The sequence below is a fragment of the Eumetopias jubatus genome, unplaced genomic scaffold, assembly GCF_037043125.1.
Source record: "Eumetopias jubatus isolate StellerSeaLion01/CBP00866 unplaced genomic scaffold, mEumJub1_p1.0 scaffold_15, whole genome shotgun sequence".
NCBI classification, from domain to species: Eukaryota; Metazoa; Chordata; class Mammalia; order Carnivora; family Otariidae; genus Eumetopias; species Eumetopias jubatus.
In genome coordinates, this window is record NW_028274821.1 from 12,301,404 (window position 1) to 12,373,492 (window position 72,089).

At 38.4% G+C, this 72,089-nt stretch overlaps 1 protein-coding gene across 2 annotated transcripts; it reads right to left on the reverse strand.

The window, feature by feature from the left end:
* Positions 1-366: 366 nt before the first annotated feature.
* PTAR1 (protein prenyltransferase alpha subunit repeat containing 1) lies at positions 367-53,222 on the reverse strand. 2 transcript variants are annotated; one of them, XM_028117409.2, is made up of 7 exons: positions 53,081-53,222; positions 43,031-43,200; positions 25,737-25,803; positions 16,843-16,947; positions 14,831-15,044; positions 7,953-8,254; positions 367-5,637 (listed from the first exon to the last, which is right to left on the reverse strand). In XM_028117409.2, exons 1-7 carry the CDS (start codon positions 53,164-53,166, stop codon positions 5,295-5,297), a joined length of 1,287 nt encoding a protein of 428 aa, XP_027973210.1. In that variant the 5' UTR covers positions 53,167-53,222; the 3' UTR covers positions 367-5,294. The 2 variants fall into 2 exon arrangements, with proteins under 2 accessions (XP_027973210.1, XP_027973212.1); XM_028117411.2 differs by lacking the exon at positions 16,843-16,947.
* Between the last annotated feature and the right edge of the window lie 18,867 nt (positions 53,223-72,089).

Here is a 72,089-nt window from a genome sequence, read left to right on the forward strand (position 1 = left end):
TCCTGAATTTACTAAACCTTCTACACCCTGAGGAATAACAGATTAATAAAAGAAATGTCAGGGTTAGCTTTGTGGACCATATTATCATCCAAAAAGCACAACCTATAAAGAGCTAATATTCTTGGAAGCACAAAGTTTCATCTGCAGACTAAGCTACTGCTATTTTTTTTAGCAAAGAGTTTGGTTTTAAGTGTTAACATGGCCTAACGAGAATGCAGATGTCAAGTTGAGAGCCAGAGGCACCCCCTGCAACACACACACACACACACACACACACACACACACACACACACACACACACACACACACACACACACACACCAGATCTACTACAATGGTTTCCTGTCTCCACTATGCACCCCCTGCAACACACACACACACACACACACACACACACACACACACACACACACACACACCCCAGATCTACTACAATGGTTTCCTGTCTCCACTATGAACTATGACATATTGCTGCCGTTTAGGAATATATTATTCAACAGTCCTCTGAAAAGCACTTTGGAATCTTTAGCTGTATATTTTTATGAAATTACAAGTTATTTGCTATCCTGAAATAGGGACTTTCTGTCCCTCCCTTCTCCATAACCCAAATATATAACATGCCACATTTTAAGTTTCATCTCAATATTTACTTCTTTTCCTCCAAAATGGAATTTGGGAGGGAATTCTTAAAAGTCCCTAAAGTGAGGCAAAGGATTCATTTAGAACAATCATTGGGCCTTTCTTGTAGGGCACAGTGCCACTGTTGCCCTTGACCTTGGGCTGCCCAGGCTTCAGGCTCATCTTCAATTATACACATGCTCTCCTCTAAAATACAATGCCTCCGACCCCCAAAAAGTTAGTTGCCACAGGGAAAGAATGAATTCTTGGTAGGGTGCTTAAAAATGCTAAGAAATACAAACCAAAGCATCCTACCTGCTCATATCAGTATCTCATGAAAGGATACAAACTCCATGGGACCATGCCTAGCAACTGGAATCAATACAATGAATTACAATCAACTGTTTGATAAAACTTCCATCCTTTGTTTTCTACCTAAACATTAAATATGATCTTGTTCCCTCTAGAAAGAAGAAAGGCACTCAAATTAACACAGTATGTTTAACTATTTTTTAAAAGACATTGTGTGACAAGTAGAATTTTCAGGGTTGATCTTTTTCCTGCCCACTGCCTTCCTGCCACTGAATTTGTCTCTGCCTTCCTGTGACTCCATGTACACCTCCATTCAACAGGAGTACACCGAGAGTATGTGTAGGCATAGGGAGGCGGCAGCGCGCCAAGTACCAGGGTCTGCACGGTTCTGTTTGAGACATTTATTCAGAAGACACACGTTGTTAATAATGCTGTTCACATTTTCTAGAATATTTTAAATACTTTAAAGTTCTAAAATATAATTTTCTAGTAACAAAATAACTGTAAGCTTACAAAAACTTTCTGCAAAAAAAAGAGAATATATGTTACTTCCTTTTTTAACTAAATCTTTAGTATCTTCTATAATTAAGAGGGACCAAAAGATTACACTGTTGTACAGCAAGAGGCAGTTGTACTCCTAAATTATATTTAGCCTATGCCAGATACCATCTTGTGCTACAGAAAATTACTACTGTTAATTTGTTCTCAACAGTATTAAAAGTTCTTATATAAAAGCTTATTATATAATAAGCATGAATTGACATGACCTGAATACGTGGAAATCACACAAAGTCTACCACCATATATGCTTTCCTACAAACTGCCACAGAAAAGTCCAGGAACTTTTGTTTTCCTAACTTGTGTCACATAAGCCCTCACCTGAAGATTTAAATGGCTTTGAGTGACAACCTGTATGGATGTAATCCTATTAATAATGAAGTCCTTAATTTAATTAGAACCGTACCATAGGAATAAGGGATATGACTGAGAGTCTGGGCCCAGGGTTTCCAAAGAGGTAATAGAATGCTAAAACCTAGTAAAGAAAAAGGGGACATTAATAGGTAACTAATCCTTAAATTAAAAAAAAAAATGACTCACACAGGTTTAAGAAATACCTAAAAAGGTCCACAATTCAAGCTGGGGAGTAGAAAAGGAGAAGCATAAAATGACTATCCAGGCACAAATACAGATCAAAAAGTCTTTGAAATCAAAGAATTTCTTCAAATGCCCCAGTGTTTCTGGCTCTGTTGGCAAGATCTGTCCTCCCAATATCATAAATGAACGAAAGTAGTGTTCTTAATGCAAACGAGCTTTGTTCTATGAATTTTTAATATATATTTAAAGTACAGTTAATTCATAATTATAGAGCTGCATTTCTTGGCTGGTATTTAACGAGTTTAATAAACAAGGTATTTAAATGAAGAAAAAAATCTAAATTAACTTATTGTTTATGTAATAGCTCACCGGAAGTATCATGAATCTAGACTACATCATTCATTCACAATCCATTGTTCTAATCCATTAATTTCTCAATCATAACTCATTCTGTCCATTACTCATGATCAATCTTTCCCTTCTTCAAACAGATAATCATTTATTAATTTGATAAATATTTAATGAGTCCTCACAATGTGCAAGGCACACAGTATAATGTGGGAACATCATATTACCAAAATAGGTATACTTTAAAAAAGGTGGGGTGGGGGAAGAAGGTGGTGGTGGAGGTATTTACAGATCTTATTGCTTTTGGTTTGTCAGTAGTATTCTTGATCCACAGGACAGTACAATGGCCTACTATTCTTCCAATGGAAAGTTTGATGAAATGTGTGTCAATCTAAACTATCTTTTTGACAATGACATATTTATAGAAAAAAAAAAGATTAACACGTCCCTGAAAATAGACACACCTTTCCACTGCATGAACTCATTCAGTCAAAGAGATATTATCACACCACAGCTAATGAGTGTAGATGTCAACCATCTAGGAAAAAACACAACCATACAGGGCAATACTAGGTTTTTCTGTGAATGAACACTTGAAAAATGCAAATTTTAGAAATAAAGTAGCACACAAAAGTCACAAACAGTAAATATCCTTTAGATATTTGTATTTTTACTCCCTACTCAAAATTTTATTAGGGGAAGACAAGAGACCAAGATATCTTATAGGACTGCATGGCTTCTTAAAGGGGTGGATTAAGGGCCTTAACACACATGAAGACAGATAACATCAAAGGTGGTGGCTCTAAAAAGGCGTGGAGCACGATCAAATTGAGCTGATGTTTCACAGGGTATTGTCTATGCTCCTGCCCTGTCACTCTCACATCAAAGCATAAGAAGCCCTATTACCTAGGACACTTAGAATGATGTGTGGAAAAAAGGTAATACTGAGTGAGGCCAGGATTTGGCAACATGTATTTAGTGGAATGGGCTGACTCTCTCATGTCCTCTCTGTGTAGTTTCCCCACCATCCCCTACAGGTGCTGAAAATCACAAACTAATGGTTTTATCCATAGAGGTCTAGGTAGACCTTGAGGTATTTGATTCAAAATACGCTTTGTACACAAAGGGCCATGGAATTATGTTCATAATGACAATTGTTTTCTTACCTAAATACTACAAAAACTATAAAAGGTTAATTTTGCCCCAAGAGAGAAAAGCAGCTTCTGTCCACAAGAACCGGGCTGAACAATTTTTCTGGTGTTCTTAAGTCTTACCTGACAGTTTGCTACTCAACAAAATCATGATGCACAAAAAGAACTTATGCTTCTCCTAAGCTTAAGGCAATGTACCTCACTCAAGCCCAGGGTTCCCATAATAGTAGACAGGAGACGTTTGCCTTCCCCTATGTCTGTCCCCTCACCCTACAGGTGACCTAGCAAGTAAAAAGGAGAAGAAGCAAAGTATGGCGGTCATACTTACTTCAGCCACTATTACATTCTGCACACACGTAGGACAACAGGCAGTTTCCATCGTTAGGGGAACTTTTAGAGGGGCAGTTCATATTAATACTGTGTGTGTGTGTGTGTGTGTGTGTGTGTGTGTGTGTTTAATGGGGTATGAAATTCACTGGAAAGAGGACGGAGAGTATCTTCAGTACACATCCTCAAAATAAGACATTTAAAGAAAAACAAAGGTAAAAGTGTCAAAAAATATGGAATGGATTGGGAAAATAAAGAAAAGGTATGTGGAGAGGAAAGAACAAACACAGACCATTTACAAAGGGGAAAATATATTAAGAAAGTAAACATTACCAGGCCTTTTTCCCACCCTGCCTCACAGACCTGAAAAACCCAGCCCTTATTATTAAAAAGATAAGATACAGCTGTGAGGTGGCTACTTTGGTACCTCATCCCTGATAAGTTTAATATCAAAGTCTTTAAGTTGTTTTATTTTTTAAAACAAAGGTTGAAGAACTAACCTTCAAAAGCTATTCTTTCCTCTGGCATTTACCAGCAAACTTTTAATAATCATTTCATAAACATTCTGTAGTTTAAGTATATCCTCAGGAACTTAAAATTTTTAAAAAGGAAGATTTTTATGGATACATTTCCATGCATATTTTCCCTTTTCATGGTAAATTTAAAAGGAAAATAAGTAATAATAACTAAAAATGGCATTCCAGGTTTAAACAACAAATGATGTTTATAGGGGCTAACTTGAGTGTTTTTGGCCTATACCAAATTTGAGGTAAAAAGAATCTATCAAAACTAGTGATAAAAATAATTTCCCAGTCCTGTAATTACATAAACTCTTAAAATTCATTTTTCTTTTAAAATAACCATTTTAAAATGGATTACACATTGGAAGCATGTTTTTTATATAAATTCCAGTAACTTCTGACTTTGGTTACATTCGTCAATAACTTGAGTCGAGAAAGAGAAATGATTTATATTTTCACAAATCCATCTATCTGGCCATTTGATTCTCAAAACAATAATTAGATATGAGTAATTTTGAGCTTGTATTATTCTAAAGCTGAACAACAACATGAATTTTTAATTAAAAAAAAAAAAGAAACTAGCCTATGCAGCAATTGCACTGAGGTGGGTAGATGTGTCTGTGAACCACTTAGGAGAACCAAAATGAGAGGAAGCTTCACGTATAGAAATATAAAGGATGAAAAGCTTAAAAAAAAAAAAAAATTAAGACTCACTGTTTAGCAGGAAGAAACTACACAGTTATTTTATCCCCAAAGGAATGCCAGTTCTTAACAAAATAAATAAAATGAAAGATTTACTATGGACTTTTAACCTAAAGATGAAGACCACACATAATAGCAAACAGTTCATGCAACTATGTAAGGAAGAAAGGAAAGCAATATTGCACTGAAAGGGGAACCTTGCAGGACTAATACACCTCTTTCATTGACTCAACGTAACCAGCCATTTCCTGTATGCATTGGCAAACCTGGCCTGCTCTACGTTCCGGCAGGTGGACAATACTTGATCGATGAACCTATGCTCCATTTCCAGGCCCCGGGAGTCTGGAGCTGGGGTCCGCTTCAGGCGTTTGGTTTCCTGGGAATAGCCTTGCTTGCTACAGTCATTCAGCCCGTCCACCTCCATGGCCTGAGACACGTGTGGGCCTGCTGGGATGAGGTGCAAGTCACTCAAAGTCCCCCCAGGGCTGTCTGCAGGTGACAACTGGGTCACGCTGTGAGGAAACCTACCACTTAAGTGATGCTGAAGGTAGAAAACGTGCCGCCTGTGAAGGAGGAGGGGGGAGGAAGAGAACACGGAAAAGAAAACTCAGTATCACGAAGTCAAGCTTTTCAGGGAAAAAAACAAGAATAATAAGTTGATAATTTCAAGACATACAGTACTCAGTTTGCTGTCCCCCTTGGTGACCAGAGTTACCTGGAGCAGGGGGAGGAGCAATTACACTGAAATCTCTGTGTATTTAGACCAGAGTCTTACAAGCCCAGATTACTGGATTGTTTGTGAGAAAGAACCCTACACACGACCCCAAGGGTTTTTTAATACCACTGAGATGATGACAATCACTTGGAATTGTTACTCTTTGTAACTACAATACAAAATGAGAAATCGATCTTAGTCCAATTTCTGCTCTAAAAAAACAAAACAGAACCAAAAATTAACTTCACTGATATCCTAAAACAGAAGTGATTCAGGAACAACAGGATTAAATAGCTCATCTAGAGGCTTTTAGTCCATGGCCTCTATCTAGTATTTTCTTTAATAAGAACAGGTATTATCTAAAAACCAACTGAACTTTTCCCGAAATCCATCACTACAGTCTCATTAAATATCTACATGCAGTAGGGATGTGCTGGGCTCTGAGCAAAGCATTTAAAAGACACCGCCCTTGTACTTCCTCTAAGGAGCACAGTTCTCCTGCCCTTAGACTCATCTAGAGTTTTTTGTTAAAAATGAAGATCTATGTGCCTAATCTCCAAAAATTTTGACTCAGTGGGGGTGTACATCTACTGTTCACAACTGGTAAACCACATAGATTCTAGGTTGTTCCATCTCATTATTCATATTAGCAACTCTAAGCCCTCGAGAGATAATTCTGTTCATTTTCCCAGCATATTCTGGAGTAGACAGGGAGCATATAATTTACCCATTTTATAGAGGATAAAACTTAAAGGACAGATAAGGTGCCTAAAGGCAATGACTCAATAGTAGAAAAGTAGCCTGTATAATTACAGGTCATCTCAACTGTTGCTTTTCCCCATGCCTCACCCCAAACTTAATCTTTATACAAAGCTTCTGCTCTGTTAATCTAGCTATCTCTTACACACAAATACAATTCTTAAATTTTCTCAGCCTTGCTACTGATGTACCTAAATATAGAACAGCAATAAAATCTGTTAACACCAAAACAACATGGAAGTTAAGATCTTCTCTCTAGAAAATGTGGAATAAGAGTGTCTTGTTTTTATGAGAAAAAGAAATTTTTTTATGAAGGTGCCAAAGAGGGGAGATGGTCTTCCATCTTCTAAAGACACGTAGCATGGAAGAGCAGCTGAACACATCTCCTCAAATAGCCTACAACCTAGACTAGACTGGCAAAAGGGGGCAAATCTCAACAACTTTAAAAATACACCAATATTTAAACTTCCTACCTCCTGCCTGGCACAGGCAAGTCCTTTGTTTACAAATAGAATCCTCTAGTCTGAAGTAGAATCCGTATTTAGAGATGGAGATGACTCAAAAAAAGAACCAATCAGGGGGTTCCCACACCTGGACTTCATTCCAACATGACAGTTACTTTGCTGTCAAATGTACTCAGAACTCAGGTTATGAGGTTGCTAATTTCTTTCACTCCTTCCTAATAATCCTGCCCTCCTCCCAAAGCACACTTTAAAAAACAAAAAGTGTCAAGAGCTTATACTTAAGGAAACTTAATTTGCAGACCATCAATAAGCTTAACTATTCTCAAGGTCTAATCAATGGTCTAAACCCGACTCTGCATCAAATTTACCTTTTAAGTTTCTTCATTGTTTTTTTTTTTTTTTTGCTATTTCGAAATTCTTTTTTTAAAATTTTTTATTGTTATGTTAATCACCATATATTACATAATTTGTTTTGGTGTAGTGTTCCATGATTCATTGTTTGTTCATAACACCCAGTGCTCCATGCAGAATGTGCCCTCTTTAATACCCATCACCAGGCTAACCCATCCCCCTACTCTTCATTGTTTTTTAAAGACTAAATGGCAGCGTTCTACCCCAGGTATACTATAAATACCAGAATCTCCAGGGAGGGAGTCCAGAAACTTGTTTTCAGTTTGGAAGTAACACAGGCTATTCTGTTGGGATAGTCAAGCTTGAATACCACCATCTTAAGCATTAGGCAAAGATCTCTGCATGAGGAACCTCATATTGAAGATCATGAGGAAGAAGATATGGTAACATAAACGCCTCTGAATTCAGGCAAAGCTCCACAATCAATTACCATATTTACCTGAGCAGGCAGGTGTAAGACTTAAGACCTTCTGCAGCTCTCATAAAGCCAAGCAGTTCCATGCAGAAAAGAGATTTTCCCTCCTCTTACCTGTGACACCAAAGGGTTTCATGTCCTGGGTAGGAATCAATAAGATCAGTGCTGAATTCAACTTCTTCTTCTAGAAGACGGGGAAGATTTATCCTTGCTTCCTCTGTTGAAGCTGCTGCTTCATCTTTTGGAAGAACTAGAGCTGGCTCACTTCTCAAAGGGTTTTGCTCCAATACAGAGCCATCTATCACAGTTTGGCTAATCAAAGACTTTAACAGAAACTGGCGGTAGTGAAATCCACTGTGGTCTGAAACATGCATGGATGCCCAGTGTTTAGTAGAAGACAGTTCATCAAGAAGAATCTTGTAGGAAGAAAAAAGGGAAGTGAGAAGAGGAACTGCCAAAGGAATTTCTTTCTCCATTAATGTTTTGGATTTCTCTTTAATTTGTTCCTTGTATTTTTTGGTAACACTGTTTCTACCAATATTTTGTATACAATGTCCAACACAGTGTTGTCACTCAGTGGAAGCTCAGTAAAGGCTAGTTTCCCCTTTCCCTAATAAAGTAGTAAGAGGTGTGTGTATATGTGTGTGTGTATATATATATACATATATACATATACACACCCTACAGAATTTAAGGACTTATTTGTCATTCTTTCTCTGGACCTTGATCAATCACATTGTGATGGGCACACACACAGAAAAGCTATTCTAAAATAATGATGAACATTAGGGTGTTTATTTACAAGAATGCTGACGTTGAAGAGAAAATATAAATTCAAAGGTTACTTTGATAAACTTTAACTTTTAATGAACATTACAATACCTAACTTACTATGTGTTGACCAACTGACTCAATGTATTATTATTTCTTCACTATAAGTGCCATGAGGGCAGAGACGGTCAGTTTTGGGCTTAGTACAAAAATATGATGCAAGAGCGCATGATTTTCCTATTCATCTCAAACTCAATTAACATCAATGATAAATGATTTTTTTTAAGTAGATGAGACAAAATTAAGCAGTGAATTAAGTCTTTGTATTATCAATCCTGCAAACTAAGCAACTTCAAATGGAATGATTAAAAAGAAAAGCAGCAGTTATGAAAAAATAAATTATTTGGCAGTGTCCTGGACAAGTAGCAAATGCAAATGGATTCTGATCAGCAAAAGCTATATTGAGGGCCTACCACAGTCCATCAGAGGATTTTCAGACCAGCTATGGAAAAAAGACATATACTTGCCAGCAGTGAATAGTATAGACAGCACAAAGCCCAGGGGCTTCTCCTTTACCTGCTTTTCAAGGGTCCCAGGTAAATGCTTTCTCTTGTACCAAGATCCCCTCCATTTCTCATAGTTCCTCTCTTCCCATAGAAGAAATCTTTCCCTCTCCTGAACCTCCATGGTTCCTGTGTGTTCTACCAGACATTATAGAATTTTCTGTACCTCTGTTCATCCCCACTAAATTCTACAAGTTGTTTAAGATATTTATTCATTCCTAATTAATGTTTCCATCATTCTATACCCAATGGCATCAGAGTGAATATGTAAGTATTTTATGAATGAATCCATGAGTGAAATGAATAATTTAGTGAATTAAGTGACTAGTACATCGGGACAAGATTACTCCCAGCAAAGACAGTCGATTTATATCAGTGAAATGCTTTAAATATCTCCTTTAAATTCTAATGACTTTATTCAAAGCCAAATAGGTTTGTTCCAGAGCTGGTGAATCTCTGAGAAATGGAAAACAAGACTGTTCATTTGATTAAAATGGTGAGCAAAATAGCACCAGATAAACTTCTACCTTAGAAAAATATATACTAACCTTAAGGTTATTACACTTTGAAGAATTAACCTGCAGGACATTTAAGCAATAATACATCAGCTTTTTAATTTTGGTAGGGCTTCTTAATATGGACTGGAAAGAGTATAAAACATGTTTAAAAGGAATTTACATAACAGGAAAAACCTTTAGATTATTTCTTACTGCATATTTCTATACATAAAACTTTTAATTATTTTCATTTTGAGACAAAAATAGCACATATGTGAAAGATTTTCAACATGAATTCCTTTAAAAAATTTTCTCGGATTTTTTAAGAGAAAAATTCACTATATTCTTTTCCCTTGATATATTTAATAGGTATACTAAATGAGAAAAGAAACTTTAACAGGAATTTCAGGGCATTTTTTACTAGAATCCAAAGGTATAGAGATATAAACAATGATTTAAAAAAAAAAGCAATTACTTTTAAAGTGATCTTAAAGTCACTGCATAAAGATAAGGCTTATGTAAGGTATGGACAGGATCAATGACCTGTCTATGATAGAACTTACATACCGTTATTCTTTTTCAACACTCCATATAAAAAAATGAATGAGTGAAAAAATAAGTACAAGAGAACTACAGAAGCAGGGCTATGACACAGAAGGATTAACAGGTTTAAAATCAAAGACTACTGAAAATGCTCATTCCTTCATTGTTGAAGTTTTATTCTTTCTAATGTACTTTAGAACCAATTTTTGAAGTTGAAAAATAAACTGGTGATTTTCGGTATAATCACAGACTTGTGCCACCATCACTGCTATCTAATTTCTGAACATTTTCATCATCTCCCAAACAACCCCTATTCCTGTAAGGAGTCCCCTAATCTCCATTCGCTCCAGCCTCTGGCACCCACTACTGTGCCCTGCCTATTCCGAATGTCATATAAATGGAATTCTAGAATATGTGGCATTCTGAATCTGGCTTCTTTCCATCAGCAGGTTTTCAGGATTCATCCATGTATCAGGACTTCGTTTCTTTAAGGCTGAATAACATCCCATTGTATGGATGTACCACACTGCATTTATCTACCCCTCAGATAATGGACGTTTTTGAGTTGTTACTTTTTTGGGGGGGCTATTATGAATTACGCTGTTACAAACACTGCTGTAACAAGTTTTCAATTCTGTGGGGTATATACCTAAAAGTAGAACCACAGGGTCATATGTGGTAATTCCAGGTTTAATTTTTTGAGGAAATGCCAAATCGTTTTCCACAGTGGCTGCATCATTTCACATTCCTACCAGCAATGTTTAAGGGTTCCAGTTTCTCCGCATCCTTGTCAGCACTTTTATTAACTTGTTTTTCATTTCAGCCATCCTACTTGGTATGAAATATCATCTCACTGTGGTTTTGATTTGCATTTCCCTTATGGCTAATGATGTTGAACATCTTTTCATGTCTTTATGGGCCATCTGTATGTCTTTTTTTTGCAGAAATGGCCCTGTGTGCTTTCTCAGGTGACATACCATTATCAACTTTTAATTGGCTAGTAGTAATAACTTCTGTTCAAATGTGAGTCTTTCCTCTCACCCTACCCTCACAAATGAGACTATTTTAAAATTTACTTAAATAAATGTCTACCTAAAACATACAATCACCATAGAAAACAAAACAGAAAATGAAAATGTCATAATTCCACCCTCTAGCACTGTTCACAATTCTTTATTCTTTTTTTTTTTTTTTTGACTAGAAAATGAATACGTGTTTATTATGGAAAACACAAGCCAATATATCTGTAATAGCACTGTATGTGTGTGTGTGTATATATATATGTTAAGCAGTTACAATATGCCAAGCACTGTTCTAAACACTTTAAAATCTCATTCAAAGCTAATAATATATTAAAAATCTATATTAGGACCATCTCATATTTAGTTTTAAAGATCCTTATCCTATAGTGAACTTTTTCTTTAAATAATCTTTCAAAATATAATTTTTAGTAGCAACAAAATATTCCAATTTGTGATGAACTGCAATGTAACTAGTCTGTTATTATTGAAGGGTTAGAGTGGTTCTATTATAAAGAGCATTTTCATATATCAAACTTTCATATTTAATATAATAGCCTGTGTTTATTGAACACTTAGTACAAGCACTTCTGACGGCCACTTTACGTGGATTTTCCCATTTAATTCACATCGCTCAATGAGAAAGGATGGTACAGTCAGGATTCAAATTAGGTCTGTCTGACCACTGAGTGGAACCTTTAATTACTACAGCACCATACTATATCTCCCAGTATTTCTTTAGGATGAATTCCTACAGGCAGAACTACTAGATTAGAAAGAACACATCTTTTTTGATAGAGTCTGATAAATGCTGCCATGCTGTCCTTCAGTAAGATTACACCAATTTCTACAATGCTTGTTTTCATAGCCTTATCAATGCTGGATACAAGTACTTTAAAAAAATTTTTTTTCGGGGCGCCTGGGTGGCTCAGTCAGTTAAGTGTCTGCTTTCGGCTCGGTCATGATCTTGGGGTCCTGGGATCGAGCCCCGCGTCAGGCTCCCTGCTCAGTGGGGAGTCTGTTTCTCCCCCTCCCCCCAGCTTGTGCTGTCTCTTTCTCAAATAAATAAATAAAATCTTAAAAAAAAATCATTTTCAATTTCCTAAGTAAAAAGATGCCAGCTCATTTTTTTTAATAAAGTTTTTTTTTTTTTTAAGATTTTATTATTGTTATTTTTTTTTGACAGAGAGAGAGAGAGGAAACACAAGCAGAGGGAGTGGGAGAGGGAGAAGCAGGCTTCCCGCTGAGCGGGGAGCCCGATGCAGGGCTCGATTCCAGGACCCTGGGATCACGACCTGAGCCGAAGGCAGACGCCCAACGACTGAGCCACCCAGGCGCCCCTCATTTTTTTTTTTAAAGATTTATTTGACAGAGAGACAGCGAGAGAGGGAACATAAGCAGGGGGAGTGGGAGAGGGAGAAGCAGGCTTCCCACCGAGCAGGGAGCCTGATGCGGGGCTCGATCCCAGGACCCTGGGATCATGGCCTGAGCCGAAGGCAGACACTTAACGACTGAGCCACCCAGGCGCCTGCCAGCTCATTTTATATGTATTTTTAAGCTGCTTTAGACGGGTGGTACTTCTGTGATTACTTCCTCTAATAGACAAGCATAGTAGGGCATGATCTCCTAGCTGGGCCCAGTGGCTTCTAAGAACAGAAAGGGGATTTTGCAAATTCAGCACTCTCACTGAGAGAGCTGCAGTAGCAGAGGGGAAAGGAAGGGCATGGAGCTCAACCAAGGGCAGGGCATAGCTGGTGGACAACATGTGAGCCTAGTAGCAGACTCAGGCAGCTGAGTCAACACACCACTAATGAGTTGTTATCTTCAACATTGGACAGTCTCAAGAAAGCGAGAATTTCACCTTGGCCCCGTGTTCCTGATTTTATGGGAATGCCACTTTAAAAGGTCCACATCAAGGCAGGCAAGTTTCCAAAGACTGCTCAGCTCACATGGACTCCGCCTTTCTCTTTATCCTCCATGCTCCCCATGCCCCTCCCACCCCCTCTCCCCTATCAAGTTGTGGAGCTGAGATGACCAGACTCCCTAAGGACTCCCTATCTCCCACATCCCACCAGATGACTTGGACTCCTAACAACGAGGCAGCCTTCCTTCTGGCAGCTGCTCCCAATGAGCCCAGCTGGGATGAGAAGCCATTTCTGTGCTCCCACTGTCCCCTGAGCTTCCCTCAGCGCCTGCAAGTGTCAAACTGCTTTGTGAGTGTTCGTATCTGTTCCCTCAACTAGATTCTCAATTTGTTCAGAGCAATCTCTTGGTCATTATGCCACACTCAGCATACAGGGCAGTGTCTGGGAATGAAAGAGTTTCAGTACTTTTTCATGGATAAATTATATTGAGTTGATTGAGCTAACTGGGAGTCAGTTTCACCTAAACTTTCTATCTGTGAGGAACAGAGAAAGGAACTAAAATTTAGTGAGCCTCTATTAGGTGCCCAGTACTTTGCACACATTAACTCAAATAATCTTCACAATAATCCACTGAGGCAGACAGTGGAGCTGGTATTTCACAACATGAAAGCTTTTCCACACATAGCTAGTGAGGCCAAAATCTGAAGCCAGGTCAGGAGGATTCTGTCTTTGCTCTTTCCACTCCATCACGGGGACTCCCATCCAGAAACACAAAGCCAATATAAACTGGAAGGGAAGCGCTACTCTTTCAGAACTGTTGGCTTAAAAGTCCCCAGAAATGAAAACTCTTAATTTACCCTGGAGGAATCCCTGGCTAGGACACAGAGAGGGGAGAGGGAACCTGGGAAGGGGGATGGAGGAAGGGGCTGGTGAGCAAAACGAGAGAGTTCTTCCCAATTAATCTGAAAATACCACTTAAGGTATTTTGACCCCTTTAAGTTGTCTCAAGCCTGAGAAGCTTTCAGAGCAGTACCCTACATTCTTATGGCACTTAAACGTAAGAACTGAAGAAAAATAGAGAGAAGCTATAGTACATTAGAAGGAGCCAAAGGATACCTGGTTCTCATCCCGATGAATAGTAAGTGAAGGCACCCCATTCCTTCCAACCCAGCTCTGCCTCCAGATAACTCCCCAAGCCCCGTGAAAAGTGTTTTTCTTAAATCCTACCCTTTCCCCAATTTAGTAGGCCTGGGGTGGGAACTCCAAAATCCGAAGGTCATTTATAGAAGAAGGCAAGTTTGGGAATACCAGGTGAGAACTTCTCTTCCCTCCCCAGGAGAGGGGACGGTGAGAAGGCAGCCGGCTGATGGAGCACATTAAGTCCCATAACCAGAGCCCACCAAGAAAGAACAACTCCAATGCTACAAGGCCTAATAACACCTTCCTATTCCGGGGCAAAATGAATTACGCTCCATCTTCTTACTGCTTAAACTTGCCTTCGTTCTACAATGTACTAACCTGAAGAGTGCCAGAAACCGCGCTGGTGAGGAATGCAACCTTTTTTTTAAATTGCCAGGGTTTCCCTGGAAGTATCAGCTGCTAGCTCCTCCCCAGGCTGCTGGGCCATTGGCTCCTCTACTTTCCTCCTTCAAAGCTCCTCTGAGGAGGAGCTACTATCAGAAGACTTAAAGGGCAGACAGGGACTGTGCCTCGGGAGACGAAGCGTGGCCTTACCCTGACGTCCAGCTTCGCCAGGTGCTGGAGAACCCAGATGCGATGGGACCAGGCATTGTAGTTGCTCGGGTATCTCCCCGCCGCTTCACCACAGACCTCCATCTCTTCTCGGACCAGTCTCTGTGTCCTCTCTGCAGGAATTGCTGCTGGGTTTCCTTTCGTCACAAAGGCAGGCAAGGAAGTTTCCTGAATTAGCTGTTGTAGCACCCATCGCCTGCGAAAGTACACGTGGGAATGAGAATGAGGGAAGAACATAAACCAGAGAGGAAAACAACCAGTTTTCTTTGTTCTCAATCTCCACCCATACAATGCAAACTAATCCCTGTCTATGAGCTCAATTTGGGGGGAGTGGGATTATTCTGTTGTTTTTGTTAAAGATGTCATTAAACTTCAGCACCACTGATGGGGAGGAGGGTGAAGAAAGGACAAACAGGAAAGAGAAACCTTTCTAAAACATTAAAATTTATGAGAAAGAGAATGCTTCAGTTCCAGTATGACAGCTCAAAAACTCCATTTGGCCAGAAAATGCAAAGACAGGGTGTGTACATGGAGGGGGGTTTGCAGTGGTGGTGGTGGAGGGGATATTAATTAATGGCTGGTAAATACTAGAAAAGGAGTCATGGTTCACACCTTTAATTACATGTGCATGCCTCACCCTATGTGTATTTGCTTGCAAACAAGAAGCTGCATTATGACTGCTTTCATTAAGCAGAATTTCTATGTTATAGCATAGAATCTGGAAGGACACAAATACAATATATTTAGTTAAAACCATCAGGAGGTTTTAAATGTCTTTAGCCACAAATTTTTCCCTTGTCTGTTTAAGATTTTCATTAGCATACTTATTTAAATGAAAGGCACTAAAAAAGCATCTCTAACCACTTAATGTGGTTAGTTTTTTACAAATATTTTCTCATAAGAAGCATTTTAGACTAAAAATTTCCAACCCAAAGGTTACTAGAAATTGAGTAAGAAAACTCATTTTGTCCTTTTCAAATAGAAGTTTTTTACCTAACTTATAAAACAAAAGCTTGCTTTATATAAAATATTAGATAAGCTTATAAATTGGTGAATGCATATTCAATACTGCCCTCCCCTGCCACCAGTCCTTTCCAAACCTCCACACACGCAACCACAGTCCTCTCTGAAGTGCTATCTCAATTCCTACTAAGAAAAAACATCCAGCATGGAAGTAGCTGATTTGCAATGCTAGCCAAAGCCAAGATTACAGTAAAGATACCCTGAACTAAGATCCTAAAAATGCTCAGGATTTAAGAAAAGTTGTAAGTGGCTTAGTAAACTGAAAACAGACTTCTTAAAGAATTTCCCCACTGACCCCAAGAAGCCACCAGCCCACACTATCTCATTTTAGTCAAAACTGGATAGTTCCATGGAGTCCACGAGGAATATGCTCCAGAGAGCCAGGATGGTGAGGAGAGTTTTCACGTGCATTTTGGCTGACTCAGGCCTTTAACCTAAAAATACTCTCTGCATTTACAGTCTTAGCGACTTCAGCGCAGCCTATACACCACTCACCTCAGCTACCTTTATCGTCGTTATTTTGTTAATTTTAATAACTACAACCATCTATACCAGAAACACACCTGAATTAATTATAAAACCCAAGTGCTCATTATAGTTGACTATCTAAATGCCATTTCTATGACTGCTCAGACAGTTCATAATGAACAATAAAGCTAAAATTTACTGAGTATTTAATATGTGCCAGGCACCGTGGTAGTGCTAACATACATTATTTCATGTAAAGCCAACCATTAACTCTGAAATAGGTGTGATTGTTATTCCCATTTTATGAATGAGAAAACTGAGGCTTGAAGAGCTTAAATCATTTCTGAAGGTCACACAGGGAACAAGTGATGGCATCTGGAGTTAAAAAGTAGGTAACTTGACTTTAGAATTCATACTCTGAACCAGTATGTGACCCTGATTGACACTGTTGTTTCTCCAGCCACTCTGAATCCTAAGAATCCTATAGTGTAAATTAACCACACCTGTGAATCCATGTTTCTGGACTCTTTGGAAATTTAGTTAAGGCCAGTTTTCCCAGATGTAAGTCCTTAATTGGATTTAAAGTGCCAGAGAGGATGAGCTCTTTTCTGTAAAAGAAAAATGAAAAGAACCATTATTCTACCTTTCCAGCCAAACATACTGCATGGCTATTAACATAATCTCACTGGGAAGAAAAAAAATAAAACATGAAACTCTCGTAAGTATCACACACAGTAATCAAGAATGTATTCTTGTAATCTTGAAGTAACAGGATTAATAAGCAGAAAGAGAAGCTCTTAAAAGCAATAGTGGAACTTTAGTTACCTATTTGGGAAAGGGCAAAGAGAGGTTTTCTGGCTTGTCTCATTTCTAAAACTTAAAAGGCCTGACATCAGCATCTGTAGGGCGGATCCAGTACTAGTCAAGAATTGTTCTAACTTCCCAAGTTGGACATGATATGATTCATTACCAAAAAATACATAAAGAGTAACACACACAGCATGATTAAGATGGAAAGAATCATTCACTACCCTAATTACTATTTTTATTTTTCAATTTTCCCTTCTGTCTTTCCTCATATGCATATACATTTTAACATATAATTTTATATTCTACTTTACAGCTTAAGAATTATTCCATGACGCTACATAATCTTTAAAGCGAACATTTAAGTCGGTCAAGTAGTTTTCACTGAGTGGCTATTCTGTGTTTAATGACCTTTTCCTCTTTGGTTAGACATTTAGGTTGCTTCCAAGTTTTTGCTTTTCTGAAACAGATCTTTGTGCTTAAGATGTCTTTCATTTCTGCTACTTAGGGAAGTTCCCCAAAGATGTTATTACCAGGTGAACTACCTGCATGGCCCTTGAGACACTAGACCATTTCTTTTTGAAATACAAATAAAAGAGCAATGTCAGGTTTTTGTTGCTGTTTTCAAAGTGTTCAAAGCTCCCATGTAATTATGAAGAACGTCATGCAAGAGCTCTCCACCTATTATTTCCCAAGTAAATACGATTTAGGTTTTAATTTCTCAGCTAAGTTTCTGATAATAAGCTCTGCTCTTACTAATTATACTCCCAATGAATTTTCAATGTATCTATTATAATAAAATTAGATCATTTACTAGAATTTATTAATCTTAAAAAGTCCTTCCTGTGGTAGGGTTGATAACTCATTTATTTTAGAGAACTTTAATTCCAATTAGACGAGAGCCCAGATCGTATACCTCACCTACTCAGATGAATTTAGTTCCTAATCACCACCATGCATTTTCTTTCCAACAGCAATGTGCCATTTCTAGATTTGTATTTGATAAGGAAAATAACTTTCTTTTTAGTGAAAATACTGAACAGTGATGACAAATATTTGTATTTTACGATCATTTTAGGTCAGGCATTTCAGTCCAGGATATAATTTCAAGTGATACTGAGAAGGTTTATGAGTACTTTAACAAATGGGTTTATTGGCTATCTTTCTTTCAATGCACAGGAAGCCTGTGTGTCGCTGAAAGAGGATTTAATGCAACAGCCAATTACTTTTGCAGTCCTGCATCATTCTTCTTCTGGAAATTAGTAATGTTTCATTATACAGTAAGTCAGGATACCTATAGTGTTCAAAGGAGGCAAAATATTATTCTGTATAATTTTAACTTCTTTGTAATGCAGTGTTTCTCAAAGTAAGGTCCTTAACTGCAACATTACCATCATCTGGAACTTGTAAGAAATACAGATTCTCAAGCCTCATCCCAGACCTGCTGAATCAAAAACTAGTGACAAAGCAATGTGTTTGAACAAGTGCTCTAGGTGATGTACACCAAGGTTTAAAAACCTCTATGGTACATAATTTACTATATTAAGCCTAATTTCCATTTACTAAATTTAAAACCTCTCCTTACTACAACTGCCTACCTATACTCCCATATATATCTATGGGGAAATAGTCTTTTCTTCAGAAAAGAGGAGCCACTTTATACCTGAATCTTTAAAAAGTTTCTTCAATTAGGGCTCCTTTAAAAAAAAAAGATTTTATTCATTTTGAGAGAGAGAAAAAGAAAGAGAGAAAGCAGGGGGAAGGGCAGAGGGAGGGAGAGAGAGAATCTCAACCAGACTCCACGCTGAGCATGGAGCCGGATGCAGGGCTCCATCTTACAACCTGAGATCATGACCTGAGCCAAAATCAAGAGTCAGACGCTCAACCCACTGAGCCACCCACATGCCCCTAGGGGTGCTCTCTTAATTTATTTTGCACAACATATTTGGGAAGATATCTTAGCTCGAAACAACCCCAATCAAAGGTATATGTGGATGCTTAAAAAGGTTACCTGACAGAATCATAAAAAAGGCAGCAAAATTTAAATATCAATTTAATAAACATTCCTGGGGACAGGACTGAACACTGTAGATGTTGAATATTACCATAAACAAAATTTTTTTTAAATCACCTTTTTTTTTTTAAGATTTTATCTATTTATTTGAGAGAGAGCACAAGCGGGATGAGGGTACAGAGGGAGAAGCAGGCTTCCCGCTGAGCAGGGAGCCAGATGTGGGGCTTGATCCCAGGACCCTGGAATCATGATCCAAGTCGAAGGCAGACACTTAACCAACTGAGCCACCCAGGCGCCCCATAAACAAAATTTTTAAAGATCACTTGAAAAAGGAATATAATAAATGATTACGTTATAGCTATCACTTTAAACAAGAGATGTAATAAAAGAAAATCAACTACTGGAATGCATTCAAGTAGGGATCTATCTTGAGAAAAATTTCAGTCACACATGGATTCAACAAGTGCTATATGTATCTCAAACAAGCTAGATATATGGACACAGAATGTGCTCTGGAAAAAGGCTGGATAAGTTGAAAAAAATAACTCTTGTGATGACAAAGTCACTGATATCAATAAGCCATGTGAGACATTTGAATTATTTAATGAAATGTAAGAAAATGACAAACTAATAATTAAAATACTTCACGTTATTTTACAGGTATGTAACTAAATTTTAAAAAAGTATCATATTAAGACATTTACTTATTTCATGCACATACCTTTAAATTTACATATTGTTATTAGCCTAAAAATCTTTTCTTGAACTTTTCTTATTGAGGAAGTCGAGTACTGCCCTAAATTTGAGGTGGCTTTATTTTCAGGCACATTGACTAAGCTGGGCTTTGAGATTCATCCTGAAAGCCTTAGGTGATACACTGCAAACAGAGAACGAAGGAATAAAACAAAGGTCAAATAAATGTGGGGGAGAAGTACGCAGGAAAGGAAAAGGCCACGTGTGTCGTGCTGTAAAGAGGAGGGGGTAGTAGGGAAGAGGCCATGCTCTATGTGCAACCTTGTTGTGGCATATTACATGAAGGCTTTTCTAGTTCTACAAAGTTTACTTATTTATTTGTCAAAGAGAGAGAACACAAGCAGGGGGAGAAGCAGGCTCCCCACTGAGCAAGCAGCCCGATCAGGGGCTCATGGGAGCATGACCTGAGCCGAAGGCAGACGCTTAACCGACTGAGCCACCCAGGCGCCCCTGGTTTATCTTATTTTTTTAAGCTTTTCTGTCTTTTCTCTATCTCAGGCTATTAGTTATGGTTTCTCTCTGCTGTCACTTGATTTAAAATTTGTAGGATACCAGGGGCTATGTGTATCTTGTCCATGGTTAAATCTTCACTGGCTAGCTCAGTACTTGGAACACAGTATGACAGAATAAACAAATGCCATCTTTTTTCCCCCCTGAATCTTTATTTTGTCTGAAATAATAAGAGTCATCTTCATAAAAATTACCATTTACTGAAAACTTCTCCTGAATCAGCCACTGTGTTAAGTGATTTGCATATATTATCTAATCTAATCCTCAAAACAATCCTGTATTATGTTGAAATATATGAAATTGCCGATACCCAATTGTTGTTTTTTGTTTTTTGTTTCATTAAATAAACTTTTGGGGCACCTGGCTGGCTCAGTTGGTAGAGCATGAGACTCTTGATCTCATGTTGTAAGTTTGAGCCCCACACTGGGTAGAGAGATGACTTAAAAAATAAATAAATAAAAATCTTAAAGTTTTAATCTGGGAATTGTTTTAAATTCACACTAGGGTTGTTAAGGATAGTATAGAGAACTCTTATATACCCTGTACCAGCTTCCCTTATTAATAATATATTATTATGGTACTTTGGTCACAATTGATGAATCATCACCAGTACATTACTGCTGAAAGTCAATACTTTATTCAGAATTCCTTAGTTTTTACCACATGTCCTTTTTCTAGTCCAGCATCCTATCTAGGATATCACATTATATTTGGTTATGTCTCCTCAGATATGCCTTGCCATTTTATGAGTACTAATCAGGTATTTTGTATGATGTTTTTCTTATGGTTAGACAAGGGTTTTGAGGAGGAAGAGATCACAAAAGTGCCATCTTTATCACATCATATCAAGGGCACAAAATACAGCATGACTTGTCACTGCTGATGCTGACCTTGATTACCTCAGATGGTCTGTGTCCAGTTTCTCCACTGTACTTTTTGGAAGGAAGTTACACTTAAGGAGGAAGGGAGCTGGACTCCAACTCCTTGAAGGGGGTTGCCTAGATAAATTATTTAGAATCCTTCTATATGAGAGAATTGTCTGTTGTCTACTATTTGTTTGTTTGCTTCTTCAATTATTTATGTATGAACATCCATTTTACACTTTAGGGTATAACCCAGTATTATGTTATTTTACTGCTCAAACTGTTCCAGCTTTGGCCACTAGAAGCCCTTTGACATAGTTCCATCATTTTGTTTTTTGAGTACTTCCTTACTTTCTGGCTCTTTGAGATGTTCCAGACGAATCTTACAGATTTCCTGCCCTGGTCCTAGAATCAGACATTTCCTCAAGAAGCCTATTTCCATTTATTAAAGAATGGCGTAAGACACCAGGATCTGGATGCTTAGGTTGAATCCTTTTTGTTTTATAAAAACAACAATTTTCATATGGCACAACCTAGTATTATCTCAGTTTTACTGATGAGAAAACTGAAGCTGGGGGAGAATTAGTAACTTATACTCAAGGTCTGTGAACTCAAAGTGCCAGAACCAAACATCAAATCTGCATAAAAGAAAGTCACCAATTGTAATAGGCTATGAGTAAAGGACATGATTACTGAAGCCTGGTGTTAGCTATTTTAGTTACTCAAAGAGGTTTTGCTTACTCTGTGTTCACAGACTGACGGAAAAAATAGGACACTGTTATGAAGTCAAGCTCTTTCACAAAATAAGACACTGAATTTCAAAGCAAAAAAAGTACCAAATTTTTCTATAACAGGTAGATTTTTAAAAGTATATCCATCACTCACTGTAATTACAGGAAATCAACTCAAAAACCTATTCTTGCATCTGTGTTTTCCCTAAAACCACAACACCTATAAAATGAACAACCGATGTATTAACACTATCTTTTAACAGTTTATAAAATACAGTTAAAAATCACTCAATGCTTCCCAGTTACTGCAGAAAAAACACACCAACAATTAAACATGAAGTGTTAAGTATTTGATTTGCGAGAGATCTTATAACGTTAGACCAATTTACTTCCAAAGCTGGTGGTTTCTGAATAAAATGTACTACTGATTCTATGTGTTCATGTTAATTAATTTTACTAATACAAATTAAAACTTACTAGAATACATATCCACAATGGATCTTTTTAAAAATCAAGGTTTCCTTTTTATTCATCTAGCACAAAACTTATTTATTTTAAAGATTTTATTTGTTTGACAGAGACACAGTGAGAGAGGGATCACAAGCAGGGGGAGTGGGAGAGGGAGAAGCAGGCTTCCCGTGGAGCAGGGAGCCCGATATGGGGCTCGATCCCAGGACTCTGGGATCATTACCTGAGCCGAAGGCATATGCTTAACGACTGAGCCACCCAGGCACCCCAGCACAAAACTTTATTAATCTTGCCAGAATACTTTTCAAAATCAACTGCTGTGAATATCACTGAAGTTAGATTATGCAGCAATTTTCCCTTTACACAACCAAACCACAGAAAATCACAAAACAGTTTGAAAGGAATCATAAAAAAATTACCTAGGTCAAACCTTTTATTTCACAGATACAGAAACTAAAGCTGCTCTGAAGTTAAAGCTTTTGCCTCAAGTCAACTGCTAGTTAATTAACGAAAAAGGACAAAGAGCCACATATCTGAAGACTAGGTTCTTTCTCCTACATTGAGCCGCCCTATAAAATATATAATAAATTACATATATATACACATATGTGTATATATGTATGCATATATGATTACATATGCATGTATTATACTAGTAAGAATCGTTTCTTGTTGAAGGATTTTTCAAGTCCTCTATAATAATGAGGAATTGGAGAACATGAATAAAAATGGCACTCCTACTTCTCTATTACCCTCATTTCATTCTCACTGAACTTAATTATTTCCAGTGCCCAGTCTGCAAACTGAATACATGCCAGGCACTAGAAGGCTAGATGCTAGGAAAACAAAGGAAAATAAAAAGACATGATCCCTACCCTTAAGAAAGCTCTCAGTTATAAGTTCATAGCACCCTCCTAAAGGTCTCCCTTGCTGATTCTTCCTCATCGCACAAACTCTAGAACAGTGTTGTCCAACAGAAATATAATATGAATCACCAATGTGAGCCATGTATGTAATTTCCAATTTTCCAACAGCTACATGGGTACCTCAAACAATCTCATGGCCTTAAATACCACCCATTTTCTAGTGACTCCCAAATTTCTCTCAGGCTTAGAACTTCCGCTTCAACTTTAGATTCCTGCACACAAACCTAACCTGTCCCAACCTGAGCCCCCGACTTCCACCTGGCACTCCCCATCTCAGTCTGCTCCTCTTCCAGACAGAGGACTGACTCTCCTGCTGTAAAGGGCAACTCCATCCTTTCAGTTGCTCGGGCCAAACACCAGAGTCCAGCTTGACCCTCTTCTTTCTCCTTCCTGCATCTAGTTCATAATCTGCCTTTAAAATTGGTTTATTAAATACAGTCAAAGCTTATATAGTTCCTAAAATACAGTGAGAATCATTACTTCTCACCTTTTCTACTGCTAAGTTAGACTTCAAGTCACACAAGCATCTCTCACCTAAATTACCACAACCACTACCCAACTTCCTAACCCCTCCCTGCACTCCTACAGTCTACTTTCCACAGGACCTAGACTTTTTAAACCTAAGTGAGAGACTGTCCCTCCTCGGCTTTAATGACTTCCGATCTCACTCCGAGTAGCAGTCCAAGTTCCTCCAGCAGTGTAGGAAGATCGACAAAGCCCATGAGGTCCGGTCCATGACTCTCTTCCTCATGCCCGCTACTCCAGCTACACTGGGCACTGGCTGTCTTGCTGTCCCAGAACACCAAGGAACACTTTCAGCACCACTGAGAGCCTTCCCACTTGCTCCCATTCCCTCTGCGTGGAATGCTCTTACCCCAGACCCCACAGACTGATCCCCAAATCAGGCCAGTCTTTGCTCAGATGTCCCCTATGTAAAACTGCAATACTATTCTGCCCACTCTCTCTCTGGTCTTCCCAACTTTCTTGTCCCACTTTTTCTCCACAGGATTTAACCACCACTTGATCGAATGTATATTTTATTTAGTAATGTCTTTGTTTCTTTTCTTCCCCTAGTAGAATAAAAATTCCACAAGGACAGGGTTTTGTTCATAGTTCTATTTCCAGTGCCTAGAATTCAGCAGAGAGCAATTAATAAATATTTCATAAATGAACAAATGCTGTCGAGTATTGTGTGGATTAAGTGAGACCATGAATAAAGCTGTAATATGTCCCTACAATACAGTAGCCACTCATGAACATTAGTCTTTTCCTTACCTGTGGTGGTGCTTTCCATAAAAGAAAAATCAGAATTCTAAAATCATGTAAATTTTAAAGCCTTGTATCTCATTCTATACTTCTCTTACTCCTTACTCTAAATATGTGATCATCAATTATTCAAAAGACTTAAAAAGACATGTAATAGAAGTTGCCTAATTTTTAAAAATCAGTAGGTAGATACAAAATTCAGTAGGTATCATAGAACACTAACTCAGAATGTAACCTTGCTTAAAATACACAGAAAACTGAATAAAGTACTGTTTAAGTCATCTTTAAAGATTAAGAACCATAATCTATGGCTCTCTCCTATAGGAAAATTTAAAATGTATTCAGTGTTCAACAGGACTTCATTATTCATCTAGAACTTTATCCTCTCCTTTCCTCTAGGAGAATTTGTGTTAGTCTAAGAGACCACCATTTAAAAAAAAAAAAACATACATACTGTTCAACTGAAAAAACTTCAATGAAAAAAAAAATGAACCTGGTCTCAACTTTGGTATTTTTATAAAGCATTTTGTGTTTAAAGCTAAAATAACTAGATTAAGGAACTAAGATATTAATAAAATATGATCCCTTCCTAAAATACTGAGTGCCAGAGACTTCAAGTGACTGGCCCACAGAGGTCACAGTGTTAGTGACTAAACTGAGACTAAAAGGTCATAGCCTTGAATTCTCATCCTACATACTTCCCACTGCACTTCACAAATATATAAACCAATGCCTTACAAACCAACCAATTACTCTAGCTGCCCCTACTCCTCTAAAAAGGAAGGAAAATAAAAACAAATGGTATACTGTAATTTGCAATGATAATTTCTATTTCAGACAGGAAAGTTTATGGAGAAAAGACAGAAACATGCACAAAGGAGCTAAGTGTAAGTCAGAATTGTCCGGGAGATATTATAAAGATTGGGTAGAAGAAATAAGCATAAAATGCCATAGATACATGGTTTATATTTTATTTTTCAAAAAGATAACAACTCATGGGGTTTATACGTTTTCAGAAATTTGGACAATTTCATTTGATCACTGATGAGAATGACGTACCTTACATTCCATGCAGTGGTAAAGTCTGGGTTTAGAAGCAGCAGGGTGCATGTGACATCTATCAGTTCTAAAATAAAGAGAAATCACATTATAAATAGTCCTACCCTTTGAAGCTTGGCTTTTCTTTAAGGCCCTGTATATCTGTATCTTATGTTACTAATGTATATATATATCATAGTAATTTTAATGACAGATGCCTTGTTCTAAGCTGCCAAAACTCTTTTCTACTTTACGATAAAAGTAACTGTTAAAAGTTGACACTGAAACTTTACAATACAATATGCCTAGAAAGACTATTCACTCATTCTTTTAATAGTTTTTGGCTCTAATTTAATAGTGACCAAGGAAAAGAAATAAAATTTCCATACCGTTATTCTTTTAATTCCACAAACATTTCAATAATTGAGCAAATTTTCAAAGGGGAAAAAAGACCCACTCATAATCATTTAATACAATTCATTTATATTCTCCTGCAAAGATTATCCTTTCTTACCCACATTTTTACATATCCATAGCAATGATAAATGCACCATTTTGTTCTCTTTTTTCTGTCAATATTATTTGACATGCATTCTCCAATATTGCTACACTATGCATTTTTAACAGCTGCATAACAATCCCTTAGTGTAATATACTATCATTTATCTTTTTTTTAATATTTTTATTTATTGTTATGTTAATCACCATACATCATTAGTTTTTGATGTAGTGTTCCATGATTCATTGTTTGTGCATAACACCCAGTGATCCACGCAGAACGTGCCCTCTTTAATACCCACCACCAGGCTAACCCATCCCCCCAACCCCCTCCCCTCTAGAAACCTCAGTTTGTTTTTCGGAGTCCATCGTCTCTCATGGTTATCTCCCCCTCTGACTTATTCCCCTTCATTCTTCCCCTCCTGCTATCTTCTTCTTTTTTTTTTTCTTAACATATATTGCATTATTTGTTTCAGAACTACAGATCTGTGATTCATCAGTCTTGCACAATTCACAGCACTCACCATAGCACATACCCTCCCCAATGACTGTCATCCAGCCACGCCATCCCTCCCACCCACCACTCCAGCAACCCTCAGTTTGTTTCCTGAGGTTAAAAATTCCTCATATCAACGAGGTCATATGATACATGTCTTTCTCTGATTGACTTATTTCACTAAGCATAACACCCTCCAGTTCCATCCACGTCGTTGCAAATGGCAAGATCTCATTCCTTTTTATGGCTGCATAATATTCCATTGTGCATATATACCCCATCTTCTTTATCCATTCATCTGTCGATGGACATCTTGGCTCTTTCCACAGTTTGGCTATTGTGGACACTGCTGCTATAAACATTGGGATGCACGTGTCCCCTCAGACCACTACATTTATATCTGTGGGGTAAACACCCAGTAGTGCAATTGCTGGATCATATGGTAGCTCTATTTTCAACTGTTTGAGGAACCTCCATACTGTTTTCCAGAGTGGTTGCACCAGCTTGCATTCCCACCAACAGTGTAGGACGGTTCCCCTTTCTCCACATCCCCACCAACATCTGTCGTTTCCTGACTTGTTAATTTTAGCCATTCTGACTGGTGTGAGGTGGTATTCTCATCGAGGTTTGGATTTGGATTTCCCTGATGCCGAGCGATGTTGAGCACTTTTTCATGTGTCTGTTGGCCATTTGGATGTCTTCTTAGGACAAATGTCTGTTCATGTCTTCTGCCCATTTCTTGTTTGGATTATTTGTTCTTTGGGTGTGGAGTTTGATAAGTTCTTTATAGATTTTGGATACTAGCCCTTTATCTGATATGTCATTTGCAAATATTTTCTCCCATTCTGTCGGTTGTCTTTTGGTTTTGTGGACTGTTTCTTTTGCTGTGCAAAAGCTTTTTATCTTGATGAGGTCCCAATAGTTCATTTTTGCCCTTGCTTCCCTTGCCTTTGGCGATGGTTCTAGGAAGAAGTTGCTGCGGCTGAGGTCGAAGAGGTTGCTGCCTGTGTTCTCCTTTAGGATTTTGATGGACTCCTGTCTCACATTTAGGTCTTTCAACCATTTGGAGTCTATTTTTGTGTGTGGTGTAAGGAAATGGTCCAGTTTCATTCTTCTGCATGTGGCTGTCCAATTTTCCCAACACCATTTGTTGAAGAGACTGTCTTTATTCCATTGCACATTCTTTCCTGCTTTGTCAAAGATGAGTTGACCATAGAGTTGAGGGTCCATTTCTGGGCTCTCGATTCTGTTCCATTGATCTATGTGTCTGTTTTTGTGCCAGTACCATACTGTCTTGATGATGACAGCTTTTTAATAGGGCTGGAAGCCCGGAATTATGATGCCTCCAGCTTTGCTTTGCTTTTTCAATATTCCTCTGGCTATTCGGGGTCTCTTCTGGTTCCATACAAATTTTAGGATTATTTGTTCCATTTCTTTGAAAAAAGTGGTGGTATTTTGAAGGGGATTGCACTGAATGTGTAGATTGCTCTAGGTAGCATTGACATCTTCACAATGTTGGTTCTTCCAATCCATGAGCATGGAACGTTTTTCCATTTCTTTGTGTCTTCTTCAATTTCTTTCCTGAGTATTTTATAGTTTTCTGAGTACAGATCCTTTGCCTCTTTGGTTAAATTTATTCCTAGGTGTCTTATGGTTTTGGGTGCAATTGTAAATGGGATCGACTCCTTAATTTCTCTCTCTTCTGTCTTGTTGTTGGTGTATAGGAATGCCACTGATTTCTGTGCATTGATTTTATAGCCTGCTACTTTACTGAATTCCTGTATGAGTTCTAGCAGTTTTGGGGTGGAGTCTTTTGGGTTTTCCACATACAGTATCATATCATCTGCAAAGAGTGAGAGTTTGACTTCTTCTTTGCTGATTTGGATGCCTTTGATTTCTGTTGTCTGATTGCTGTGGCTAGGACTTCTAATACTATGTTGAATAGCAGTGCTGATAGTGGACATCCCTGCCGCATTCCTGACCTTAGGAGAAAAGCTCTCAGCTTTTCCCCACTGAGAATGATATTCACTGTGGGTTTCTCATAGATGGCTTTTATGATATTGAGGTATGTACCCTCTATCCCTGTACTCTGAGGAGTTTTGATCAAGAAAGGATGCTGTATTTTGTCAAATGCGTTTTCTGCATGTATTGAGAGGACCATATGATTCTTGTTCTTTCTTTTGTTAATGTATTGTATCACGTTGATTGATTTGCGGATGTTGAACCAGCCTGGCAGCCCAGGGATAAATCTCACTTGGTCATGGTGAATAATCCTTTTAATGTACTGTTGGATCCTATTGGCTAGTATTTTGGTGAGAATTTTTGCATCCATGTTCATCAAGGATATTGGTCTGTAATTCTCCTTTTTGATGGGGTCTTTGTCTGGTTTTGGGATCAAGGTAATGGTGGCCTCATAAAATGAGTTTGGAAGTTTTCCTTCCATTTCTATTTTTTGGAACAGTTTCAGAAGAATAGGTATTAATTCTTCTTTAAATGTTTGATAGAATTCCCCTGGGAAGCCATCTGGCCCTGGGCTTTTGTTTGTTGGGAGATTTTTGATGACTGCTTCAATTTCCTTAGTGGTTATAGGTCTGTTCAGGTTTTCTATTTCTCCTGGTTCAGTTTTGGTAGTGGATACATCTCTAGGAATGCACCCATTTCTTCCAGGTTATCTAATTTGCTGGCACAGAGTTGCTCATAATATGTTCTTATAATTGTTTGTATCTTTGGTGTTGGTTGGGATCTCTCCTCTTTCATTCATGATTTTGTTGATTTGGGTCATTTCTCTTTTCTTTTTGATAAGTCTGGCCAGCGGTTTATCAATCTTGTTAATTCTTTCAAAGAACCAGCTCCTAGTTTCGTTGATCTGTTCTACTGTTCTTTTGGTTTCTAGTTCATTGATTTCTGCTCTGATCTTTATTATTTCTCTTCTCCTGCTGTGTTTAGGCTTTATTTGCTGTTCTTTCTCCAGCTCCTTTAGGTGTAGGGTTAGGTTGTGTATTTGAGACTTTTCTTGTTTCTTGAGAAAGGCTTGTATTGCTATATACTTTCCTCTCAGGACTGCCTTTGCTGTATCCCAAAGATTTTGAACAGTTGTGTTTTCGTTTTCATTTTCATTGGTTTCCATGAATTTTTCTAATTCTTTTTTAATTTCCTGGTTGACCCATTCATTCTTTAGTAGGATGCTCTTTAGCCTCCATGTATTTGAGTTTTTTCCGACTTTCCTCTTGTGATTGAGTTCTAGTTTCAAAGCATTGTGGTCTGACAATATGCAGGGAATGATCCCAATCTTTTGGTATCGGTTGAGACCTGATTTGTGACCTAGGATGTGATCAATTCTGGAGAATGTTCCATGGGCACTAGAGAATGTGTATTCCATTGCTTTAGGATGGAATGTTCTGAATATGTCTGTGAAGTCCATTTGGTCCAGTGTGTCATTTAAAGTCTTTATTTCCTTGTTGATCTTTTGCTTAGATGATCTGTCCATTTCAGTCAGGGCGGTGATAAAAGTCCGCCACTATTATTGTATTGTTGTCAATGTGTTTCTTTGCTTTTGTTATTAATTGCCCTATATAATTGGCTGCTCCCATGTTCGGGGCATAGATATTTACAACTGTTAGATCTTCTTGTTGGATAGACCCGTTAAGTAAGATATAGTGTCCTTCTTCATCTCTTATTACAGTCTTTGTTTTAAAATCTAATTTGTCTGATATAAGAATTGCCACCCCAGCTTTCTTTTGGTGTCCATTAGCATGGTAAATGGTTTTCCACCCCCTCACTTTCAATCTGGGGGGGTCTTTGGGTTTAAAATGAGTCTCTTGCAGACAGCATATCGATGGGTCTTGTTTTTTAATCCAATCTGATAGCCTGTGTCCTTTGATTGGGGCATTTAGCCCATTTACATTCAGGGTAACTATTGAAAGATAGGAATTTAGTGCCATTGTATTGCCTGTAAGGTGACTGTGACTGTATATTGTCTCTGTTCCTTTCTGATCTGTGCTGCTTTTAGGCTCTCTCTTTGCTTAGAGGACCCCTTTCAATATTTTTTAGGGCTAGTTTTGTGTTTGCAAATTCCTTTAGTTTTTGTTTGTCCTGGAAGCTTTTTACCTCTCCTTCTATTTTCAATGACAAGACTAGCTGGATATAGTATTCTTGGCTGCATATTTTTCTCGTTTAGTGCTCTGAAGATATCATGCCAGTCCTTTCTGGCCCGCCAAGTCTCTGTGGATAGGTCTGTTGCCAGTCTAATGTTTCTACCATTGTAGGTTACATATCTCCTCTCCCGAGCTGCTTTCAGGATTTTCTCTTTGTCTCTGAGACTGGTAAGTTTTACTATTAGATGTCGGGGCATTGACCTATTTTTATTGATTTTGAGAGGGGTTCTCTGTGCCTCCTGGATTTTGATGCCTGTTTCCTTCCCCACATTAGGGAAGTTCTCTGCTATAATTTGCTCCAATATACCTTCTGCCCCCCTCTTTCTTCTTCTGGGATCCCAATTATTCTAATGTTGTTTCGTCTTATCGTATCGCTTATCTCTCGAATTCTGCCCTCGTGATCCTGTAGTTGTTTATCTCTCCTTTTCTCAGCCTCTTTATTTTCCATCATGTGGTCTTCTATATCGCTGATTCTCTCTTCTGCCTCATTTATCCTAGCAGTTAGTGCCCCCATTTTTGATTGCACCTCATAAATAGCCTTTTTGATTTCGACTTGGTTAGATTTTAGTTTTTTTATTTCTCCAGAAAGGGTTTCTCTAATAACTTCCACGCTTTTTTCAAGCCCAGCTAGTATCTTTAAAGTCATGATTCTGAACTCTAGGTCCGACATCGTACTAATGTCAGTATTGAGTAGATCCCTGGCAGATGGTATTACTTCTTCTTTTTGCTGAGGTGATTTTTTTCGTCTTGTCATTTTGTCCAGAGGAGAACAGATAAATGAGAGAACAAAATGCTAACAGGTTAACAACGTCCCCAGCAAATATACTCTATACAAATCAGAAAAGACCTGAAACCAGTGGAAAAGAAAGGGAGAGAAAGAAAAAAGAAAGAGAAAAAAAGAAAAAGATAAAAACAAACAAAAACAGAACAAAACAAAAAAAAACAGAATATGATCAAATATGATCAGGCTAGTGCATAGATCAGTGCCACACACTAGATTTTGGGTGTATTTGGTCTGTTAGAAGAAAGTGCCTCCTAAAATTTTAAAGGAAGAAAGACTTATATATGTACAAAATAAGGGTTGATACAATGAAGGGATGGAAGATGACTGTAAAGATGAAACTTATAAAAGCTTTTATAAACGGAATTGATAAGAAGTTGTTTGAAAGAAGAAAGAAGATTTAAAAAAAAGAAAAAAGAAAAGAAAAAAAATGGGAGAGACTGTGATCAAGCAGGAGACTAGAACAAAGCCATACACTAATGATTTAGGGTATATTTTGATCTGTTAGAAGAAACTGTATATCAAAATTTTCAAAGAGAGAAGAACATATGTGTATGCCAAAAATAAGGGTAACTACTATGAATGGATAAAGTATGACTCTAAAAATGAAAAATAAAAAATGTTTTTTTAAAAAAAGGGATTGATAGGATGTTGGTTGAAAAAGGGAAAAAGAAAAATGCAAAAAAAACACACAAAAAACAGTTTAAAAAATTAACTTTGAAAAACTAATGAATCATGGTAAAAAAGCCATAAATTCTATGTGCAGTATTCCCCTAGTGCTGGAGTTCTCCCGTTCTCCTTGATCGGTAAACTTGGTCTTGGCTTGCTGGCTGTTCGTGCTGATCTTCTGGGGGAGGGGCCTGTTGCCGTGGTTCCCAAATGTCTTTGCCGGAGGCAGAATTGCCCCGTCCTTGTCGGTCCGGGCTAAGCAAGCTGCTTGGGTTTGCTCTCAGGAGCTTTTGTTCCCTGCAAGCTCTCGGTACAGCTTTGGAGGACCAGGGTGAAAATGGTGGCCTCCCACTCTGCCCGGAGGAGCTGAGAACTCGGGGCCCAGCTCCTCAGTGCGCCCCCAGAGAAAAGCAGTCACTCCCATCTCCCCGGACTCCGGCAGCACTCCGTGCTCACCCGGCCTGTGACCGAGCGTTTCTATCTCTGGCACCCGACCCCGTGTGGAGTCTCCAAACCCAGCAGATCCCTGCGGTGCACTCCTGCGCTGCTCCTCCTGGGGGAGGGAGGGGAGTTTCCCCGGCTCTGCCGCTTGTTGGGTCCCTGCTGGAGGCGCAGTGGCCCAAGTGGGCTGCAGATCACAGTTTATGGCCACCCCAAGCTGCGAGCCCGCGCCTCAGCTCCGTCTCTGCAGCCGGCTTCCCCGCTCCGATCCCTGGGAGCTCTACCGCACTCAGGCACCCCCGGTCTTTCTGTGACCCCGAGGGTCCTGAGACCACACTGTCCCGCGAGGGTTCCACTTCCCGCTTAGCCACTGGAGCGACGTCCCTCCACGGAGCCAGCTTCTAAAAGTTCCGATTTTGTGCTCCGCGGCTCTATCACTTGCCGGAAGCGGCCGACGGAGGCCCCCTCCCCCGCCGTCTATCCTCCCGAATATCGCCTCGGATTCACTTCTCCGCACGTCCTACCTTCCCGTAAGTGGTCGCTTCTCTGTTCAAAGAGTTGTTGCTATTCTCTTCTTCGATCTCCTGTTGAGTTCGTAGGTGTTCAGAATGGTTTGATCCCTATTCAGCTGAATTCCTGAGACCAGACGAAATCCAGGTCTCCTACTCCTCCGCCATCTTGCTCTGCCTATCATTTATCTTTATTATTATTTAGGCTTTTTCCTGTTTGTTTTTACTATTATAGTTAATATTACTGGAAACACACTTATCTCATAGATTATTTTCTCAGGATATATTTCCAGGAGTTGAACTATTACATCAAACAATATAAATACCAGTATGGCTCGTACTAAGCATTTCCAAGCTGTCCTTCAAATGAATGGTATCTATTCATATTGCCAAGAGTAAGAGGAGTGCACTTATGTCCCTGTAACTCTAACCTATATAACCGCATTTGAAAAATGAATGCATCAGATAAAAAATTATACCTTATTTCTGTTTTATTTTACAACTTTAATTTATAACCATTAATATGAACATTTTTTCATTTTTCTTTAGTATTTTCTACTTTCATTTTTAACAGCCTATTCAATATTCATTAGCTATTTGGTGATCATGGTATTGACAGAATTCCCATATATTCAAATAAGCTCCGTAAGCTTGCTTAATAGAGCAAAATCAGGGGCGCCTGGGTGGCTCAGTCGGTTAAGCGTCTGCCTTCAGCTCAGGTCATGATCCCAGGGTCCTGGGATCGAGCCCCACATTGGGCTCCCTGCTCCTTGGGGAGTCAGCTTCTCCCTCTCCGTCTGCCTCCTACTCTGCCTACTTGTGTTTTCTCTCTGTCCAATAAATAAATAAATAATCTTAATAAAAAAAAGAGCAAAATCAGTAATGTAGTTAGATATACTGTCTTCATTTTACTAAAACTGAAAAGAGAATTTTAGGATTAAGATGATCAATGTAGGGGCATGAAATTAAGCGAACTTCTACCGAGCTCATATTAAACACAAGGCAAAATAAAATAATAAAAATAATTATAATTATTTAGCATTAGTGTATACCACATATTACTGGAAGTCCTTTATTTACATTATTTCACTGAGTTCCCATGATTATGGTTCAAGATATTCTTGTTTTGCTTTAGAGATAAGGAAATTGACATTTAGAGAGTTTAAATAATTTGTTCCTGGGCACCCAATTCGTATATGGCAAAGTCAGCATCTGTTTTTAATAACTCAATTACATGGCAATTAAAATACCTGTCTATAATAAATAATGGGGACATCTCAGTGTTTAATAGACTTTTTAAAAGACAGGAACATAGATGGGGTGCCTGGGTGGCTCAGGTCATGATCTCAGGGTCCTGGGATGAAGTCCCACATCAGGCTCCCTGCCCAGTGGGGAGCCTGCTTCTCCCTCTGCCTGCTGCTCCCCCTGCTTGTACTCTCTCTCTGAAATAAATAAAATCTTAAAAAAAAAAAAAGAACATGCATAAATATACCTCTATAATCATTTTACTTTTTTTTTTTTTTTAAGATTTTATTTATTTATTTCACAGAGAGAGACACAGCGAGAGAGGGAACACAAGCAGGGGGTAGTGGGAGAGGGAGAAGCAGGCTTCCCGCAGAGCAAGGAGCCCGATGCGGGGCTCGACCCCAGGACCTCAGATCATGACCTGAGCCGAAGGCAGATGCTTAACGACTGAGCCACCCAGGCGCCCTACCTCTACAGTCATTTTAAAATATTCTAAGTGAACAAAAAAATCAATTATTTCATTCTCAACCATCTTAATAAAAGAAATTAACAATTATTGTGAGCCTATGATTTCATTACTATAACATTCAATAAATGATACGATTAGCATACATTTTTGACTTCTATCTTCCTTGTTACAAGTCATTATATGCATAAACACAGTATGTCCATAAAGCATAATCTAATTAACCTCTTCATTCTTTTACTTTTAAGAAGCTTTAGGCACTAATTTAATATTTACCAAGAAAAATATAATTTTCTATACCATTATTTAATTCCACAATATCCCAAGTATTAATTGTGTGCAAATATTAAACTGGGACCTTAGAACTGACAGAATGGATATAATGATAAATAAGACCTAATCTTGCCTTCTAGAAGGTTACCCTTTAGTTGGAGAGAACATACAAACAATTATGTAAGACAGAATGAAATAATTATGAACTGGAAACATATACCATATTTTGGGAACCACCAAAGCAGTTGAAATTAATTCTCACTGGAGTACCCAGGGAAGGCTATAAATGAATGAAGTGGTAAAGAGCACTGCAGACTGGAAAGAAGGAGCAAGGATAAAGAGGCATGGAAGTTCACACAGGGTGCTCTCCAAGAGATTGTGAGTACCAGAGCTTGACTAGAGCACGAGATACTGGGGAAATGTGCCAGAAAACTAGAACCTGGTCAGAAACAAGAACCCACAATCTCCTTGTCAGCCTTTCTACTACCTGCCCTTCATGTGCTATACTCCACCGGAGCCAAACCCCACCATTCTCTAAACACAACTCCTATCTGACTACCTTCTCTGGATAACTCAGGTTTACCCGCTTGCTCTTCTCTCTGCCAGAAATGTCCTCCTATATCTGAATATCAAAACAAAACAACTTTCTTCATAAAGTCTCTCCTGACCTACCTACCTGGAAGCAATCTTTATTTCTATGTTCTGTATGTATCTTACTTTGTTACTGATATTGTATAAATAATCTCTTCTTGATGAGACTACATTTTTTGGAGGCAGGTCCTCTCTAATACATCTTCAGATTACTCATTCACTTAACAAAGATGAGAAAAATATGGCCCCTGTCCAAAAGAAGTTCCATGTGTACCCACAGCATAGAGGAGTTGTAAGCCATGCCACCTGGGTTTGAATCCCAGCTTCTCCACTTAATTGCCTATGTAACACAATGTTTTCGAACTTCAGTTTCCTTATCTGTGAAACAAGGATGATGAGAACATCAATCTGTTGTGAGCCAATGAGATTCATTCCAGTTCTCCACAGCTATTTGACACATAGTGAATGCTCAACCAACCAAAGATTTGTTCAACAAAATACCATTGCCGCTTACCGAGAAATGAATACTTTCAACATTAATCAAAGAAATCAGAAATGAGGCCGTTGTTCTTACAGTGAAACTATCTAAATTTCTAAACTTACAAAAAAAGGAATGAAAAAAACCCATGTGTTAAGGAGCTATATGGAAATGCTTCTGCATGATGGGAAGACTTCTAGAATTTCCTTTCAAATCTACAATTTTTCAAAATCCATTATACTACCTAGGTAACCTGGTGCTTATCGGACTCTCCCTTTTTGCATTAAGAAGAAATGTATGTAACCAATGGTAGTCGCCATTTGTTTGTACAGCTGACCCTCGAACAACATGGGTTTGTGCCTCACAGGTCCATTCGTATGCTACTTTTTTCCAATAAACACAGTATAGCACTGTAAATGTATTTTCTCTTCTTTATGGTTTTCTTAACATTCTTTTCTCTAGCTTACTTTATTGTAAGAATACAGTAAATAATAGATGTAACATACAAAATACGTGTTGACGATTCATGTTATCAGTAAGGCTTCTGATCAACAATAGGCTGTTACTAGTTAAGTTTTGGGGGAGTCAAAAGTTATACGCATATTTTTGAATGCACTAGCCGTGGCTGAGTCCAGTGCCCCAATCCCTGCATTGCTGAAGAGTCAATTATACTTCTAACACAACTCTCCTTCCCCACTTATAATTGAAGACAAGTCCATCCTCCATCACAGAGATACTTCTATATAGCAGGGCAAGGCAGAAACCAGTAAACACAGAAAATACCTAAGTTACCACTTTTCATTTTGTGGCTGTGTGGAAAGGAAAGCTAATCAAAGTGAGGCTTCCTCTACCAGAGGGACTCACCCTACCTGGTAGGGCAACAGCAATTGCTGGATTCAAAGCCCAGCTCTAACACTTCCCAGAAAATTCCTGGGCAAGTCACTTAATCTCTCTGTGCCTCTGTGTCCTCCTCATATGTAAAATGGAGCTAATAATTGTACTACCTCATGGGGTATTAAATGATTCACACTCATGGAGCGTCAGGACAATACCTGACACACAATAAGCACTCAATGAGGATTCCAGTTTCAAAGCCTGTATCTCCTAGCCCAGTTCCACAAGCTATACTGGGATTGGATACGACCAGAGGGAGGAAAACAATCTCCTAAGCTCACTAAGCAGTGACTGCTGAGCAAGTTATTTCTCAACTTCTAAGAATCTCAGGATTTAAAACATCAACACCCTCACGGGCTGTGTATAAAACGCGTACAGCCACAAGCCCCTTTTCCCTCCTCTCTGACAAATTGCCAACTCCTCCCCAGTCAGGCCTCAAGTTCAAATACGACCTCCTTCAGGAAGCATTCCAGTTAGATCCAAGAGGTGAGGGTGAAGTGAAATGTCAGAAATGGGAAAGGGCCAAAGAAAGAGAAGTAACCAGTTTAGAAATATTGGACATAATTAAAGAATCATTCCTGAATTACATGTATTTTTTTTTTCTTCCCCACTGGTTCTGGTTAAATCAGAGAAAGGAAGCACTGTTTCTCGAGAGCCTACTATGTGTGAGGCACTGTGCTGGGTGCTTTATACACACTAACTCATGTGATCCTCTCAACAACCCTCTGAAACCTTTCACAATTCCCTTCTTTTGGTGAAGAAATAGGAAGAGGTTAAATAATTTGCCTAAAGTCACTGCTAAGTGACTGCAGCATGCTGATAAACTGAGTCTACACTCAGATATTTTCCTTCAAAGCAGATGTTCTTTCCACTCTAGCACACTGTCTACAATTACTTTGTCCTCTTCAAGTCAAGAGTGAACCAAGATCAAAAGATAAACACGTATGATCCACAGTTGATGGTAACTGTTTTACTTCTACATTTAACAACCATATACCATATTCTTTGTTACCCAGAAGATGTGACCTACTGATATCCCTATGGTCTCTTGAAATTAAACAGATCTCTCACAAATACCAGAACATATACCAGCAAATGAATGTTCCTTTGTTAAACCGCTCTGACATATGACTAACTCATCATCACATCACAAGGGGAAAATGAATCAGGGCATATTATACACAGGAAAGTAGCTAAATTCCAACTGTGACAAGGAGAGGACAAAAGGATGCTACAGAAAAGTCAGAGAAAAATCAATTCTTTCTTTGCCACAATGGGATTCCAGAAACGGCCCAAAGCCAGAAGTCACTGGTAATGGTCACTTCATTTGCCAACTGTCTCTGAGAGAGGTATGTTTTCATGCATCTAGAAATAAATCCAAGGTCAACTGGGTTGGTTAATCTCTCATTCTCCAAAATACATTCTGGTGACCACAAGAAGAGAGACTTGAGATAAAGCTATGTAGTAAACACCAGAAAGGCCCTTTTATTACAGAATCCAGTCACTGAATTGATAGCCAGACTAAGCTAAATCCTCTTGCTTACCAAACTCTTGTTATGTATTTAACAAATGTCTATTGAAAACATACAGGTGCTGAGGACATAAAGAAAGACAAGCCATTATCCCTCTTTCTAATAAGCTCACAATCTACCTGAGGAAAATATTTAAATAATCAACTATGATAAAGCATGGTGAGTGCTACTATGCAAGCAGTCGAAATAAAAGACTCCTGTAGGAATGAAGAGAATTACTGCTTCCTGAAGCAGTCAAACAGCCTTCGTGTGTGTGTGTGTGTGTGTGTGTGTGTGTGTGTGTGTGTGCGCGCATGTGTGCGCGTGCATACACTGCCAGTCACAACAATGGTGACAGGCTGAGGTGTGAACCTAGCCTCAGCAAAAGCATGCAGGTAAAGCAGGAAGACACAGCCAAGTCCGAGGATGGAACAGAGTGTGCTGTGGCTGGGAGGTATATCAAATGCTGCAGACTCTAATGCTTCTAGGGTTCAAATGAACATCAAAAAAGTAGCAAAGCAAACCTGGTGATAAGCAGCAATTGATCTCTGCCTTAGTGTCTGAAGGACATGAGGAGGTTGTAGCAAACTGGAACAGGCTTACCTAGTCAAGACAAGCAGAGGCTAGGAGCCCCAGCCAATTGTCGCTGTGCAGAAGTTCATGTACCCAACGCTTCTGAGTTTTCAAGTAAAGACAGATCCAGATTTCCATCTGAACTTTAGAAGTTCATCCTGACTTTAAATGTTTACCCAACTTATTAAAAACAGTTTAAGAAACATTATATAAGCCAAAACAAAACCTATCTGTGGGCTGACATCAGTCTGGGAGCTGAGAACATACAACCCCTGATGCTGAATGTAAAGCAGAGGAAAAGGCTGGTAATGAAGGCTGGGACAGACTGGGAAGGTCCTCGAATCCTATACCACAGTTTCAACTCCAACTTGACCCTGTAGGCATCATGAAATAAGATGCACAGATCCATATCTCAGAAAAGCATCTTTCAAACTGTGTTTCTAAGAAGTGTTGCTGAGAAGTATTGTCTGAAATGATTGGCTGGTGGCATGATGAACATGGATTACAGAAGAAGAGACTGAAAACAGAGACCAGCCTAGAGATCATCACATTTGTCCAGGTGAGAAAGAAGACACGAAGCATGGAAGATGGCCATCAAAGATGGCACAGCTGGCAGAGGCTATGAGAAAGAGGGAGCAGCGAGGGAAAACGATGGGAGTACACGCTTGGAGACAGTCCAAGTGCGGGACAGAGCTCTACTCGGTCAGGACTCCAATGCTGTGGACTTCTCTCTTGCTTCTTGTTTTTGTCGTGGATTTCTCAAAAATCAGAATTACAGTATCATTCCTCTCCCAAACCAAATAGGGCTACTACTGCAGCAGACTTAAAAAATATCAGTCTCTAAGTAATGAACAGGGATGCTGTGATGGTTAACTCTGGTTTTACGGTTAAACTCGACTGGCTACAGGGTGTCCAGATTAAACATTATTAAACATTATTTCTGAGTGTGTCTGTGAGATTAGCATTTAAATCAGTGGACTCCATGAAGTAGACTGCCCTCCCCAATGTGGGTGGGCATCATCCAATCTGTTGAGGGCCTGTATATAACAAAAGGAGGAAGCAGGAGATCTTTGATCCTTTGTCCTTCCTCCTGTCTGTCTGCTTGAGTTAGGGCATCTCATCTAATCTTCTCTGGCCTTTGGACTGGGATTTAAACCTTTGGCTCCCCCAGGGTCTGAGGCCTTCAGACTCAACCTAAATTTTATCATTGGCTTTCTTGGGTCTCCAGCTTGAAGAAAGCAGACTGTGAGACTTCTCAGCCTCCACAATCATGTCAGCCTATTTGTCACAAGAAATCTCTCTCCCTATATATAAAATTTTCTGGTTGTTTCTCTGGAGAACTCTAACCAGTATAGATGCTTTCCAAACATCTAAGGAATTCAGCACATTAATGAGAGAACGAATTCAGTTTGGTTAAAAAGAAAAAAATCTATCCCAAGAATAAAGGTCACCTTCAGTTACAGAATACATTCCTAGGTGATGCCTAGGATTTGGGCATGATCAATCACACAGACACTGACATTTCTGAAATTCTTAAACTGAGAGCTTTGTTCACTTGGCTCTTATATATATTTTCTACAAAAACAGCTTTAAAGGTACAGCATTTTCACAAAATAACTGCTTTTTCTTAATATTTTTTACTTTTTTTCCTTAGCAATATTCACCTCTGTGTAATAAATGCTTTGGTTCACAAGTCTGGCAGAATTCTCTTATGTTAATCAGCATTTTCAGGTATCTTTTTTCTGTCATATCAGAAATTCATTCCATGTTTTTACTGTTAATACACAACCTAAATAGTATGTGATACTACACTAAACTATGCTGTCACCACCCACCAAAAAAGTGAAATTAAAAATTGTTTCCATGAAGAGGTAAGTTAGAATAATGTCAAGTTGCTTCTGTACTCACACACAGTTGCACCAGAATTCAAAATTTAGATGCTAGCTATTCGTGTGAGTCAGCTTAACCATGTGATCTTCTGCCTGGGTCTTCTTGGGCCTATCAAGACTAAAACTTCACAATGAGGAGACTCAGCAAAGCCTGCAGTGCAGTGTCCAGAGAGACAAGACACAGGGAAATGGAAAGAAAGACCTGGAGGGCTGCAGGGAGAAGGCAGGCTAGGCTAGCATACATGAATTGGCAAAAAATGATGATCTGAAACAACATTAACAGTAGCCTTTGACATTTTAAAAATTTACACTGTTTCTTCTCTACTACAAGAGCATCACTCTATCTCCCCACCTCCCCAAGCTAGTTATATATTGGCTCAATTATATATTTTTGTGTGCCAGAACATACACAATACAGCTGTATTTGGCCAAAAAAAAAAAACCTTGATGGATTCATATGGCATTATTTCATACCTTAATGTTGCTGAAACTTACTATAGGTTTCAAAAACAACTATCTACTTAGGGTGACGGAAGGGAGAATGAAAGAGGACCTAACAATGGATAAATATCCTTACCTTTAAATTTATGGCTAAACTTACACTTTAAATTTATGCCACAAACTTAAGCTATGCCATAAATGTAGGCGTATTATAAGAAATAATTATCAGAAGACTGATTGAAACACACAAAAACCAGAAACTATTTCACATTAAATCTTCAAGTCAGATTCCTTTTCTACTGGTCTAAACAGGGAAAAGTGCTATTATGACAGTATGTTAAGGACAATGCGAAGAGGAATACAAGAAAATCAGTATGTCATGCCTTTGGCAACACTCCACAAAGAAATTGTATTTCACCCAAGTGTAAGCTTCTTGAGTAAAAGGAACATGTATTATTCATCTTTTTATCCCCACAGTACTTAGAACAGCTTCTGGTATGAGTAGGCTCATGGTAATGGCTACCAAACTGGTAATTAAAATTCTCTAGGAAACAAAGTTCTTATTCAAAACGAGCCTCCAGGCATACTGAGCCCTTCGGAAGGTACGGCTGTATGTGGGAAGGGGCAGCTTTACAAAAACAGTTAAGAACATGGTCTTGGAGTCTTGGATGAGTACTCTTTTTTTTTTAAACCTAAAAAGTAAAGGGAATTCGTGCATATGGAGGCTTAATACTGCCTATGGGGGAAAGCTAAGAAAAGAGACCAGGTAGAATGAACACAGATTGTCCCATGCGGCAAAGAACTATCTCAGAGGAGCCAAAGAAGTGAATGCTGGTATGGTTTTCTTTTGCTTATATCAGCATAGTTAGAAGACACAGAGGGTCAGAGCTCCACTGGGATTCACAGCACAACAGCACCTCCATAAATCACTGAGCTGGGTCACAGTGTAACTACCACCATCATGCCTCTGTTATTCCATTTGGTCTCCTACCAAAATGAGTTCTATTGTTTATAGAGTTCCTAAAGGATTAGAAACCAGAGAATCTGAACCGTAGGAACTAGAGTCCTTTTCAGTATTTTTCCAACTTTCTTTTATAGCCATAGGATGTCTTCTTCAAATAAAATTTTATAAATAACTCTGATACATAAAAAGGTAAAATCAGAACTGCTCTGATTTACTGTCCAGGCTATGGTAGGTAGCCTGGGATCCCGTATCACTATGGAGGCAAAATGTGAAAACTACTGACAGGTCCAAACTCCTCATTTGACAGAGAGGTTAAGCTGCCACCCAGGCAGTGAATGAAAGAGCCAGAACCAAAATCTAGGAATGCCAACACAGAGAAGGTTCTTCCCCCTGTATTCCATGCTGTTTCTAAAAAGCAAAGGAGGAAAGAGTTCATACTCACCATCTTTGTTGAGCCATTGCTTTCTTGTTCTGTACAAAAGGAGCTTGTTGTGGACATATGGTAAGAGGAACTTGACACACCAGCTCTCCACACCAAGTTTGTTTTCAACCAGGACTATGGGACTCCGGTTATACCTAGCTTCAGGACATGGGATCAGGCCAATTTCATCTCTTAATATGTAAAACAAAAAGAAGAAGTAAAGATAAGACTATTAGTTTTTCCAACATTTTTCAAATCCTACAGACTATTAAAAAGAAAAATAACATATTTCTCTCTCTTTTTTAAAAGAGTTACCTATTTTTTTGTGGGGAAAGAGGGAGAGAGAGAGAGAGAGGAAGGGCAGAAGATGGAGAGAATCTTCAAGCAGACTCCTTGCTGAGCATAGAGCCTGATGTGGGGCTCAATCCCAGGACCCTGAGATCATGACTTGAACTGAAATGAAGAGTCGGACACTTAACTGACTGAGCCACCCAGGCAACCCCATATTTCCCTTTCTTAAAAATACTATTTAGCTCACCTGCTGGATTAGTAGAAATTTTAAAAAACTGTTTTTTAATACAGACAAGAGTACAGGAAAATTAGTATGCTAACTCCCTGTTGACAAAAATGAAAACTGGTCTAAACTTTGGATGGAAATTTGAAAATGTCTTCCAAATTTTAAATTGCATATACTCTGAGCCCCAGTGATTCCACTGCTCAGAAATTATCCTATGCCAAAATATGTCAAAAGGATGTTTACTGCAACACTGCAACAAAACTGGAAACAATCTAAATATGTATCAATATAAAACTGGTAGAATAAATAGGCTAATCCATGCGGTAGAGGTGTACAAAAATGAGGCAGATCAGCATATGCTGGAATGGAAAGGATGCCAAGATATATAAAACCAGAAAAAGAGCAAAATACTAAGCGCAAAATGCATAAAGCATTTTGTATAATTTTTTTCAAAGAAGGATCCCAAGAAATTGGGGAGAAAAAGTACTTTATTTTTATACAGTTTAACTTTTCTTATCATTTGTATGTATTATTTCTATTTTTTAAAAAATGTCAACAAATGTACTTACACTTGCCTAGTAATATATGCAGAGAAGAAACATTATCAACAAAAGTTATCTTGTCAATGAGACTGTGGGCCATTTTTTCTTCTTTATAATCCTTCATACTTCATTGAATTAAAAAAAAAACACACACTGATAAATGTTGCTAAAACACAAAATACATTTCAGAATTTAGGTCATTTTCATTTTAAGGCAGCATCTATGTCCTTCAATCCGCCTCACCTTAAATTGAAAATTTACATTTGAGGCTAAGATTTAATAAATGACATATACAGCAGAGGACTTACATAGTAAATGAACCAGCAAACATAAAAATGGTTTTGCAAAAACACGCCTTTCAATTACAAAGATGTTGTGATAACTGCCTACATTAAAGAAAGAAAAAACTGGTTTTCAGAGCTTATGTATGACATTTTCTATTACATCTATTAAATACAAGAGGGGGAAACAGGAACAATTACAGGTTATAAGAAAAGCCCTCTTTATTTGTTAGGCCACCATCACAAATTGGTGGGAGGCTGTGGAACTAAAATAGAATCTCTCCTGGAAACTCTACACTAGATAGTTCAGAGGTAACCTACTTTCTACTGATCACTTCATTAATGACACAGGGATCCATCAATAAACAAGGGTACTCTAGTGGTTAAGTCACTAACCATTCTTTCAAGCTGATTTCACTTGAAGTAGATTTTAAGACCTAAGGCTTTCTGTCCTTACAACTGGCTCAACTGATTCAGAGGTGTTCTGATATACCACACCAGTACTATCTAAGCATTTTCTGAGTACCAAAATGTACTGGGTACTATGTTAGGTCCTGAAAATGCAAAAATGAATAAAACAAGGTGGTCTCAGACTTCGAAGTGCTGCTGGTTTTGATGAAAATTGTATCAATATCTATAATAAAATGTTAACACTTTGCCATTCCAGTAGTACAAAGTTTTGTAGGAAGCATGAAGCAATGCTGAGAGCGCATCTGAGTTCAACGTCCAGTATTTCAAAAAGTTTTTGCATTTGTATTTGGTTAATGTGACATCTACCTAATTCACCATTAGGACACCTAGCCACATCCAGAGCTATCCCTAACATATGTCTGTATCTCTGGTATTTTCTGGTATTCAGGTATTATTATATAAAATAGAACATTTAAAAATTAAACTAGAATTACAATAAAAAACTCAGTGTAATTATTTAAGAAAGTCTGTTGTCTGAGATCTAATAACCACTTACAACACTTCAAAGAACTGCCTAAGTCAACAATATGAATGCTAGAGTAACAAGAATAAACAAGAATAAAAGATCCTACCTTTGGGTACAGTCCATTTGCAGGGAAGGAGACAGAGTTACTTAAATTCACAATGTAAAAATCTGCCTTGCTCATTATTTACGCCAAAAATAAAATGCCCAATTAATAATTCAGTACCTAAATGAAAGGACAGAGCCATCTGCACGAATAAAAAACACACTTCTTTAGTTGGGTACCATTCTTCCGAGAACTAATTTTAAAAAAACAAGAATGCCTTGATACAGCAGATGCTCAATAACTGCTCTGAAAGGCTGATTATCATGCACTTCAGTGAGAATATTCAAATAAATCGTTTTCAAAGAATATCACTTCTTGATTCTCCAAAAGAACATCATCTCTGACTTCCTTCTAATGCATTGGGTCCAAGTCCTAGCTCTGTCAGTATTTTATATATACTGGCCTTAAATATCATTTGGCCTCTACAGACCTTAATTTCCTCATCTGTAAAATGGCAGAGTTGCATTCCATCTCTAAATAAGGGAAATGGACTGCTAGGGTCTCCTACGGCTTTCAAATTCTGAGAAACCTGGCAGTTATTCTCAGGGAAGTGGCCATATCAGGGAATGTAAAGCACTAGGGAAAACAAAACATTAAAAGAGAGGTAGTAGGATGTATACAAAAGTGCTCCATCTTCCAAGGTCCAGGGTTCTAGCTAGCCTCTGTTCTACCACTGACAGTCAAATGGGAATGGGGCAAGTCACTTGTCATCGGTATCCTTATCTGAAATACATAATAATGCCTCTTAGGAAGAGCAAATATTACAACGTAAACAATGTGATAAGCTCCGAAGTGACAGGCAAAGATGAAGTGTATTATCTTTAATTCATTTAAGAGCCTGAGGCCAACCAGAAAAGTTACTTGATTAACAGATGGGAAGGTGAAGCAAAAACGTTAAGCCTTTGTCAAGTGATCTGACCCTAAAATACAGTGCTTTGCTGCTTCCTAAAAATATAATCTGTACTTGATAAAGATAGGTAGGTCAATAAGCTTGCAAGTAACAGTGTGTTTGACTTCAGACTTCCATGCTGAGTCCCTCAGGTCATAGTCCACTTTTTTCCAGACAATTTAGAATAGGATTCTAGAATCATTTTAAAATTGGAAGGGACCTCATTCCCCCAGTACCTCATTTTATCAGACAAGGAAACTGAGGTCCACTGAGGTTAAGATGGTTACCCAAGGTCACACTGCTAATGCTAAGTTAAAAATCTGGATCTCTTAATAGCCCAAAACCCGTGACACTAAAGATAAAAACATCAGTGAAAGCAAGCAGGATTTAAATTAATTCCTTCTAGATTTCTGGCTATTTAAATTCTAATTATATATGCAAGAAAAGTTAGGAAACTCGGGGGGGGGGAGCGCGGAGGAACAAACTAAAAGTCTTTTTGTCATCCTTCTACACGCATGTTTGGTTATGCCTTTTTTTTCTAAGTTTTACCAAAGTGGAATTATGGTGGATGTGCTGTCCTACAATCTTTTCTTTTTACTTATTTATTTTTATTTAAATTCCAGTTAGTTAACATACAGTGTCATATTGGTTTCAGTAGAATTTAGTGATTCATCACTTCCGTTATACGGAACACCCAGTGCTCATTACATCAAGTGCCCCCCTTAATGCCCATCCCCCATTTAGCCCATCCTCCCACCCACCTCCCCTCCAGCAGCCCTCAGTTTGTTCTCTACATTTAAGAGTCACTTATGGTTTGCCTCCCTCTGTTTTTAGCTTATTTTATTTTTCTTTCCCTTCCCCTATGTTCATCTGTTTTGTTTCTTAAATTCCACATATGAGTGAAATCTTATTTGTCCTTCTCCGACTTATTTCACTTAGCATAATATACTCTAGTTCCATCCACGTTGTTACAATCCTACAATCCTTTTTTAAAACTTAACAATTCATATTAAACATCTTCCTATGTAATTAATTTTTATATTTTTAATGGCTGCAAGAAATGTGCTATAAATACCAAATATATCTCCAGTTATTTCCTTGTGAAATAATGTTACAAGAGAAATTTCTGATTCTTTTGCTACCATCAAATTACAGTCTTTTATATTTTTAGGTTTCTGCCAATTTAGATCCCTGATATTTAACAAGGACACTCAAATAACTACCTGCATTACCAATGTCATAGGACTGCTAAAGACATGAAAGGTTTGGGATGGTGAAAAAGTTCTAATATTCTCAGATAACACAAAGCTCACTTTTTAGGTTACTTTTGAAGGCTGTTCCAAAAAAACAGCAAAATGGAATGAACCAACACATTTACTTAAAAAGATCGTACATAGCATGGAACAGCTTTCTGCGTGCTTCACTTCACAATGGGGATCCACTGACTTCCAAATGAAGTTGAAAAGTTCATGTAACACTGAGACTTTGTTCCTCATATTTAGACAGCTTTTCTTGTCTGCAATTTCAGAAACATCATCAATTAGAGTAGGCCCACATATTATTTTCAAAAGTAGCAAGACCCAGTTTCCCTTTTGGGAGGGAAGAATGGTCCCCAAATACTAAACTGAATCCTGTAATGTGGAGTGACCACACAGAAAACACAGCCCAAGGATTCAGGAAATGATACAAATCTTCTTAGTCTAATAGTTATTTTGGGGGTGCCTGGGTGGCTCAGTCAGTTAAGCATCCCCACTCTTGATTTTGGTTCATGTCATGATCTCAGGATCATGAGATAGAGCCTTGAGTCGGGTTCTGTGCTCAGTGCACAGTCTGCTTGAGATTCTCTCTCTCCTCCCTCCGCCCCTCCCCTTGCTCGTGTTCTCTCTCTCAGATAAATAAAATCTTTAAAAATAATTTTGTTTCTCCTTCAAACTGGAATTCTTTCCAGAATGACTAAAAAGTAAAGTGAGCAAAATATCTAAAGGAACTGGCCCTTACATATTGATAATTAAAACTTTGCTGGTGATTAAGTTATTTCAGGAATCTCATAGGCTTTCTTGATTTTAAAGAGTACTAACTTCACATATCGTTGAAATATTACTGGCCTTATTTTAAAAACAGCTACAAAAATTGCTACTGTCTATTGAGTGTTGTATGCAGTGCTCTGTGTTTCATTTATTTCACAATCTTATAAAGTAGGAATTTTAACCCATTTTAAAGATGAAGAAAGAGTCTTGTCTAAGTTTACCAGTTACTAATCGACAAGCCAAGATTCAAATCCAGGACTGTCCAGATTCCAAATCCAAATTTTTACAACTATGCTATTATTTAAATAAATAGATAAAAAATGAAGTGTAAGAAGACAATTAAGACTTGTGGTTTCCTACTCTTCAAATTCAACGTGAAGGGGCGCCTGGGTGGCTCAGTTGGTTAAGCGACTGCCTTCGGCTCAGGTCATGATCCTGGAGCCCCGAAATCGAGTCCCACATCGGGCTCCCTGCTCAGCGGGGAGTCTGCTTCTGCCTCTGACCCCTCCCCCTCTCATGTGCTCTCTCTCTCTCATTCTCTCTCAAATAAAATCTTAAAACAAAACAAAACAAAAACAAATTCAACGTAAAGATGTGCTTTTCCTTACTACTCCCTTACTCCAAAATTTTCACTGGGGCCTATGCACTGCCTAGGAATTCTGTTTTCCTTGAGCCAACTCATCCATCCCTCAGGTCCCATTTTAATTGCTATTTCCTTAAAAGACTTATTTTGAGCTTCTCATATAAATTAGGCCCTCTGTTATTATTCCTTCAAAGTATCCTTCTTATTCTTTCAGGCTTTTTTCATATTCTGTGTGGTGATTTGTTCCACTGGGTCAGGGACCATGTGTGATATGTTCACCCCACTCCTACACCTGCACATCCAGAGACTAGAATTGTATCTGTCAAATACACATGTCCTTTTGTTGAACACATACATGGAATGAAAGAAATTAAGCCACACAGTCAAGGACTTCCATAATTTGATTCTACTATATCTTTTTTTTTTCTTCTTTTTTTAGAAAGGCAGACTGCCACATGCAGCGCCTCATTTGGATGTGTCTGGAGTCTTGGAAGCTTGACTACCTTACGTTCTCCTACAAATGGACCTTGAGAGCTTGTTTGGAGGTTCTAGCAGGGAAGCGCAGCTACTCATATACCCTTCACTGAGGAACGGTCCTCCTCTATCGGGGAAGGTCGTCCTCTTCGACTGAGCACGCAGCTTCGGGAGGGACGCACATGGAGCGGTGAGGGAGGAAGGGGACACCCGCCTAGCCAGCCAGATCAGCCGAATCAACCCTGGCGATCAATGGGGTGACAGATGTCGCAGCCAGATCGCCCTCACATCCTACTATATCTTTTCAATCACATTTTGCTACTTTGGGTTAATTTATAGTTTCATGTGGAGGTCTCTGGCTCTCTTTCTGAGACTATAAATCCTACCCAGGCTTTAATGTTCAGCTCAAACCCGCCTCCCTTAAAGGCCCTGGCCTAGACATACAAAGCCTTCCTCCTACGCCTAACACACTCACATAGCACTTGCTCACCATGCTGCCAGTCCAGCCTTTATCACAACCTGCTTTGCACAGTTAACTTACTGTTCATGCAGGTGGGTCTTATGTCTGCATCTAGAGCTACACTGTGCAATACAGTGGTCACTGGGCATATATGGCCACTATGTATAAGTTAATTAACATTAAATAAACCCCATTCACATTAGCCCCATTTCAAGTATTTAATAGCTACATATGGCTAGTGACTACCATACTAGACAGCAAAGACAGGACAATTCCACCATCACAGATATTTCTGTGCCTTGAGTATAAGAACTATATTTTATACTCCCCATTCCATACTGTGAGGATAGTACCTATAACATCTCATAAACAGTGAGAGTTCAATAAATATTTTAAGCAGTAATAAAAAAATAACTTGGTGGGCAAGAGACCTTTGACATGACCCTAATTACACCGTAAGCAGCTGTCTTCCACATTAGCACAGGTCTATTTATTAAGCTATTGCTAGTCCCTGGGTCAAGCCTTCAGCTGTTTTTCCAATGGTATTCTCCAAGAGTCAACCATACAAAAATTTGTATGGTATTTTTCAATTTATAAAGTACTTCACATTCATCATGCAGTTGGCCAAAATAGTTTTCTGAGGAATACAGAAATTCAGGTTAAATCTAATATTTAGCTAGTGGCAGCTAAGGGCCAGACACTGGGCGAGCTGATTTTCCTGTGTTCTCATCAACCTCACTAGATCAAAAGGAAAATGAGTTTGACAGATGGTAACCTATCCACATCTACCAGTAACCAAATGCACATCTTAACCAATATATGTTCGACTCCTCCTGGCTAGGCATTTTTACAGAAACAAGGTCAATGTTTAATGGAGTAGATATTGTCTAATAAAATTACAGTCTATCTTGTATTTGAAGAAAAAAGGAAAACTAAAAGTAAAGAATGAAAAACTTTTTCCTACAATACCAGAAAGTGTAATTAGGTAACTAACTTTTGAGATAAACGATGCCTTTTTTTTTCTTTTAGCCAGAAATATAGCCAATTTATTTCAGAAGTAAGAGGGCTTAGATTAGGGGAAGAAGTTCAGGCAATTTTAAAAAAATCCAAACTGTAAGACATTTTTAAAGATGCTGTGTAGTAATATTATCGAAGATATCGTTATTATAGGAAACATATACTAAAATATGGCTGAAAATTAATATTAAACAACGAGTTAAGCTATTTAAATTCTTCGGACCTGTATCATTTCAAATTATTTCAAATGCTCAACTTATTTCAAACTTTTAAATCTTGAATGACCCAAATGTTTATTAATAATTTTAAATTATGCACTGACAGCGTATTAGTGAGCTTTCACCATTAAAAATAAGATTGCGGGCATTAAAGTCCTTTATGAGTTTCAATAAATATGATCCAGAAAAGCTGAGATGTGTTCCAAACTGCGCTCTCAACCCACCAAGCCAGTGAACACTCAAATCTGTTTCTTCAATTATAAAACACTGATTTTTTTTTTTAAAGATTTGAGAGAGAGAGAGAGAAAATGGGGGGAGGGGCAGAAGAGAGAGAGAGCCAGCAGGGAGCTGATGCAGGGAGCTGATGCAGGAGCAGGGCTGGATCTCAGGACTCTGAGAAAATGACCTAAGCTGAAACCAAGAGTCAGACACTTAATGGGCTGAGCCACTCAGGTGCCCCTGATGTGTTTTTCAATCTACCTCAAAGAAGAGAAACTATGATTACTGTACTTATTAGGGTTCTTTCTAATCTCTGCTATAATTTCTTCACGAAAACATCATCAGTGATGAGAAAATAGGCTGTTCACTTATACAACTTTTTTTTGAGGCTGTCTTTTACACTAAGGCTCTCATTCTCAAAAAGGGACTGAAACACTGATACACAAGGCATCAAAGCATTCTTTAAAAAACCCAGTATCCACTATGGTTACTGCCAGGAAATCATTCCAAACACTCATTTAAAAAAAAGGCAGCAGTCACGAGGGGAAAGGAAGTGGACACTGTCAGAGGTGGCAGGTGTGTTTTGAGGCCAGCCGCGCTTTGCTTTTAATGAGGCACTATTACAGGTCTCCAATTGGGTGCCACAAGGGAGCAAGACATCTGAGGGCTTCTTTATTTTTATATGCATCGGTTTGAAGGAAAAGAACACTTCATTTAGATGTAGGTTTGGTACCTACGGTTTAAAATGCATAAAGAGCATAATTCATGTGTTCCAGTTTAAAAAATAAAGTATTAAAAGAAACATTCACGAACAATTAGAAAAAGTTGCAAATAATGTAAAACTGGATTCCGTGTATCTTTCTCTTTGGGGGGGAGAAGAGAGGAAGGGTAATTAAACACTCTTGCTTCTCCCTCCTCTTTTGTACACTGTAGACAGATATTCTAGTAGCTTCCTTTTTCACTTGTTAAAGCACAAGTGTCAGAAAGATTGACAGTCTCTTCTGGCATCTTCCCGGAGTACTCCAAGTACCATGAAAAGGAAGGAGGGAGCGAGACGCGTGTCAGTCCTGCGGTGTCCTACTTAGAGCGGCCGTGTCTGGAGAGGAGAAGAGTTAAAATGTTCCCTTTAAGTATGAATCAGCTAATGCTAAAAAGTGTCAAGGTTTCATGGGCTGTACACCAGACCCCATCCTATGCCTACAGAAGCTGCACTCTTGAGAATGCTCTGTTCACCTTCAAAGCACAGTGTTTCATCGGGGTCCCTCCACAATCTTGGGACAAGTGAGGAGTCAAAAGCAGCCTCAAACTACCTCTGGCTGGTAAACTGACCCACGGAAGATCGGATCATCGGTGATCTACACCCCGCCCCCCCGCAAGACACACCACTTACCACCGGTCCGGGATGAACCTCCAAAGAGTTGTGTTTACAAAGCATCTACAGACCCACATCGTGCGTGCCCGTGTACCGTACACGGATGTGGGATGGGGACACACGCGTGAAGTCCTTCGAGTTCCGTGAAGTCCCAGGGAAGGGGTGGGAGGGAGAGCGAAAAAAGTCGCTCCGTTGTGATTTTCCGAGGTCACTTCTCGGGACTCACCCGCGGGCGCGTTCCGGTAGCGGAAAGCGGGCCCTGAGGCGATCGACGACAGTCGGGCCTCGGACCTCGATCGGTCCCCTCCGGCGAGAGGCGCGCGGGCCGGGACGTGCCCCCAGAGGTCGGCTCGAAGCTCGGCCCCGCCCCTACCCGCCCCCGACGACCCCCACAGGCGGCGGAGGCAGCCGCGCCGCCGGTGCGCGACTCACATGTGCGGATTCCTCCTGAAGGCGTTGGTGATGTCCTTCACCACCCGCTGCACCAGCACGGCCACCTCCTCGCTCGTCTCGGCCATGTTGGCGGCGGCCGCGGCGGCTCGGGCGCGCCTCGGGGAGAGCGCCGGGCGGCCGGCGGGAGTTCCGCGGGGGAGCGCGCGCGTGTGCGCCGGTTTGGCCGCGCCCCCGCGCCCGCCCCCGCGCCCGCCCCCGCCGCAATCGCCGCCGCCGCCGCCGCCGCCGCCGCCGCCGCCGCCGAGCACTTCCGGGTCATGCCAACCGGCAGCTGGGGCGTGGCGCCCGCCGCCCACCCGGGCTGAGGCAGCCTGGTTGGTCCCCGACTTTTCGCTAGCAGCCGAGGTTCTAAGCGTCCGGGAAGATGCTGCAGATTCCTTTGCAAAGTTACTTGAGGTCGCTGTTTTACACGATTTATTTTAATTTCTAGTTCACTCGGGGCCGAAGAGGGAGGGGTTCTAAAGTCACTCCTCCGGAGCCGGAGTCGGCGTGAAGCCCACCCCCACCCTCTTCCCGGCCACTCAGTCTCAAGTGTTGTGGGAAACAGCTTTCCTGAGCTTCTGCAGGAAAGTTTAACTAAGAGCGCAGGTCCTCCTCAGCTTTTAGTCTCTCGGCGTGTGCGGAGCCTCTTCGCCCTCTTTTTTCCAAGTGGAGGGATGGCGCGGTCCGCAGACGCTGGTAGCTGAGTGAGTCCAGTTGGACCGTGTTGGTGACCTTTTGTACCCGCGTGCTAAAAAAAAAAAAAAATAGCTTAATAAATGTATTAAAGGAGGAAAAAGGAAAATGAAAGTTATTTGCCAACAGGATGTAGGGAGTAGACCACAGAAATATTTTTTAGATTTTCTATGAGTGTATTTCACTTTGTCCATCATTTGGTGTGCCTTGAACGTTGCGTGTCAATTTTGGCGATTTTTTAGAAAACCAAGACCCTGACGAAGTTTGCTCTTAATAGCCATTAACCTTGCTACAAATATTTTTTGTAAGAAAAGCTAGCTTTCTAGTTCCTTTGGATTTTGAAATGCCATATATCGGATTTCCTTTCACCCCTCCGTGATAGAGAAATCTGGGTGCCTTAGGTTGTTATTTTTACTTAATCCTTGAGATCTGTATCTTTTAAAAACTTCTTTTAAAGCAAGTTCATAGTCTGTATAATATGAAATAATGTGGCGCATTTGAAGTAGGGTTGATGATTGTGAAAGGAAAAACCACACATTGGTTGCAAAATTCATAAAGCATTGAATGAGAAATATAAATGAACTCTATCCAGTGGTTAGTACTCCCTGTGGGTATTGATGTAGGAAAGAACGCTAGGGTTTGAGGCCAATGGCCAATATAGAATTCTTGAGACGTGTTTGGGGCAAAAAGGTGATTTTATTAAAGCAAAGGGACGGGACCCATGTGCACAAGGAGCTGCACTGGGGTCAAAAGTGGCCTGTTATATGCTTTCAAGTTGGGAGGGGGTTAGGATAGGGTAAGTCTCTAAGGAGTTTTGGAAGCATCGTTTCCAGCATGTTGAGGGGGCTAGCTGTTGTTGGGAAAAGGTCATTTATTACGTCTAATGAAACTTTGGTCGTGACACCCTTCAGATGTATATGGGTAGGCCATATGCTTGGGGGTTGATGGCCAGCACATATCTTGGGGGTTCAGAGATAAAGGAAATTTCTTTTTTTTTTTTATTTTATTTTTAAAAGATTTTATTTACTTATTTGACAGAGAGAGACACAGCAAGAGAGGGAACGCAAGCCCGGGGAGTGGGGGAGGGAGAAGCGGGCTTCCCGCCAAGCAGGGAGCCCGATGCCAGGCTCCACCCCAGGATTCTGGGATCATGACCTGAGCCGAAGGCAGACGCTTAACGACTGAGCCACCCAGATGCCCCAGATAAAGGAAATTTCTAGAGAAATTTTTATATGTTAAAGTAGACTTACAGTATCCTGGGGGGGGCTGTCAATCAGTCTAGGATTGCCTTTTGTCCTTAGCAAAATATTGCTATTGAGGCAGTTGAGTCCCTAGAGGAATGTCACTCTGCCTGTTTTAAGGACTTGTCAATGGGCTATAGGTAGGAAGGAAATTTAATAATTTTTCTTCTGCCTTTGTTTCCGTCAGGTATGTTGATAAAAGTTAGACCTGCTGTCTGGACCCTGGCCTTCTGGTTTTAAAAGAAATGAGCTAGAAGTTTCATGAAATTATATAAAAGCAAGATGGGACAGGTTTGAATTAGTAAAATCAAACAAACCTTAACCTCTTGACAAGTTCTCAAACGAGGCAGTGAAGTGAGTGAGTATGTGTTTAGATTCCGAGGCCAAGAATTACTTCAAGTATCCTAGTTACTCTTAAGAATGTGATACCAGTTCTCAAATGGTTTGTGTTACATCTGATAAGTCTTCCTCCTCACTTAAAGTGTTGCATTCTTTCCTAATAAGAGTGGCAAATAAATGCTGACTTCTGGGGGCACCATATTCAAAAATAAAATTTTTTTTCAAAGACTTTAATTTTATGTTAAAAATTAGTGAGATTTTAAAACCTTAAAATATATTTAACAGGGGAAAAAAACCCAAACTTTATCCTTAAATCCTGAAGTAAAACTGATGATCCAGAAAGGTAATTCCTCTGTATGGTTCTGTTTATGCTCTCCCCACATACACACACCTAGATGTACATACACCTTCTTTGTACTCATTTGAAAGGCATGAGTTATATGTCTCATCTTTCTTTTAAGAGTTCACAAATGGTTTCACCCAATTATTAAGGAGCTACTATGTTTACAACTCAAATTTTTTAGAATTGGAGCATATTAGAACTGTGATCTAACCCCCTAATTTTGCAGATAAGGAAGTAGGTTCAGAGAAGATCAGTAATGAAATTTGTGAGACTTAATTATGATATGTATATAAGAATAGAGTATGATAAATTTAGCATGATTTGTTGAAGGACTCAAAGATTTACATTCATGGATCTGCAAAATATATTTACATTCAGGGATCTGCAAAATAATGAAATATTTTGTAAATAGCTTAAGTGCCCAACGTTGGGACTTTAGTAAATTACAGTAAATCTGTAAGATGAAATACTATTTAGTCATTTAAAAGCACATTAAAACTAGAAGAATATATACCAAATTCTTAGTGGAAGATGTATTTATAGGAGAATTTTATTTTCTAACACAAAGAACAAAGTACAATTTTTGTAATTTAAGAATTTTTAAAAGTATATGTTAATAAAAACATAGATCTGTTTGTTAGTTAACTGTTTCTTACTCATTTTTTAGAGATGTATTGATTTTTAAATGACTTTTAGTGACCTCTAATGTATCTGTGAAAATATTTTGACAATCTACCCCTCACCCCCCAGTCATGCTTTTCGTATTTTAGAAGACTATTTGATGATGGGGAAAAAGTAGATATGTAATGACAAAAAGAAGTACCAAAACAACATACAAGACAACCCTAATTATAGATATACATATAAAATAAATTATATGTAATATCAATGTAATCACATATACATCCATATAATAGACCAGGAGGATATAAACTGAAATGTTAATAGTTATCTCTGTATGATAGAATTACTAGAGATAATTAATATCTCTATACTTTCTTTATGTTCTTCTGGGTGTTCCAAACTTTCTACGATGAAAAACTTAACATATATGTTGATGGCCTTGGTAGGAAAGAAGACAAGGTGATTTTAATGACAAGCCTAGTAATTACTTTTGTGAAAAACTGTGGAGAAACTTAACAATGTTTCCATCTTCACACTATTATTCTACTTATATCACTATGATGTGTTGTTTATTTACTCCATTTATTTGAAGTCCATTTCCCATGGTAATGTTACATAAAATAGAGTGTAAATAGTACTAAACATGTTCTTACCATGTGCTGTTATTACAAAAACAACCAACTTCTTTCCATCACTAAGAAAAAGTAAATGTTCAGTTTTAAATGATTCATGATAATATTACCATTGGTAACTATATACACTATGCCAAACTTCAGCCTTATCACTATCATAAAATTTATAATTCAAGAACTTATTAACAAATAGAAGGGAAATAATGCTAGTCAAAAAGCTACAATATCAATGTCTTTTTATGAATTCTTAAGAAAAGCCAACAGAAGTAGTAATCATTTTGAAGTTTTTATTAAAGACCACTTCAAGAAAAGGAATAGAAATTAATAAATGAATTTTAAATAACATGTGCATTAAACTTCGGAGAGTTTTGGGATACCCTTTGCCTTGGTGTGTGGGTTTATTTTGCCCAAACAAAACTTCATAGACAATCAAGTACTATTTTTTTAAAAAGTTACAAAACCATGAATACGAATGCCATCTATTCTTACACTTAGTTGATACTGCTAGCCCTTCATTATTCTAATTGTTGAGATAAAGATGAGAAGATGCATATGATATCGTCTTTAAACTGTGAAGCACTATATAAAATTATTTCTGTGGATAAAGAAAGCCTCATTCAAGTAAATCAGTATTAAAATACAACAGTAAACCAAGACTAAGCTGAATACTATCAATATGAAACTCTGTTGTTTAACTGTTTTAAAGAAAATTATTATACTGCGATTGTAATTAATCCCCTAGTTAAAACATGAAGTTTTTTTTTTTTAACCTGACAGAGTTGGTAAATGTTATCAAGATGCTAATCGTGAAGATGACTTTATTTTTTTTTTTTAAGATTTTATTTATTTAGACAGAGAGAGACAGCAAGAGAGGAAACACAAGCAGGGGGAGTGGGAGAAGCAGGCTTCCTGCAGAGCAGGGAACCCAATGTGGGGCTCAATCCGAGGACCCTGGGATCATGACCTGAGCTGAAGGCAGATGCTTAACGACTGCACCACCTAGGCACCTCTGTGAAGATGACTTTAAATGACCAGTTAATGCTGATATTAGAATCCCTGAGGATATAGAAGTGCAGATACTAGTTGCATAATAAGGTTTTTGTTGCTGAGTAAGTGATATTTTCTTTTTCTTTTTAAAGATTTATTTATTTGAGAGAGCGAGAATGAGAGAGAGAGAGAGTACATGAGAGGGGAGAGGGTCAGAGGGAGAAGCAGTCTCCTCGCCGAGCAGGAAGCCCGATGCGGGACTCGATCCCAGGACTCCGGGATCATGACCTGAGCTGAAGGCAGTCGTTTAACCAACTGAGCCACCCAGGCGCCCAATATTTTCTTTTTCTTGACATTTGATAGTTTGAAAATGTCATCCTTTTGCTTTGCCCTCGTCTTCCTTCCTACTGCAGAGGCCCAGGAGACGCATGATGTAATCTTCAGAAAAGAACAGAAGAAAATGTCAGAGAGAAACACAGAGAAAAAGAGCCAGTCCAGGACCTGGATGTGGAAACAGCAAGGGAGATAGGTATGTTTCCATGCTGCAATGAATGTTTCTCATGTACTGAAGATGTCACACTGTTGTAGGAATTTTCTTAGTAATATGCCTTCTGTTGGATGGTGAAATGAAAGAAGTTCCCAATTATGAGTATATTCTTTGGGCTCTTTTCTGCTTTATGCTTATTTATTTATTAGTATAAATATGACAATAATAAAAACCACAGAGTTAGATTAAAAAAATCATACCTAAACATTTAGAAAGTCAGCAAAAGTTTCCTTTTGGCTACAGAAGAGGTTGGGTCTGAGACTTCTTCAGTAATTGCCTAAAAGTAAGACAAGGCCATACCTCTCCTTCTTTCATCTCACTTCAGTTAATTTTTCAGCTCAGAAATTTTGTCACAAAAATATACCTTATTTCTCCTTTTCTTCCTGTTTCCATGTTTTAAGCCAGTGCTGAAAGTAGTCAAAATTAACATTAGGTCAAAATCACCCATAGGGAGTGCTGAGCGTTCTTTGTTAAATATTGAATTATGCTCTAACTTGCAGTATAGCATTTATAGAGAAGTAGAGTCCCATAGTCTAAGGTTTAAGAAAATGCCAAAGAGTAACTCCCCAATTTCTTTTGACTTTATGCACTTTAATTTCGATGGTAGGTCTCCCAAATCACCATCGGTGTGCAAGAAGGATGGTGCAAAAGATGGAATACTGGGTTTATAGAAGGAGAAGGCCAAATAGCATTCCTGAGAGGATGAGAGTCCAAGCAGTTGTACTTATTTATTCCACAAATTTTAGTGTTGTGGTGTATAAGACATTGTGCCAACTGTTGGGTATACAATGGTGAGAAAAGCAGATATTATTCTTGCCTTCTTGTGGGACTTACAGTCTGATGGAAGAGATACACAGTATTCATATAAATAGATAAATATATAACAGCAAATTGTAACACATGGCACAAAAGGGAAAAGGAAAGTATGTGATAGATGATAACAGTGTGGGGGTAAGGGCAGAGCTTTAGACAGTGTGGTCAGGGAAGTCTGTTCTGGGTGGTGACATTTAAGCTGAGACATGAAAGATGAGAAGGAACCAGCCCTCTGAAAAGCTGGGAAAGAGCCTCACCAGCAGTGAAAACAATGTGTGTGAAGGATCTAAGAAGAGCCTACATAGCATGTCTTGGGAATTGAAAGAAGGCCAAACTAATAACTTTCACTGACCTGACAGTGTTTGTAAAGTGATTTCAGATTCAGTCTTGCTGTTACCTGAATGTCAACTATGAGCATGATTGCCTAGCTCCAGTTTTTATTCCTTTCTGTATCCTTTGTGTTTTTTATTGCACTACATTGGGCATCTCACCACGGACAGCTCATGTTGCATGGTTATCTGGTATCCCATGGGTCAGGTATTTAGTCTCGGGAGCCTGGTAGCAAGCCTTGAACTTTCTCAAAAGGATAATCTTCATCAGTAGAAGAGGAATAGGCTTTTCCCCTCAAACCCTAAGGGTATTGCCATGATTTTTTCCCCCTACCATTGGGTATTCTGGGTCATGGCCCAAGATCAGCTTGCCTGGAAGCTCTGGGATCCATTCAAAACTATGAGTTACTAAGTAAATTACTCAAACTAGAACATTCAAATAGAGGATATGTTGCCTTCTGAATCCAAAGTGACCCATGTGCCTCTTTCTCAGTGGCGGAGTGTACAAGATGAAGCAACTTGGACTTCACTTTGATAGAAATATTGTGACATGCCCCATATGGCTGAATTCTTAGCAACTTCACTGTGATGGCAGTTTTAAGGGTTTATCTTTCATCCTCTGTCACATATGTTTTTACCAAGGAATGCAGAATATTTGCTACTCACTAAATATGAAATCAAGTACCTCAGAGTATTTTTATATTCATTCATTTTATATTCATTGTATATTCATATACTCTTGTATCTTTTTTTCCTGTTGCATATGTCAAATGTAATTAACAGTTGTCTTATTAGTTCAATATCTTTACCTTTCTACAGAATATCAACTTTCCAAGGGCTAGAACCCTGTTTATTCTGTGTGGTGCAGTATCCCTGTACCTTGCCTTGTGTGTAGTGGGTCTCTCAATTAGTACTTAAATGAATGGCTAGAAGGATGGGGAAAATACGAGAGGACAGAACAGCCAACACAGAGTGTAGATGTAATAAAGTAGTGGAGGAAGTCACATAGGAATCTAATCAGAGGCTTATTCATGAGGAAACTTGAGGCCATATATTTGTAGTTGAAATTTCTCTGAAAGGCTGTAGGGAGCCATTGAAGGGGTTTATGCTTCTTTGTTGACATCCACTTATTCTTCAAGAGTGCTCCCCTTACTTTATACTTGGTTTAGTTATCCATACATATGTAAATAAGCACACATATTTGTACATACACATCAATGAGAGAATCCATTTCATTTTTAATTTTGTTTTCCTAGCACCTGGCATATTACCTGAATATAATAAGCCCTTCAACATTTGTTAAATAAATAAATAAAGGCCCAGTTAAAGTGCTGCCTCTACTCTGAAGCCTTTGATCACCCAGCTGGAAATGCTCTCCTATATTCTTAAACTTAACTCCATTGTGCCCTGTGTAGTCTTTGCTTTTCATATGTTGCCTTGTTGTATGGCATTGTCAACTTCATTTTTGTATCCCAGCAACATAGTACAGTTTCTTATATGAGGCAGACATTAAGTATATATTTATTGAATGGAGAAAAGAAAATATATTTGCTCTTTTAATGTTAGTGTTATGGATAGCAAGTAATTATGCAAAGAAAATCATAACTCTTAAAATTTACCATTCAGTGATTATAATTTCAATAGATTTATTTTATTCTACAATGTTATTTTCACAAATTGGGTGGGTGTAGATAGGTTAGGAAAACTTTTGTTTTGGAAAAAGTTATAAATCATGTAAGGCTTTTTAAAAACCGTTTTTAACAGAGTATCAAATACCATAAAGTTCACCCTTTTAAAGTGTAAAATTTAGTTGTTTTTAGTATAGTTACAAGGTCATACAACCATCACCAATATGTAATCCAAAACATTTTCCTCACCCCCTACCAAATCTGGTTCTGGTGTTAGCTTTGTCACTTCAAATTCTAGGTTTTTTGTTGTTGTTGTTGATTTTCTTTCCTTTTAGCATGCCATTGTAATCTTTTGTTGAAAACTGGACATGATCTATGGGATAATTGAAACAGAGGGAAATAGGCCTTAAGTAAGAGGTTTTATGTTAACGTGGTTAGGAGCTGGGCTGTATGTCATGTTACAGCTGTAGGTGCCACAGGATTCAGTTTCCTCAGGTGTACTTTTATTTTTTTCTCCCCTGTTGTCTTAGGTTTCCCTAAGCAATCCCTTTTAAAAAGAATCTGTGTCTTCCCACTCTCTCAGTTATAATCCACTATTATTATACTAGAGCTGTTGATGTGGTGCTAAGTTGTTGTGGGAGAGGAATTGTTCCGTAATTTTATGAACGACTTTCAGCCTTTTAATGGACCTGAGTCCTTGGGCTGTGACTTTCAGAAATGCTCCTTAGTTTTTTGCTTTTCTTCCTCTTAGGTTAAATAAGGGAGGGGCTGGACTTGGCTGAATGCCCTTCCCTAGGTCATATAAGGGTATAGTAACATCATTTTACTTGGAGCATTGGCCTTTACTACAAAGAATGCTTTGGGTGTATTTCAAAATGGTTACTTAATCCCTCCCTGTGACTGAAATGGGCAGGTATTTTGGGGGGTCATTACCCTGAGAATCTGGTGGGAATCCTTGACGTAAAATTCATAAGAATGTTCAGGTTCCCCTAAGATTGGGTCCCCCAAGGAGTTTCTCAATCACACTCAGCCTCCAGCCATTTGTCAAGTTTATCACTGAAGTATTCATAGCAGTTGAAGACTCCAGCATCTTTTGCTCCGGGTAAGCTGATCTCAGTGTGCTTCTCTGTGTTTGGCTGTCTTCAGATTTCTGGGTGACAGTTTGTCCTGTGATTTTAATTCTCTGATGGGTCTAAGAAAAGGCATTTGTTTTCAGTTTGTTCACCTTTTGTCTTGTTTTAAAGATGGGAGTGATGACTTCCAAGCTCTTTACATGTTGGAGCTGAAACCAGAAGTCCTCCAAACTTTTTATTAAAAGTGCTAAATAGAACATATTTTAGACTTTGTGGGGTTGTATGGTCTCTGTTCCAGTTACTCAGCTCTACTGTTGTAGCCTGAAAGTAGCCATAGGCAATAGACAAATGAATGGGAATCTGTGTATTGTTTTCCTATTATTTCACCTATTTCTGCTCTAATCTTTACTTCCTTCTGCTTATTTTGATTTAATTTTCTCCACTTTTTGTACTTTCTTAATGTGGAAGTTTAGGTTATTAATGAGATTTTTTTAAATATATATTGGTATTTATGCTAAATGTTTTCCTCTAAGCATTGGGTTTAACTGAATCCCATAAGTTTTCAGCATGTTGTGTTTTCATTTTCATTCATCTCAAGGTATTTTCTAATTTCCCTTTTCTTTGATCTATTGATTATTTAAGAGTGTGTTGTTTAACTTCCTCATATTTGTGGATTTTTCTAGTCTCTGTCACTTATGTCTTATTACATTCAGTAACATTCTGTTACTTATGTCTTATCTCATTGCAGAGAACATACTTTGTCTGATTTTCATATTATTAAGTTTGTTGAGGCTTCTTTTATTCATCTATTCTGGAGAATGTTCCTGGTAGTCCTGAGAAAAATATGTATTGTGCTGCCGTTAGGTAGAGTGTTCTGTAGATATCTTTTGGGTCCAGTTGGTTTGTAGTGTTAATTAAAGTGTTCTGTTTCCTTTGTTGGTTTTCTTTCTAGTTGTTCTTTTTAATTTGTTTTAAGATTTTATTTTTTTAAATAATCTCTACACCCAACCTGGGGCTCAAACTTACACCACCAAGATCATGAGTCACATGCTCCACCCACTGAGTCAGCCAGGCACCTCTCTAGTTATTCTTTTAATTACTTAAAGTGGGATGTTGGGGGTGCCTGGGTGCACAGTTGGTTAAGCATCCAGCTCTTGGTTTCTGCTCAGTTAGTGATCTCAGGGTCGAGATCAAGCCCTCTGCCAGGCTCTGTGCTTAGCTCAAAGTCTGCTTAAGATTCGATCACCCTCGGAGATGAACCATGAGAGACTATGGACTCTGAGAACCAAACTGAGAGTTCTAGAGGGGAGGGGGATGGGGGGATGGGTTAGCCTGGTGATGGGTATTAAGGAGGGCATGTACTGCATGGAGCACTGGGTGTTATACACAAACAATGAGTCATAGAACACTACATCAAAAACTAACGATGTAATGTATGGTGATTAACATAACATAATTAAAAAAAAAAAGATTCTATCGCCCTCGATATTGGGAGGCCACCATTTTCTTTCTCGTCCTCCAAAGCTGTACAGGAAGCTTGCAGGGAACAAAAGCTCCCGAGAGCAAACCCGAGCAGATTACTTAGCCCAACCGGGCAAGGGCGGGGCAATTCCATCTCCGGCAAAGACATCTGAGAATCACTACAACAGGCCCCTCCCCCAGAAGATCAGCCAAGACCAAGTTTACCTATCAATAAGAATGGTAGAACTCCAGCACTAGGGGAATACAGCAGGTAGAATTCATGGCATTTCCCCCAGGATTCTTTAGTCTTTCAAAGTTAATTTTTTAAATTTTCTTTAATTTTTTCCTTTTCTATTTTTTAAAATTTTTCTTTTTCCCTTGTTCAGCATCTTATCAATCCCTTTTTTAAAAATCTTTTTTAGTTTTCATTTTTAGAATCAAATTTTATCCTTCATTTTAGTTAACCTATTTTTTGTATATATATATAAGTTGTTCTCTCTTTAAAATTTTGGGATACAGTTTCTTCTAACAGACCAAAATATTCCCTAAATCTCTACTGTATGGCTTTGTTCTAGTCTCCTGTCTGATCACATTCTCTACCCCCCCCTTTTTTTGTTCTTTTTAAATTTCTCTTCTTCCTTTTTTCAACAACTTATCTTATCAATTCCTTTTATACAATCTTTTATAATTTTCATCTTTACAGTCATATTCCATCCCTTCATCATATTTACCCTTATTTTTGTACATATACAAGTTTTTCTTTATAATTTTGAGAGGCAGTGTCTTCCAACAGACCAAAATACACCGAAAATCTAGTGTGTGGCATGGATCTATTCAACCGGCCTGATCATATTTGATCATATTCTATTTTTCTTTCTTTCTCTTTCTTTCCCCTCCAGTTTCGAATCTCTTCTGATTTGTTTAGTGTATATTTTTCTAGGGCCATTGTTACCCTGTTAGCATTTTGTTCTCTCATTCATCTATTCTCCTCTGGACAAAATGACAAGATGGAAAAACTCACCTCAGAAAAAAGAACAGGAAGCAGTACTGACTGCAAGGGACCTAATCAATATGGACATTAGTAAGATGTCGGAACTAGAGTTCAGAATGACAATTATAAAGATACTAGCTGGGCTTGAAAAAAGCATGGAAGATACTAGAAAATCCCTTTCTGGAGAAATAAAAGAACTAAAATCTAACCAAGTCGAAATCAAAAAGGCTATTAATGAGGTGCAATCAAAAATGGAGGCTCTAACTGCTAAGATAAATGAGGCAGAAGAGAGAATTAGTGATATAGAAGGCCAAATGATGGAGAATAAAGAAGCTGAGAAAAAGAGATAACTACTGGATCACGAGGGCAGAATTTGAGAGAGAAGTGATACCATAAGATGAAACAATAAGAACAATTGGGAGCCCAGAAAAAGAAGAAAGAGAGAGAGGGGCAGAAGGTATATTGGAGCAAATTATAGCAGAGAACTTCCCTAATTTGGGGAAGGAAACAGGCATCAAAATCGAGGAGGCACAAAGAACCCCCCTCAAAATCCATAAAAATAGGTCAACACCCTGATATCTAATAGTAACACTTACAAGTCTCAAGGACAAAGAGAAAATCCTGAAAGCAGCTCGGGACAAGAGATTGGTAACGTACAAAGGCAGAAACATTAGAATGGCAGCAGACCTATCCACAGAGACCTGGCAGGCCAGAAAGGACTGGCATGATATATTCAGAGCACTAAAGGAGAAAAATATGCAGCCAAGAATACTATATCCAGCTAGTCTGTCATTGAAAATAGAAGGAGAGGTAAAAAGCTTCCAGGACAAACAAAAACTAAAAGAATTTGCAAACACCAAACCAGCCTTACAAAAAATATTGAAAGGAGTCCTCTGAGCAAAGAGAGACCCCAAAAGTAACATAGACCAGAAAGGAATAGAGACAATATACAGTAATAGTCACCTTACAGGCAATACAGTGACACTAAATTCCTATCTTTCAATAGTTACCCTGAAGGTGAATGGGCTAAATGCCCCAATCAAAAGACACAGGCTATCAGATTGGATAAAAAAAGAAGACCCATCGATATGCTATCTGCAAGAGACTCATTTTAGACCCAAAGACACCCCCAGATTGAAAGTGAGGGGGTGAAAAACCATTTACCATGCTAATGGACACCAAAAGAAAGCTGGGGTGGCAATCCTTATATCAGACAAATTGGACTTTAAACCAAAGACTATAATAAGAGATGAGGAAGAACACTATAGCCTACTTAAAGTGTCTATCCAACAAGAAGATCTAACAATTGTAAATATCTATGCTCCTAACATGGGAGCAGCCAATTATATAAGGCAATTAATAACAAAAGCAAAGAAACACATTGACAACAATACAATAATAGTGGGGGACTTTAACACCCCCCTGATGGAAATGGACAGATCATCTAAGCAAAAGATCAACAAGGAAATAAAGGCTTTAAATGAAACACTGAACCAAATGGGCTTCACAGATATATTCAGAACATTCCATTCCAAAGCAACGGAATACACATTCTTCTCTAGTGCCCATGGAACATTCTCTGGAATAGATCACATCCTAGGTCACAAATCAGGTCTCAACGGGTACCAAAAGATTAGGATCATTCCCTGCATATTTTTGGACCACAGTGCTTTGAAACTAGAATTCAATCACAAGAGGAAAGTCAGAAAGAACTCAAATACGTGGAGGCTAAAGAGCATCCTACTAAAGAATGAATGGGTCAACCAGGAAATTAAAGAATTTAAAAAATTCATGGAAACCAATGAAAATGAAAACACAACTGTTCAAAATCTTTGGGAGGCAGAAAAGGCAGTCCTAAGAGGAACGTATATAGTAATACAAACCTTTCTCAAGCAACAAGAAAGGTCTCAAATGCACAACCTAACCCTACACCTAAAGGAGCTGGAGGAAGAAGAGCAAATAAAACGTAAACCCAGCAGGAGAAGAGAAATAATAAAGATCAGAGCAGAAATCAATGAAATGGATACCAAAAGAACAGTAGAATAGATCAACAAAACTAGGAGCTGGTCCTTTGAAAGAATTAATAAGATTGATAAGAAAAGAGAAACAACCCAAATAAATAAAATCATGAATGAAAGAGGAGAGATCACAACCAACACTAAAGAAATATAAACAATTATAAGAACCTATTATGGGCAACTCTATGCCAGCAAATTAGATAATCTGGAAGAAATGGGTGCATTCCTAGAGATGTATAAACTACCAAAACTGAACCAGGAAGAAATAGAAAACCTGAACAGACCCATAACCACTAAGGAAATTGAAGCAGTCATCAAAAATCTCCCAAGAAACAAGAGCCCGGGGCCAGATGGCTTCCCAGGGGAATTCTACCAAACATTTAAAGAAGAATTAATATCTATTCTTCTAAAACTGTTCCAAAAAATAGAAATGGAAGGAAAACTTCCAAACTCATTTTATGAGGCCAGCATACCATTTTATGATCCCCAAACCAGACAAAGACCCCATCAAAAAGGAGAACTACAGATTAATATCCCTGATGAACATGGATGCAAAAATTCTCACCAAAATACTAGCCAATAGGATCCAACAGTACATTAAAAGAATTATTCACCACGACCAAGTGGGATTTATTCCTGGGCTGCAAGGTTGGTTCAACATTCACAAATCAATCAATGTGATACAATACATTAATAAAAGAAAGAACAAGAACTATATGATCCTCTCAATAGATGCAGAAAAACCATTTAACAAAGTACAGCATCCTTTCTTGAGTGAAACTCTTCAGAGTGTAGGGATAGAGGGTACATGCCTCAATATCATAAAAGCCATCTATGAAAAACCCACAGTGAATATCATTCTCAATGGGGAAAAACTAAGAGATTTTCCCCTAAGGTCAGGAACACAACAGGGATGTCTGCTATTACCACTGCTATTCAGCATAGTACTAGAAGTCCTAGCCACAGCAGTCAGGCAACAGAAAGAAATAAAAGGCATCCAAATCAGCAAAGAAGAAGTCAAACTCTCACTCTTTGCAGATGATATGATACTTTATGTAAAAAACCCAAAAGACTCCACCCCCAAACTGCTAGAACTCATACAGAAATTCAGTAAAGTGGCAGGATATAAAATCAATGCTCAGAAATCAGTTGCATTTCTATACACCAACAACAAGACAGAAGAAAGAGAAATTAAGGAGTCTATCCCATTTACAATTGCACCCAAAACCATAAGATACCTAGGAATAAACCTAAGCAAAGAGGCAAGGAATCTGTATTCAGAAAACTATAGAATACTAATGAAAGAAATTGAGAAAGACACACAAAAAAAATGGAAAAACGTTCCATGCTCATGGATTGGAAGAACAAATATTGTGAAAATGTCAATGCTACCTGGAGCAATCTACACACTTAATGCAATCCCTATCAAAACACCATCAACTTTTTTCAAAGAAATGGAACAAATAATCCTAAAATTTGTATGGAGCCAGAAAAGACCCCGAATAGCCAGAGGAATGTTGAAAAAGAAAAGCAAACTGGCGGCATCACAATTCCAGACTTCCAGCTCTATTACAAAGTTGTCATCATCAAGACAGTATGGTTGGCACAAAAACAGACACATAGGTCAATGGAACAGAATCGAGAGCCCAGAAATGGACCCTCAACTCTATGGTCAACTCATCTTCGACAAAGCAGGGAAGAATGTCCAATGGAAAAAAGACAGTCTCTTCAACAAATGGTGTTGGGAAAATTGGACAGCCACATGCAAAAGAGTGAAACTGGACCATTTCCTTACACCACACACAAAAATAGACTCAAAATGGATGAAAGAACTAAATGTGAGACAGGAATCCATCAAAATCCTAGAGGAGAACACAGGCAGCAACCTCTTTGACCTCAGCCACAGCAACTCCTTCCTAGTCACATCACCAAAGGCAAGGAAGCCAGGGTAAAAATGAACTATTGGGACTTCATCAAGATAAAAAGCTTTTGCACAGCAAAGGAAACAGTCAACAAAACAAAAGACAACCAACAGACTGGGAGAAAATATTTGCAAATGACATATCAGAGAAAGGGCTAGTGTCCATAATCTATAAAGAACTTCTTAAACTCAACACCAAATAACAAATGATCCAATCAAGAAATGGGCAGAAGACCTGAACAGACATTTTTCCAAAGAAGACATCCAAATGGCCAACAGACACATGAAAAAGTGCTCAACATCGCTCAACATCAGGGAAATCCAAATCAAAACCTCAATGGGATACCACCTCACACTGGTCAGAATGGCTAAAATTAACACGTCAGGAAACAACAGATGTTGGTCAGGATGTGGAGAAAGGGGAACCCTCCTACACTGCTGGTGGTAATGCAAGCTGGTGCAGCCACTCTGGAAAACAGTATGGAGGTTTCTCAAAAAGTTGAAAATAGACCTACCCTATGACCCAGCAATTGCACTACTGGGTATTTACCCCAAAGATACAAATGTAGTGATCCAAAGGGGTATGGGCACTCCAATGTTTATAGCACCAATGTCCACAATAGCCAAACTATGGAAAGAGCCAAGATGTCCATCGACAGATGAATGGATAAAGAAGATGTGGTATATATATATATACAATGGATTATTATGCAGCCATCAAAAAAACCCCAAATCTTGCCATTTGCAATGACATGGATGGAACTAGAGGGTATTATGCTAAGTGAAATAAGTCAATCAGAGAAAGACAAGTATATGATCTCACTGATAGGAATTCTTAATCTCAGGAAACAAACTGAGGGTTGCTGGAGTGGTGCGGGGTGGGAGGGATGGGGTGCCTGGGTGATGGACATTGATTGGGGAGGGTGTGTGCTATGGTGAGCACTGTGAATTGTGTAAGAATGTTGAATCATAGACCTGTACCTCTGAAACAAATAATACATTATATGTTAAAAAAAAAAAAAAAGATAGTAGGAAGGGAAAAATGGAGGGGTGAAATCAGAGGGGGAGATGATCCATGAGAGACGATGGACTCTGAGAAGCAAACTGAGGGTTTTAGAGGGGTAGGGGTGGTGGGTACTAAGGAGGGCACGTGTTGAATGGAACATTGGGTGTTATATGCAAAGAGTGAGTCATGGAACACTACATCAGAAACTAATGATATAATGAATGATGACTAACAATGTAATAAAATTAAGTTTAAAAAAATAGGATGTATGTGCTTAAGTGCTATCATGAAAGGCAACGTAATGAAAGTGGGCTCCACTACCTAGGTGTGGTTGCATGCCATCCATGGAACCTCTCTACACTTCAATAGCTTCACTTCAAAATAAAAATAGAAAATAGAAGGGTTATGTTTGAAGACCAAATGAGAGTACTATGTGCATGACCTGTAATAAATGTTCAGCAAAATTGGAAAAAAAAAAAAAGATTCTATCGCCTTCTCCCTCTGCCCCTCCCCCACTCATACGTACTCTCTCTCTCTCTCAAATCTTTAAAAAAAAAATAAAGTGGGATGTTGAATTCTTCAACTATTGTTGTCATTTTCTTTTAATTCTGTCAGTTTTTGCCTCATGTATTTTGGGGCTTTGTTGATAGGGGCATATATGTTTATAATTGTTATATCTTTTTGATGAATCAGTCCTTTTATCATTGTAAAATATCCTTCTTTTTCTCTAGTAACAAATTTTGTCTTAAAGTCTATTTTTTTTCCTGACATTAGTATAGCCATTCCAGTTTTCTTTCACGCACCATTTGTGTGGTGTATCATTTCCCATCCTTTTCCTTTCAAGTTTGAATCTAATGTGTCTTGTATATAGACAGTATAGGACTGGGTTATGCTTTTTTAAAATAAAATCCATTCTTCCAATCTCTGCCTTTTAGTTGGACATATTAGTCAGTTTACAGTAATGTAATTACTGATAAGGAATGATTTATATCTGCATTTTTCTTTTTTTTTCTATATGTCTTATGTCCTTTTGTTCCCCTGTTCCTCCATTATTGCCTTCTTTTGTATTAAATAGATATGATTTACCATTTTAATTAGCTATCGTTTTTTATTATATTTGTTTTTTGAGTTTTATTTTTGTTGGGTTTCCTAGGGATTACAATTAAAATCTTGCCTTAAAACAATATAGCTCAAAGTAAAAACAATTATAGTAGGGTACAAAAACTTTGCTCTTCTATATTTTCACCCCTACTTCCTTCTTTGTGCTGTTACTGTCATACATATTATATCTCTATATATTATCTGCCCATCAGCACTGATTATAATCATTCCTTTATGCAGTTGTTTTTAAAATCAGGTAGGAGATATAAAAAAAGAGTTCCAAATTTAAAATACATTTATACTGATTTTACATTTACCTATAATGTTTTTACATTTAGTTGTATTTACTAGTGCTCTTTGTTTCTTCATGTGAATTTGAGTTACTGTCTAGTATCTTCATTTCAGCCTAAAAAGGACTCCCTTTAATATTTCTTATATGGCAGGTCTGCTTGTGACAAATTCTGTTTTTATACTGCTTCAAATACCTCATAACAGTGTATTCCCAATTCCTTTCTCCTGTCCCATATAGCATTGCTGTTATTCATTTCATTTACCTATAAGTGATAATCATCTAAATCACTTTTGCTATTATTTTATTGAACAAACTGTTATCTGTTAGATCAAATAAGAATAAGAAAGATAAAAGATTTCACTCTCATTTATTACTTTTCTAAGTCTTGTACTTTATGTAGATCTGAGTTTCTGTCCTGTGTCATTTTTCTTCTCTCTGAAGAACTTCTTTTAACTTGACAAATTCTCTCAATATCTTTTTATCTAAGAAAGTCTTTATTTCTCCTTTACTTTTGAAGGATAATTTCTCTGAATACAGAATTCTAGATTGGTGGGTTTTTTTTTTTTTTTTCAACACTAAATATTTCACTCTACTCTCATCTTTCTTGCATGGTTTCTGAAGAGTAGTTCAATGTAATTCTTATCCTTCTCTACAGGTAGGATGGGTCTTGTCCTCTGGCTTCTTTCAGGACTTCGTCATTGTCTTTGATTTTCTATAGTTTTAATATATTATACCAAGATACAGGTTTTTTTGTGTGTGTGTATTTATCTTTCTTAGTGTTTTCTGAGCCTCCTGGATCTGTGGTTTGGTGTCTGTCATTAATTTTGAAAAATTCTCAGCCATCATTACTTCAAACCTATCTTCTGTTTTTCCTTTCACGTTTCTTCCCTTTCTGCTATTCCCTTTAGGTGAATGTTATACCTCTTGTAATTGTCCCACAGATACACTATAATAGTCCAACATTTTG

Coding starts and splice junctions, on each gene's coding strand:
- PTAR1 (XM_028117409.2), bottom strand. CDS start 53,166: ATGGCCGAGACGAGCGAGGAGGTGGCCGTGCTGGTGCAGCGGGTGGTG. Junction 25,804..43,030: donor GCAATGGCTCAACAAAGATG/GTGAGTATGAAC, acceptor TCTTTATTTTAG/AACTGATAGATGTCACATGC. Junction 5,638..7,952: donor GAAACCCTTTGGTGTCACAG/GTAAGAGGAGGG, acceptor CCTCCTTCACAG/GCGGCACGTTTTCTACCTTC.